The sequence below is a fragment of the Emys orbicularis genome, chromosome 1 (assembly GCF_028017835.1).
Source record: "Emys orbicularis isolate rEmyOrb1 chromosome 1, rEmyOrb1.hap1, whole genome shotgun sequence".
In the NCBI taxonomy this organism is placed as follows: Eukaryota; Metazoa; Chordata; order Testudines; family Emydidae; genus Emys; species Emys orbicularis.
Window position 1 is genome coordinate 124,940,421 of NC_088683.1, and position 72,089 is coordinate 125,012,509.

A 72,089-nucleotide genomic window follows, 5' to 3' on the forward strand; every position below is an offset into this window, starting at 1 on the left:
AAATCCAATGGTTCATTGGAAGGTTGGCCGGATGAACTAGTGCAGGGGTGGCAAACCTGAGCCTGAGAAGGAGCCAGAATTTACCAATGTACATTGCCAAAGAGCCACAGTAATACATCAGCAACCTCCTTCAGCTCCCGCCCCCCTGCTCCCAGTGCCTCCCGCCCACCAGCATTCCCGCCCATCAGCGCCTCCCCCCCTCCCCGCACTCCCAATCAGTTGTTTCGTGGCGTGCTGGAGGCTTGGGGGGGCTGGGAGGGAAGGAGCAAGGGCATGATAGGCTCAGGGGAGGGGGCAGGAAGGGGTGGAGTGGGGGCAGGGCCTGTGGCAGAGCCAGGGGTTGAGCAGTGAGCACCCTCTGGCACACTGGAAAGTTGGCACCCGTAGCTCCAGCCCCGGAGTCGGGGCCTATACAACAGGGGTGGGCAAACTTTTTGGCCTGAGGGCCACATCGGGGAATAGAAATTGTGTGGCGGGCCATGAATGCTCAAAAAATTGAGGTTGGGGTGCAGGAGGGGGTGAGGGCTCTGGGGTGGGGCTGGGAATGAGGAGTTTTGGGGTGCTCTGGGCTGGGACTGAGGGGTTCAGAGGGGGATCAAGGCTGGGGAAGGGGTGCAGGTTTCAGCTGGGGGTGCGGGCTCTGGGGTGGGGCTGGAGATGAGAGGTTTGGGGTGCAGGAGGGTGCTCCATGCTGGGATCGAAGGCTTTGGAGAGCAGGAGGGGGATCGGGGCAGGGGGTTGGGGCATGGGGAGAGGCTCAGAGGTGCAGGCTCCGAATGGCATTTACCTCAAACAGCTTCGGGAAGCAGGGACATGTCTCTTCTCCGGCTCCTATGTATGGAGTGGCCCCTGACCCTCGGAGCGGGGCCATGCCGCGGCTTCCGGGAGACGCGTAGGGCGGCCCGCAGCCCCAGCTGGATTGCCGGAGCAGGGCTGAGCCGTGTGGTGCGGCCTCCGACCTGGCGTCCCCACTGGAGCACCGGAGTGGGGCAAGTCCCAGACCCCGCCCCCCATCAGGAGCTCGTGGGCCAGCTTAAAATGGCTCACGGGCCGGATCTGGCCTACAGGCTGTAGTTTGCCCACCCCGACCTAGCACAATGCATTCCTGATCTATGATTGAGGCCACTAAGTGCTACTGCAATACAAATAAATAGTAATATATTTCTGTCTATATAACACACAGTATGGGCTATAAGTTCTTCATTGTATTGTACAATATATGTTCAATACAAATAGAGTCTGCATTGCTACTGGCAGCCTCTTGGAGAAGGAAGAAGGCTGATTTTGCCTGTGGATTCAAAAGTGTCAATATTGTCTCCGGTTTGTAAACATTATTATAAGAATATAAGAATGGCCATACTGGGTTATACCAAAGGTCCGTCTAGCCCAGTATCCTGTCTTCTGACAGTGGCCAATGCCAGGTGCCCCAGAGGGAATGACCAAACAGGTAATCGTCAAGTGATCCATCCCCTGTCGCCTATTCCCAGCTTCTGGCAATGCTATCTGTGCAGTTTGTACTATTTTAAAATACACCTCTACCCTGATATAACGCGACCCGATATAACACGAATTCGGATATAACACGGTAAAGCAGCGCTCCGGGGGGGGGGCTGCGTGCTCCGGCGGATCAAAGCAAGTTCGATATAACACGGTTTTACCTATAATGCGGTAAGATTTTTTGGCTCCCGAAGACAGCATTATATCGGAGTAGAGGTGTATGTGTAAGAGGCCTGTGTACATTATTAACAGATTTTACAGATCTGAAATACCCTTCTCTCTCCGTTTTAGAAGATCATTGTTTTAAAAATTCAATTGATGGCAAAAAGTGTCCCAAACTTTTTAACTCTTAGAGTATAAAAGTAGCCTATTTTAAAAAATTGCAAAAATATTCTCACTTGAAACCTTTGGCTATGTCTACACTAGATTTTTTCCCCTAAAATTTCCCATCATGCAGCTCTAGTGCTAGCAACAGGGGAGTGGGAGGCTAGACAAGGTGCTGGTATTTGAACCACAATGTTTTCTAACCCTCCTCAGAACAGATCTAGGTGACACTGTAGTACAAATGATGGCAGCTGCTGGGGCACCTTGTCTGCACTACAGCTTCCATCATTGATAGCGCTGCAATGATGGGAAGCTTTAAGGAAAAAAAATCCAGCGTAGACAAGACCTTTGATTGTCATGGTTCAAGCCCATAAGTATATTCTTACAGCGGAGTTACACATTCATGTAAAATTCATTTATCATCAATGTATGAATTAATCCTGCCCAGATGCACAAGATATTTTGCAGACCTTTGTGCTATATAAGGGAACTTTTCCCCTGCTGCTGAATAGAGCCCACTTAAGAATGTCAGAAAATTCAAACTATCAAAAGCCTAAACTCTTCAGCATGTGCGTGTGCACACACACAAATCAATAACCGTAAACATTGTTTGGTTATTTTTACAATTTAAAAGGTCATTAATATTGTAAATTAAATAATGAAAGCAAGTCTCTGGCATTGCTGTTGCCTGCAGTCATTCAATGGAATCATGATGAGCAGCTGTTGCAGCAGCAGTAGGCATCTGGCTTTTTCTCAGCTGTGTCCTTGTACTAGTAGCTCCTACACCAGGGGCGGACAAACTTTTTGGTCTGAGGGCCACATCGGGTTTCCAAAATTGTATGGAGGGTTGATTAGGGGAGGCTGTGCCTCCCCAAACAGGCAGGCATGTCCCAGCCAACATCCCCTATCCGACCTCCCCTGCTTCTCGCCCCCTGACGGCCCCCCCGGGACTCCTTTCCCATCCAACCCCCTGTTCCCTGACGGTCCCCCCTGGACTCCTGCCCCATCCACCACCCTCTGCTCCCTGTCCCCTGACCGCCCCCGGACCCCCTGGCCCTGACTGCCCCCCGCCGCTCCATCCAACCCCTCCTCTCATTCCTGACTGCCCCCCCGGACCTCTGCCCCACCCAACCACCCCTTCTCCCTGACTGCCCCCTGCTACCACATCCAACCACCCCTCTCCTTCCTGACTGCCCCCCGGGACTCCTGCCCCCATTCAACCCCCCTGTTCTCCACTCTTTGACTGCCCCGCCCCCTATTCACACCCCCGCCCCCTGACCACCACCCTGAACTCCCCTGTCCTCTATCCAATCCCCAATTCCAATCCCCCCTACTCCCTGCCCCCTTACGCGCCGTCCAGAGCACCAGGACAGGCAGCCGCGCCACCGCGCAGCACAGAGTATCGGGTCAGGCCGCGGCTCTGCAGCTGCGCTGCCCCAGGAGCTCGCAGCCCCATCGCCCAGAGCGTTGCGCCAGCGGCGCAGTGAGCTGAGGCTGCGGGGGAGGGGGAACAGCAGGGGAGGGGCCGAGGGCTATGGGGCCGGGCAGGAGGGTCCTGCGGGCCGGAAATTTCAAACTCGTTTGCCTGAAGGTAGGCACCTGAATAGGTGACCTTATTTTCATATGTGCTAAGCACTTCCAGCTCTTGATGAAATCAGCTCTTCTGAAAATCAGGCTACTGCTGCTTTAAGTGGCTAACTTTATGGATATAAATATAAACTTTCGACATGTTAGAAATTTTTGACACAAAATCCTTTGTGCCTCAGTTTCCATATGTGTGAAATACCTATAGTAACAAGGTGCCTCTCAAGTGGTTGAGGCTTTATCAAGAAATTAGTCAATTTTAAAGTGTTGAAGTCCTCAGGTGAATGATGCTATATAAATCAAAATATTATATTACTATACAGTGAGATCTAACACTGAAGTATTACAGATTTCTCTGTATTCCAGTTGCGTGTCACAGGCCAACGTGCACCCTCAGTTTGTGTTAGAATCAAACCTTCTTCCAGGCAAACGCTTTCTAAAAATGGAACATGGTGTTTATGCTTCAGTGCAGCAATACAGCAGTTGTAAGGCAAAGGACAGCACAGCATTAAAAATTACATTAATCAATCAGTCCAGCTGGCAGATAAGTTTTTAAAAACAGGCATTTGATACTAATGGTTAATCATATTGTGTAATTAGTTTAATAAAATGTTCCATGACGAAAAGAATCCTTTAAAATATGGCTATATAGAGAGATTTAAATGTAATACAGTCACATGATATTGGGCCAAACTTGGTCTCAGCAAGGGTGTAACTGAGGGATGAATTTGACCCATTGCATTTGCAGAATGTATAACACTTTTTTTAAAAGTCATGATACTTGGGGATAATTTGCTATTTTTCAGATCTGCTAGCAGCAGAGTTTATTTCTTTTCAGAGCATATTGCAGGGCATAAGAGTTTTGCCCAAGCATTTGTTTGCATATGGGTATTCACTGAACAGACTTACATTACGAGGGGATGGGGATGCTACAGAATGAGAGTGGTTTATGTGATTGCCAAGCATTCTAAGGTGTTGGTGCTTCTTAATATACATTAATTGGCTAGATGCACTTGCAATGGGCAAGGTACAAGTGGTTAAAATGACCAGAAGTGTCATTGCATTGTTCTTCCCAGTTTCTGGTCAGATATTTGTTCTGCTAATTAAGGTGTATTATTTTGAAACCCCCATCGTTTTTGCTGTGATAGGTGTTTTTTTTTTATATTACATTTTTGAGAGGCAGGTAATGCTTCAAAGGGCCCGTCTAACACCTGATTGATAAAGAAGAGATTAGCTTGCTGTGATTTTTTGCTATATAAGAAAACGCTGCTTGATGTTGAAGGGAAGACTTGCTCCGTTAATCCACAGGTAGAAATTTTTCTGTAAGATTCCGAAAAAATAACTTTTCCTCTTTCTTATATAAAGAAAAATTCACTGCAAGTCTGATAGTGGAAGAGCAAAAGGATAATGATTCAGGGCCAAATTACAAGGGTAATTGGTCCAACCTGTGCCCTCCTGAAGAGGAACTCCAGGGCTTCAAAGAGCCTGTCGATTCCGCTAGCTTTGCCTCCTTTAGGACCTGATCCAAAGCTCGCTGAAGTCAAGGGAAAGAGTCACATTGACTTTGTGGGCTTTGAATCAGGCCCTGATCCATCAAAATACTTAAGCACATGATTAACCCTAAGAATGTCCCATTGAAGTCAATGAGACTACTTATGTGCTTAAAGTTAGGCTTGTGCTTAAATGCTCTGATAAATTGGGAAGTTTCCTTGAAATCTTGTCCACAAGCAGGAGAAGTTTGGGGAGGCATGCATATGGCTCCCCAACACCACTCATTGCCAAGATCCACAGGAAAGGGAGCCTCCAATCCTGTCACGGGCCCACCTCTTTGCACCGCTGCTCTGGCCCCTTCTTCCTCTGAGAGGCTTGGAGCCTGAGTTAATGTTAGTTATCTGCTGCCTTGAGGGAGAATGGGGAAGCAAAACCTGTAGACAGAAGTTCTTTCTCCCTCCTTTAGCCCTGCCCACCTCTCCAGCCCCACCTCCAAGCATAGCTTGATTACAGTGGAGCTTTCTCAGGATCTGGGAGAAGAGGCAAGCAAGCCCCAGAGCTGCCACTCCCCTCTTCTCCACCCACGGTTCCAACTGGCTCCATAGGTTTAAGTCCCCTCTGCTCTGACATTGGTTATTTTATTTATTAATATTACCCAGAGTATATTCAGCTCAGATTCCTATCCTGTCAGACAAAATAGAGCAAGCTGTAGCACCAGGTGTGTGTGCTAGTGGACGTTCAGAAATCCTGTTTGCAAGCTAAGCTGTGTAGAGCAGCTGAGGTTTTTGCAGGTTTTTTTCTGGCACGACTTAGGAGATGCTTTCCTTTTTCACGTAAGAGCACTGCATTTTCTTCTTTCTTCAGCCTCATTGCCTCATGGCTCACTCTCCGTTCTTGAGCCTCAGGCTTCACTTTAAATCAAAATGGGAATGAATGTGAAGAGATAAGGGAGGCTTCATGACATTTGAAAAGATATCACTGGTGCATATGCAAATAGTTATCCATTGAACACAAGCTGGCAATAAGTTTCTACCTATTTATTGAGTCACAACTGACAGATCTGTTTTGACTTGCCATGTTTTGTTTATGCTTAATATTTGCATTATTCTAGAGCAGGGGTGGGCAAACTTTTTGGCCACATCTAGGTGGGGAAATTGCATGCAGGGCCATGAATGTAGGGCTGGGGCAGGTGGTTGGAGTGTGGGGTGTGGGAGGAGGTGTGGTGTGCAGGAAGGGGCTAAGGGGTTGGGGTTCAGGAGGGGTGTGGGGTGTGGCAGAGAGCTCAGGGCTGGGGGTTGAGGTGCAGGAAGGGTGCGGTGGGGGCTCAGGGCAGGGGGTTGGGGTGCAGAGTGCAGGAGGGGGCTAAGGACAGGGAGTTGGGGTGCAGGAGGGGTTCGGGGTGCAGGCTCCGGCGCAGCGCCACTTACCTGGAGCGACTCTGGGGTGGCAGTGGTGCGCAGCAGGGCTAAGGTGGGCTCCCTGCCTGCCCTGGCCCTGAGCCACTCCCGGAAGCGGCCGGCACCACGTCCCTGTGGCCCCTGGAAGGGGGTGATGGAGGGCTCCGTGCGCTGCCCTCGCCTACGGGTACCTTCCCCGAAGCTCCCATTGGCCACATTTCCCTGTTCCCAGCCAATGGGAGCTTCGGGGAGGCTACCCACAGGCGAGGGCAGCGCGCGGAGTCCCCCCTCCCCCCACTCTCCCGGGGACGTGGTGCCGGCCACTTCCGGGAGCGGCGCGGGGCCAGGGCAGGCAGGGAGCCCGCCTTAGCCCTGTGGCGCCATGGGGCTGGCAATCCCGCAGGCCGGATCCAAAGCCCACCCCTGTTCTAGAGGCATCCATTGAGATCAGAACCCTATTATACGAGGCACTCTCCAAACACCTAATGACAGTCTCTGCCAGGGAACTTGTGATCTCTTCTAAATACACAGTAGGATGGGAAGGGAAACAGAAGCATAGAAGTGAAGTGGGTTACCCAGCATGCCGATGGCAGAACCAGGAACAGAACCCACGTGCCCTGGCTTCCAGTCCCCTAAATCATGCTGCCATGGTTGGATCTGGTGGTTAGAGGATGGAACTGAGAGTCAAGACTCTTGAGGCAATATTCTCCCACTGCTGGATGCAAATAAATTCTGTTGAAGTCAGAGGGAGATACTTGGATCTGATGAGGGTCGAATCCAACATATCTAGTTCCATGCCAATGTTTGTCCCATGTGGCCCTGATCTAGGTTTTTTGAATGTTACCACAATACAAGTAATAAAAAAATAACTTCCTTTACCTCTTGTGTGACTTTCCCAGCAGTGCTCCCACTTTGGCAAGCAGAAGTGTTGAGAAATGCATGAGAGCATTAATTAACACAAGCCACCATTGTAACTGCCGCCCGTATTGGCAGTCTGAATAGAGGGGCCAAGGATAGACACTAAAGTTTTCTTTTCCCACCCCTAATGCTGGGCTCTCCATTTCAGGGGCGGGGCACATTGAAGGGCGTGGGGAAACTTGCTCTGCGCTTGCATGTGTTGTGCCTCTTCTGTGGGCAAACAGGAGACTTCAGTTTGCAGTGTTGTCAATGTGGCATCTTTCACAGTTGTTCTTGTGTGTGTTTCAATCCAATCAGAGTGGTATCTAGGTATCACCACAGTAGTTTGGTGTCAAGCACAGAAAAAACAAAGAGGAAAAAGGAAGAGAAAATTAACAGAAGGTGGTGGGGCGAGAGAGATGCTTAAGGAAAGGACAGATAGCAGTAGAGGTCAAACTATATATATCTTTTAATTTATCCCATGTAAGTTTTCACATCAGAGATTATGAGGCCCACTAAATCTGCCTTTTGTTTGCCTATTTAATTATTGTTGACACTTTGGCCTGAGCCATTAGCCAATATTTGGGGCCTTGCAGGATTGTTTCTGTTAGGATGAGGAATCAGTGAGGAGTCAGGTATCTTAGTGTTGTTTATATTTTATTTACAAAAATTCTACACAAATGCCTGTTTCCCTGAACTCAATAGAAACAAACAGCAGCAGGCAGTTACCCTGCTCAGAGTTATCCTGCTCAGTTACCCCTCCAGCATGCTCTGTGCCCAAAGAAGCTCTGTCTTTGCTTCCTTTCAGGACCACCCTCACAATTCCTTCTACAGACTCTCTGCCTCCAATACGCAGCCTGCAGCCCAGTCTCATAGCCCCAGCGTTTGCGACCAGAGAAACCCCTCAGTCCTACCCAGCTTAGTTCTCACCCTAATGCTTTGGATGGTATCCTCCATTTTTTGCAGCTGTCTTTACTACATAAAGGGCTTTGATTTGCTCCTTCTCTTGAGCCTTAAAGAGAGCACTTGGCACAGCTGTTGGCTTTAACGAGACCTGTGATTGATGTTGGATCAAGAACCCTCCCTCGCCCCTTGTTCCCCTCCCCATCCCAATGGTAGCCATTAGCACCTTTCAGCATAACATCTTTTAAAATAAGATACATTATTCAAGTACAATCCGTGCCCATATGAAAAAAAAACTAAATATCCCTTCCAAAAGCTCCGGCTAAAATTTTTGAAATCCAGGAGCTTAAAATGAAGCGCACAAATTTAAATGTAACCAGCTAAGTAAAAGAGGCCTCACGTTTAGAAATACTGAGCTACTGTTGATTTCAGTGGCAGCTGCAGGTGCTCAGCACCTTTGAAAATCATTTAATTTAGGATACCGAAGGCTCTGATTCAGAAAAGCAAAGAGTACTCAAATACATGCTGGGCTTTGAGTATGTGATAAGTCCCATTGACATCAACGGTTAGCCAAATTCCTGAAGTTAAGGTTGTGCTTAAGTGTTTTCTAGAAATAAGGAACTATATATAGATAGCTAGTGTTAGGCACCCAGGTTTCAAAATATGGGTTTTTATTTAGATGTACAGCTTTTGGTGATATCTTTTTCATGGTTAGTTGATAATAGGTTTTCAGTAGAATCCTTTCTTGGTTTCATGGAATCATTAAGCAGAGCTATTCCCTTTAGAGAGTTCACTGTCGGCAGGTTAAAAGTTCCGACAAAGAGAACTGTAATTGTTGTTTTATTAGTACAGTCAAACTAATGCACTGTAATACCTAGATAAGTCTTATCATGGTTGAAAAAACGTCGGGCTCTTCATGTGCTTTGACTCACCGTTCATTTTACATCAAATACATTATGCAAAAAGAAGAATAAAAATAGGCCATTGTTTAGTAAAGGCTTCCTGAAGATCAGATTGTTTAAAGAGAGACTTTTTCAAAAGACTAAGACCAAATTCCTCTTCCTTTGGAAAATGTGTGTTTCTAAGTCTGAAAAGCCAAGTCCTCTGCAGAATCTGTGATGGCTGGTGCTGAACCATTTCTATCTTAGTGCATCTGTGATTTAATTGCACAGTATTTTTAAGTATCAAATAAAAGAGTGACACTTAACTTGGAGCAGTGAGTAAAGGGCAGTGCATAGCTGTGCCAGGGAGGCAGTATGACTCAGAGTGACAATCCTTTTCTGACAGATTACTTTCCCCTCTGAGCCCAGCTCAGCTGTGCTGGTCAGCATGTTATGAGAAGGTGAGGGGGGAGAATAGAGGCAAGGCTCTGCCCATGTCCTGCTCTGCTCCAGCCACTCCTGCCTATCTCTGTATGCAAGGGGAGTAGCAGCCCCTCAGAGCCTGCTCTACTCTCCCCTCCCCTCCACCATGATGCAGGGAGCAAAAATGCACGTGACTTGCCTATGTCAAGTCACAATCTTCCCTTATATGAAGAAGTTTTTGTATCCTGGAAAGGTGACCTTGTAGGAAGATTTTTGAATTTCAGTTTCTGTCATTAAATAATTACTGTCTGATTCCCCCGCCCCCATAATTTCCCACAACTGTTAAAACGTAAATAGATAAAAATAGAAAAAGTGCTTAAAATTAAACATTGATATCTGTCAAAACTGTAAAACAAAACATTGAATTCTCCCTTGCCTATTTATGGTTCTGTGGTGACTGATACATAAGCACTTTTAATCCGATTTTGAATTATTTTATTTTTAAATACTCATACATCTTTGTTTTATGTTTCTTCCAGGCTGCAGACTTAATTATTAACCCAGCTACCACTTTCAAGGAAAAACCAGACCCCACTGGTTTGGTGTTCGGAAGTGTTTTCACAGACAACATGCTGACAGTCGAATGGTCTTTGACTTCAGGATGGGAGAAACCTTATATTAGGCCTCTTGAGAACCTTTCATTACATCCAGCCTCATCATCTCTCCACTATGCTGTGGAAGTGAGTACCAAATGGATTAGGAAATTACCTTTTCTTTACTAGCTTTTGAAAACATCATGTCGTAGTACGTTCTAAGTACCGTTACTGTCTTAGTTAGTTAGTACTGACCTAATGTGCTGAGTTAACACTGGTGTCACTCCAGAGTAACTCCATTGGCTTTGGTGGAGTTAGTTTTGATTTACATTTGATTAACTGAGAGCAAAATCTGGCTCAGGTTTTCCAGCTCACCCTGCTTCGTACTCTAGTGTGACACTGCAATGGTCTGTATGAGACTCTAGGAAAGTTGATGGTATTAATTTGGGGACTGGGCATGCATACTGAAAAACTGATAGAATGCAGTAAAGATCCATAGCTTGGATTGCAGGACACACTAGGCAGATTCTTGTTTTTAATTCCCACTTGTTGACTAGTTCTCAGGCAATCTTGTAAGATTAAAAATAAATGTACTAGAGCAGAGACCAAATAGCAACAAGGAGTTGCCCATAAGGAAGTGAAATGTTAACAGCCGGAAGCCAGCGTGGTTAATAGTTTTCAAAAATGCTTAGCTGTCTAAAGCTGCCTTTTCTGTGTTATTGGAGCGGCTTGTGCTAAACTCTCGTCTGTGTCAGAGCATCAGTAGGGGCACATTGAGCTATCTAGGAAATACAGTGAAAACATTGGCCCGATTCTCCTTCCACTTCAGCATAAATCAGGAGTGACTCCAATGAATTCAGTGGAGTTACAATGGTGTAAAAGAAGAGAAATAGGCTCATGGCTTTTTCTTTTTTTGCCTGGGAGACTCCTCTGAGCCACAAGGCTCTGGCCTACCCCGTTTTTTCCATTCAGTCAACTAACCTTCAAGGATCTGTGTTATGATTACAGGTCCCTGTGGCTGAGGGCGGCTAAATACGGCTCTTGATCAGCCCAGGGAGCAAGAAACCACGCTGGAGTCCCAAATGTATGTTTCACTCATAGTAGCATATTGCTTTAATGCTAGGCCTCTGGCCCAGTCTGAAATCATTGCTAATATGAATATGCTCTTATTTTTTTCCATTTTTTATTCTTTTTACTTTTGTTGCATCACGTTTCCTCTAGCCAAGAGGAGAGACAGAGGAGAATCTGGTCCCAATGGTGTGGCTCAATGAATACACAGTGGGTATATTAAAAATGATGAATTTGGCATTTCCCCCTCCCTTCTCCTTGCCCTCCATGATACACTGTGATATCCTGGATCTGCTAGCCTCTGGATCCAGCTCTTGTGACTTACAGATGCCAGATGATATAGTGTGCACACATTTACAGCCCTGCAACGGTTTGCAGCAGCAAATTGTATAAAAACCAGCAAGCAATTACAGCCATTGCTTTTATTAGAGCTGGGCATTCCCAGAACACACCGCAGGTACTCTCTCTTTACAAGTGAAAAGGTTTTCTGTGCTCTGAAAAATGACAAGCATCCATCCATGGAGAAAAAGATTTAAAGGCTTGAGCAATCTTTATGTTGCAATAATGATGTGATTCTTGCTTCTCTGAAACCATTGATCGTATCTTAGACTAACATTCCTTCCTCTTTCTCTCATAAAACATTCTGTAAATGTATATTGGGGAAAACAGCTGTTTTGTAATAACCACAATTGGCACAATAAGAAAATTATGGTATTAGCTGATTGCTAGTCCAGTACAAAATCCTATTAAAGTTCCTATATCATCAGCAATGCCGTGACTTATTAAAGGTGCATTTTGTTCTCTGGCTACAGTGTCAAATTTTGTTGTGGGATGGTTTCCTTTTAAATTTGTGCAAGAAGTTTTAATGAGGTGGAAGCTGGCATGGTCCACAGCACCGAGAAGCAAGAAGCCCTGAGTTCTAATCATGGCTCTGCCACTTAATTGAAGTATGGCTGAGGGGGAAATCACTGAGGCTCTGTTTATACTACAGCTGGGTTGTCCTGTGACCCAGTTACGACACAATTAAAATTTGTGGTGTGGACAAGACCTCACTGTGTCCTGGAAGCTGCATTAAAGCCTTTGATAGTCCTCTACTGTACTAACCCTTATGGAAAAGTGCTGTAGAATGTAATAGTGTTGAAACCATTTAGGTTCTATAGAAACTACTCTAAAAACAACTCCTAGAACTTAAAGAATTGAATTGTTTCGGTATGTTTTTAGAATTATTTGGTCATATAGAACTAGTTTTCTATTACATTCTATAGGATGGTCCAAAAAACTATGAGCTAGATTTTCCAGTCTGCTCTCATGGTTCAAAGTAGCTGGATTCTGGCCATAAGAATTCTTGAATTCTTCTTCTGGCATAAAGCTGAGGGAGCTGACTTCTGTGCCACCTGTGTCCTCCACCCGTTTCACCCCATCTCCCCACATAGGGGTGTGTTGGGAGACAGATGGAACAAGCCTCAGCTGCTCTAACTACTGCCAGGGCCAGCTGATACAGGATCAAGGGATTGTAACAGGCTTCCTTAGTTTTCCTTCAGCATAGGCACACATCAGGTGGAGCCCTAAAGAAAATTTATCATTCCTTATTAAATTCTATAGGACTTTTCCATAAGGGAAGATGCTATTTGGGATCAGTCCTAGGTATTAGTCAGGGTATGAGGGTATCATAAAGTCTCACCCATGCTACACATTTTAACTGTTGGAACCAGCTCAGGATAATGACATTATCACCAAGTCCCCTGGGATAGATGTATTTGTAGTGTAGACAACTACACTAACATGTGGTAACATGGGAGTAATAATACTTATCTACCTCACAGGGGTGCCGCAAAGATTAATTAGTTAGAATTCATGCAGTACTTTGAAGATGTAAAGTGTTTATGAAAGTGCTAAGCTCTGTTACTTCCAAAGGGCATGTTTTATTTTTGTATTGGTGGTCATGGGATAACCCAGCACAATTTTCATTTTGCTCCTTTCTCCTTTTGGGTTGGTAGCTGTTTGAAGGAATGAAGGCTTATCGAGGAGTGGATGGTAAAATCCGCCTGTTCCGTCCAACGCTCAACATGGACAGGATGGTGCGGTCAGCGGCACGAGCAACACTGCCAGTATGTAACTGAAACCTATCTTTTCCTTGGGTTAGGAAAGTATTTTTATTTTTAGGGTGTGAGGCTTTGAAGTGCGCAGGAGTTGTAAACCCTTGCTGACTACAAAGAAAATACAGTACTTCCATTTAAATCTTGTTAGGAGTCTTGTCATGGTGAAGGGGTCATTGTAGGGAGCTGGTGAAATGAACTCTTCTGCTAAATCAGTGTTTCTCAAACGGGGGGTCTCGACCCAATAGTGGGTCACAAGGCTATTGTAGAGGGGTTGCAGTATTGCCACCCTTACTTCTGCGCTGCCTTCGGAGCTGGGTGGCTGGCCCGCAGCAGCGGGCAAGGGGTGGAGGGGGGGGGGAAGGGTCATCATAGCCTGACATATCTTCAAAGGGGGGCCTGGCAAAAAATAGTTTTAGAACCTCTGTGCTAGATCATTGGCACTAAGATGGAGGTTAATTTTCTCCATCTCTCCTTGCTGCCCTTCCCCACTGATGGAAATTAAAGTTCGGGGGATTAATCAATCTTTTAGAAGCTGAAGGCATATAATACACACATCCTTCTAAACATTTATATACAGACAGTGGGCCTAATTGTACTCTCTCTTACAGTTATGGAAGTCCATGGGCTTGCACAAGTAGAATTTAACCCATTGTTTCCAGTGGCTAAGTCTTCAAGGTCAGAGTTTTATTTTCTGGCTCTGCTGCTGACTTGCTTTGTGACCTTAGTCAAGTCCTGTAGCCCCTTGGTACCCCAAGTTTATCACCATGCTGATGAGCTTTAGCAAGACAAGATATGTGCTCCTATTAGTTGCACCCTGGCCTCTGTGTTCCCTGCCATGCTTGTTATGGTGATATTGTATGTAGGAATTCTATAGTGAAATGTTCATCATTATCCATAATGCTCTGAAAATTCACAGGCCTTAAATTCCGGTCCAAGCTCTGGGAACAAACTGCTAGGATCATCCAGGTATATCTCACTTAATCAAACCCTACCATTGAGGGGCCTTGGGCATTGATACACCTTGGTGCTTCCTTTTTTCTGCCTATGGCACACAATAGTATTGTCTCCTGAGGGCTGTAATATTTTAGTCTAATCCAGATTACTGGGCTCAATGCAGAGGGAACTGAGTGGGTTTAGTGGCCTGTGTTATACAGGAGGTCAGACTAGGTGATCTGGTTGTCCCGTCAGGCTTTAAACTCTGTGTGACCCTGAAAAGTTAAGGGATTGCCCATGCACACACTGAGTTCTTTACAGTGTGCTTTGTACAACAGAATTGGAGGTGAGTAATCCCACTGGTTCTTTCTTTGTGTTTGTGAAATATATTTCACAATATCATTAAGGATCTTTAGACAGCTCATTTCTTGGCACTTAAAATCACATGGCCTTTTCCCTTGTATCTTATTACACACCAAGGGTGATGTTAGAATCGTGGACTTTTATAGCCTGCAAACATTTCTTCATCATGATTAAAAGTTCCCATTAGAACAGGGGCGGACAAACTTTTTGGCCTGAGGGCCGCATCGGGTTTCGTAAATTGTATGGAGGGCCGGTTAGGGGAGGGGGTCGTGGCTCGGCCCCCACCTTCTATCTGCCGCCCCCCCTCCCCCGGGACTCCTGCCCCATCCAACCCCCCCTTTTCCCTGATGGGGCCCCCCCCCGGGACCCCTGCCCCATCCACACACCCCCACTCCTGTCCCCTGACTGCCCCCGGACCCCCGCCACCCCATCCAACCCCTCCTCTCATTCCTGATGGCCACCCCGGGACCCCTGCCCCATCCAAACACCCCTTCTCCCTGTCCCCTGACTGCCCCCGGAACTCCTGTCCCTGACTGACCCCTGCCACTGCATCCAACCCCCCCTCCTTCCTGACTTCCTCCCCGGGACCCCTGCCCCCATTCAACCCCGTTTCCCACCCCCCATCCACACCCCTGCCCCCTGACCACTACCCCGAACTCCCCTGCCCTCTATTCAACACCCCCAGCTCTGTGCCCCCTTACCGCGCTGCCTGGAGCACTGGTGGCTGGTGGCGCTATAGCCGCGCCGCCTGGCTGGAGCCGGGCCATGCCGCCACCGCCACCACACAGCTCAGAGCACCAGGTCAGGCCCGGCTCTGCAGCTGCGCTGCCCCAGGAGCTCACAGCCCCACCACCCAGAGCATTGCACTGGCGGCGGAGCGAGTGAGCTGAGGCTGCAGGGGAGGGGAGACAGCAGGGGAGGGGCCAGGGGCTACCCTCCCAGGCCAGGAGCTCGGGGGCCGGGCAGGACGGTCCTGCGGGCCGGATGTGGCCTGCGGGCCATAGTTTGCCCACCTCTGCATTAGAATTTTCCATAACTCTTTCTTTCTCCCTTTCTTTCAGTGTTTTGACAAGGAGGAGCTATTAGAGTGCATCCGGAAGCTTGTGGAAGTGGAAAAAGAGTGGGTCCCGCACTCTACGTCTGCAAGCCTGTATATCCGCCCTACTTTAATTGGAACAGAGGTGTGGAAAAAACTTTTTTTCTTCTGAGTTTTATATACATTTTCACTGCTTTGTTCTTATCTTAACCTCTTGAAATCTATATTGTGTAATAGGCCATGGCAAGGAGACTAAAGCATTTAATTCTCTTTCTACAGCTGGAGTGGCAACCATATTTTGGCACTTAGGCTAGAGCAGTGATTGTAAGCTCTTCAGGGCAGAGACTGTCCCTTATGTTTGTGCAGAGCCCATCACAATGGGGCCCTGATCTCGACTGAGGTCTGTAGACCCTGCTGTAATACAACTTATAATAAACATTCTATACAGATCTTTTTATTTTGAGGCATTGGGACATATTCACCAGTATTCTGTGGCTGATTTGTGTCTCTCTGGCCATGTACAGTTTCTATACATTTGGTTTAACAGGCCAATCAAAGTTGATTTATGGCATCTTTGCATTGCCAGAAGAGTGCACAATACCCATAATGCACTAGTGAATGTAGTGCCATGAGTTTTATGAATGGCAGGCTTGCTTGGTTAACTATATTTTACTTTTTTTCCCCGTCTCTGGTATGTAAATGATTGCTTTCAAAAGTAGCATGTTAGAAAATAGATTAACCACATTTGGCTTCAGTGGAATCTTATTGCTTAACTCCCCCACAATACAAATCAAATGGCATCTATTCTTTTTTCTTCTTAAATTCATTTAAAGTGAATTTAGTGGTCATGAAAGGTGCTGGCCTGGCCTGGACAGAAGTCCTTTATTTATACATAGAACAGTGGTTCTCAACTTTTGTACTGGTAACTCCTTTCACATAGCAAGCCTCTGAGTGCGACCCCCTTATAAATTAAAAACACTTTTAAATATATTTAACACCATTATAAATGTTGGAGGCAAAGTGGGGTTTGGGGTGGAGGCTGACAGCTCGCGACCCCCCCATGTAATAACCTCGCGACCCCCTGGGGGGTCCTGACCCCCAGTTTGAGAACCCCTGACATAGAACATATGTAATATGGACAGCATCAGAACAAGCTTGTACGCCTCACCCACATCCTGGAGTGAAGATCTCTCAGGGTGATGAGACACTTCAGTCTTCAACACCCATTCAGTCATCAGCCTCTTTTTCTTAGTCTGCCAACAGAAGAACTAATGTAACTTGACTATCTGGATAATCAAGAAAAACCTACCCTCTTTTGCTTTTTAAGAATAATTTGAGAAGTTGCTATCCCCTTGGCAATAGCTGTACTATAGTCTCATACGCGTGTTGTATGTTTGTATTTTGTATTATATATATTAAACCAAAGACCTTTTGGCCACCAATTTGGAAGCACTGGTGTGGTTGGATTTTTTTTTTCATTCAATGTGGGACCCTATGGCAGCTTTGAGTCTGGCACATTTAAAGCGATGCCACAGTATAATCTCTCTCAGGTAATTGCATGTACCTTTTTTGTGTTTGTATACATACTCATCATTCCAAGAATTCCATCCATACATGCCTCTGAATACTCACTAATCACAGTATTCCTTCCCTGTCCTGCTTTTCTACTACAGATTGGCTGGTAGGTTTGTGCTCACTCCTACTGCTGGAACATAAATGCATCCAGGTTTCACCAATTCAAAGAGGAATCAGAAGTTTGCTAACAAATTGTGGTCTCTTTTGTGGATTCCCCACATGTTGCTGCCAAGTGGTAGGCTGGTCAAAGTGTGATAAACTATAGAGCTATAATTGTAGCAGAAACAGTAAATCAGGCTGTCTGTTTGGCTGCCAGTAAAAATAGTGTTATCTTTATTACTTCAAGTGAGAATTATACAGCTAGCAGAACATATAAGCCAATTTCAGTGATGGGAAAAATCTTTAACAGTGTTTAGTCCAAACCATTTTTTCCAATGATTGCCTACCTGTGACTGTTAAATTCTCTTTGCCATTAGCACATTGATTTACCTAGGAAATGCTCCACTCTGTAGAGCCTCATTTTACGACAGCTCATTTACATTGAGCACAGCACCATCTAGTGGACATACTTGTTCAGATCATTAGATTTAAGATAATTTTTCACATAGTCTGTGTGAATGATTTTAACTTTTTTTCTATGTAGTATATTTCAGTTGAGGTTTTGTAGGAAAAGGAGACTAGCTAGTTACACAGCAATGTGTGCATTGAAAATTTGAAAAGTAATTGAGAGAAAAGGCTGTGGGAGATATACATGCTAATTCAATGACTGAATTTCATGGTCTCCCACTGGCAAGGTAATTAAAGACCAAAAGATAATTTAAAGTTGTTTCCCTCTGGAGGAGTCCCAAGTGCTACTCTCTCATGGGTGAATTTTTCCTCATTCATGGATGAACTTCACCTCCGTTGCAGCTCCCCTGTAGGACTATGTGTGTGCATATACACAAATTGCTTGCGGATGTGATTGAAGCAAGTCTACAATGTCAGTAAAACAATTTGGATAAGAAACACTTTAGTTTCTTGTAAGCTCTCATAAGAGGGAAAACTTTAAGGCTTACTGGCTAGATTATAGGAATCAGGGTGTGATTCCTGTTCCCAACTCTGCCACTGATTTCCTGTCTGCCCTTGGGCAAGTCATTTCATTTCAATTCCCCATCTGTAAATAATCTTTGTAAGACTTAGCTGCCTCACAAAGGTGTTGGGGCTTTGTTAACTTAATGTTTGTCAAGCACTTGCCGACCCTCAATGAAATGATCTCCCTGCAGTAACTGCAAAGTATTAATATGAAGTGGGATTTGCTATAGTGATTTTCAGAGGTTCTTCAATGTGGGGCTTCATTAGGCAAGTAAAGTGCTCTCATTGTTTCAGGTTAGTCCACACTGTTTGGGCCTTTACCCATATCAAGCAGAAAAATTGCCCTGACTTGCAAAAGATAAACAACAGGACTCCTTGTTTTCTAGCACTATCCTCTTAGGGTCTACACCTGCTGCCACTTAGCAGCATCAGGGCCTCAGTTAACTATCTTTTTTCTTTGGCTAAGGTCTAGTGAGAAATCAAAAAAGCCCTCAAGGGACCTGAAGGATATATATCTGAATGTGCCAATGGTTCCAGGGCCTCAGCAGGACCCCAAGATTTAGTTTAGTGGTTCTCACATACAGTATTGTGCCCTGATCCTGGGCCTCTCATGTTTTTACAACATTAATTTGTGTCGTGGACACCCATCTTAAAAATCAGGAAGTAGCTGTCACTCCTGATTTGGGTGACTGATTAGTCTTTGGGGAAAGAAGATAGAAATTCAGTTAGTTGTAGCTAAAACCCTGGACTGGTTTCAGAAACTGTAACTTCTTATGAATCAAGACAAGCGTCTTCTGACAACAATCAGGGTCTTGTCTAGGGTTGCATTTGCAGACAAGTCTTCCTCTCATTCCTGAGGACCATGAAAGCTTTGGTCTGGGACTTCAGGGTGCTGGATGTCGCAGTTTCTCCCTCTTGCAATCCTGCAGCGCTCTTCTGGGATCACCTGCAGTTTTGAATGGTTCAGGTGCTACTGATAAATGCTGCTCATGATAGCACCAATCTGGTTAAAACTGTTCTGGTTCCTCCTCATATCAATGTACTGCTCACCTGGGAGGCTGCAGGAAGTTCATTCATCCAATGAGACTTGTTGAATTGACCTGTTCTGTAGTGTGGTAACCACAAATGCCAGTCTCTTTGGGTGGGGAGCTCATGCAGGGCCCCAGATGGCACTGTGAAAGCAATCTCCCCTAAAACCAAAGAGAAATCTCAAGATGGGCAGTTTCAGGGGGATTCTAGTGGGGAAAAAGACAGCAATGACCCAGTCAAACGACTCTGCTGTGGTAAGTATATACCTGAACCAGAAAACCCAGGATAAGAAGACTGTAAATCACTTAGCTGGCTAATCTGAATACAGTGTTCAATGAGGATCTCCATCCCTCCCCTCATTGTTTAGATCCTTAAGCAATGAGTTGGCCTCAACAGACCTATTTACTCGGAAGCAGCAAACACGTGGCTCCTGACATACGGCATGGGGTACCTGTTCTCAGCCAGGCTGCTGCACACACTAGATTCTGTGGTCAGGGTTCCATTGTGCATAGAATCCAGCCCCAGAGATCCTCTTGATCCCATATTCCAGTCTGTTAGGCAAGTTTCTATCTGTCTTCCTGTTACATACAGAGGTCCACGCAGCCAGTTCACCACTCTTCCCTTCGGCCTATCGGTGGCCCCCTGGGGGTTTTCACGAAGTGTCTGGCGGTAGTATCTCGACAACTGGCTGATCAAAAGTCAGTCACAGGCTCGAGTTCAGAACAACATCAGCATGGTCCAAGCCACCTTCTGAGCACTGGGCTTGCTGATAAACAAACAGAAGTCAACTCTTGTCCCAGCTCAGAGAATAGAATTTATTGGGGGCGGTGCTTGACTCAGCTCAAGCCAGTGCCTTCCTGCTGGAGGCCTGATTCTAGACTGTGTCAGACCTGATATCCAGTGCCATGGTCCACCCAATTACAACTGCTCGGGTTTGCCTGAAGCTACAGGGGCAAATGGCGACATGTACTTACGTGGTTCAACATGCAAGACTGCACCTCAGGGACCTTCTGATGTGGCTAGTGTCAGTATATTCCCCAAGCAGACACCTCTTGGACTCCATGCCAACAGTTCCTCCCCTATTCCTTCACCTCCCTGAAATGGTGGAAAGACCCAAGATCAGTAATGATGGGGATGCCCTTTGTTATCCCTCAACCATTGGCAGCTTTAATCTCAGACACGTCAGACCTAGGGCAAGGAGGCCTCCTCACCAACCTCAGGACTCAGGCCTCTGGTCCCAAGAAGAACTCTCCCTGCATATAAACGTCAGGGAGCAAAGAGCGGTATGCTTAGCTTGTCAAGTGTTCCTTCACCAGATCTCAGGCCAGGTGGTGCAAGTCCTGACAGACAATAGTGCGGCCATACCTGCTATATCAACAAGCAGGGAGGGGCCTGATCTTCGGCCCTGTGTCAGGAAGTCATCCGTCTATGGGACTTCTGCACGAAACACTCCATCCATCATGTCACATCTCCCAGGAGTCCGGAAAGTACCAATGGATCACCTCAGCAGATCCTTTTCCTCTCACCATGAGTCCCTTCACCCGGGGGTCACCAGGTTCATCTTCCAAATGTGGGGGCCTCCCCAGGTGGACCTGTTCGCTACCAGACAAAACAGGAAATGCCATCAGTTTTGCTCACTGCATGGTCACAGCTGGGCTCCCTCTCCGATGCTTTCCTGCTCCCATGGCAAGACCCTTACATCAGAACCGCCTTACACTGTGTTCTTTAAGGACAAGGTCCAGCTGCGCCCTCCACCCTGCCTAAGGTGGTGTCACAATTCCATAACGGCCAGGCCATTTTCCTGTCTGTTTTCTTCCCCAAGTCTCACAAGACCTCTGAGGAACAGCAGCTTCTCTCATTGGACATTATGTGGGACCTCGCCTCTTATATTGAGAGGACTAAACTCTTCCGCAAATCCACACAACTCTTTATAGCAATAGTGGAAAGGGTGAGAGGATGACCTACCTGTGTCAGCCCAGAGGATCTCATCCTGGATAGCTGCCTGTATTCGGGCTCGCTATGAGCCATCTTAACTGTTCACTCCACAATAGCCCAAGCTTCGTCAGCAGCATCCCTCTCATAGGTCCTAATCCAGGACATCTGCAGGGCTGCAACCTGGTCATCAGTACATACCTTCGCATATCACTACGCCATCATCCAACAGGTCTGGGATTATGCCACTTTCGGGAGAGCAGTGTTGCTGTCAGCATGTGCATGAACTCCAAGCCCATCTCCAGTGATACTGCTTGTGAGTCACCTAACATGGGATACACATGAGCAAGCACTCGAAGAAGAAAAATGATTACTACCTTTTGTAACTGTTGTTCTTTGAGATGTGTTGCTCATGTCCATTCCACAACCCACCCTCCTCCCACTCTGTCAGCGTTAACAGTAAGAAGGAACGAGAAGGTGCATGGCTGGCGGTGCCCCTTATACTGGCAGATGAGCGTGTGGCTCCGGAGGGCACTAGAGCCAGCCCAACGGATACCACTGAGGGAAAAATCTCTGGCAACAGTGCACTTGGTGCACACACACCTAAAGTGGAATGAACATGAGCAACACATCTTGAAGAACAACAGTTACGGAAAGGTTAGTAACCATTTTTTAAGACGTCAAACGAAAGCCATGTGTAAAATAAGGGTTGCTTAGGCCAGGGGTTCTCAGCCTTTTTCTTTCTGAGTCTTCCTCCCCTCCCCACTTCCCACCCCATGCTATAAAAACTCCACGGCCCAACTGTGCCACAACGGTTTTTCTGCATATAAAAGCCAGGGCCAGCATTAGAGGGTAGCAAGCAGAGGAATTGCCCAGAGACCACACGATGGGACACCGTGAAGCTAAGTTGCTCAGGCTTTGGCTTCAGCCCGGGTGGTGGGGCTTGGTGCCCCGGGCTGCAGTCCTATGTAGTGGGACTTCGGCTTTCTGCCCTGGGCCCTAGCGAATCTAACACTGGCCATGCTTGGTGGACCTGCTGAAACCTGCTCACGGCCCCTCAAGGGGCCCCGGACCCCTGGTTGAGAACCACTGGCTTAGGCTGGTTTCTGAAGTGGCATCTTTGGAGATGCATTGTGCCCTTTGACCAATGATGGAGCACCCTCCTGCGGCAGGTGCTTTGAAAGTGGTAACTCAGAAAATCTAAACTCTGACGTGAAGAAGAAAACAAAGCAAAAATGATGTGTGTTTCTTTTACTGTGCAGCCTTCTCTTGGAGTCAAGAAGCCAACTAAAGCCCTGCTGTATGTTATACTGAGTCCTGTGGGCCCATACTTTGCAAGCGGAAGCTTTAATCCAATATCCTTATGGGCAGATCCCAAATATGTAAGAGCCTGGAAAGGAGGAACGGGGGACTGCAAATTGGGAGGGTAAGAGAGCCTGATTATGCATTAATTACATAGCTCAACTGTTGGATTATTTTTTCCTTTCAGTAAAAACTTGGCTATGATGCTGTATTATTAAATGTTGCAAATCAAAAATTGTAACAAAGGCATTTCCAGAAAAGAGGTATCTCACCTCCAGTCAAAATGGGCTACAAAATAGCAGACTGCCGATCTGTTCACCTTGCATAGACAGACTAAGGCCAAGGTTGTTAAACTGTAGTTTGTGGACCACTGGTAGTCAGTCCATAATGAGCTGCATGGGACTGTGGAGCTGTCTCTTCATGATTCCAGCTGCTAAAATAAAGATAAGTCAAATGCTTTTCTAATGTTGTTTCTTCATGTGAGCAGTTGTTGCTGTTCTGTCAGAAAATGGAGCAGAAGGTGTACATGAGACAATTTCTGTGTTAAGTTGTCACACTATGAAAAGTTTTGAGAATAAGGGCAAAAGTTTGGAATAAGGGCAATTGCAAAGAGGCAGGGACTCAGAGAAACTTCTGTCCTGTCTTATTTTTGGGGGGAAAATGTACATGGAAGTTTGATCTACCTTAGTCACTGTTGAAAGTCAACAGTGTTTGACTAGGGTTACCAGATAGTTTCCCAAGTGTGGTAATTGTCTGTAAATGTTGAAGTTAAAATTAATCCCAGTTTAAAGTGTTCATGCAGTGCCTGTGATTTTCTGCCTCCTTTTATCAAAATATGCAACTTGTTTTTCCTAAAATCTTGCAAATTTGTGTGTGTACGTGTCTGAAATATGCGGTTATAAAGAAAACCAAAGTTAAAAATCAAAAAGTTTAAATCTCTTCTGACTGGATTTCTGTCAGCAAATCCACTGGGTAAAGAGTTAAACATCAGACAACAGCAACAGCCAGTGAGAGCTCAGGGGAGGGAGGGAGCCTGTATGGCTAGGGGAATCCCCTGTCTCCTATTGAACTGCTTCAAGTTTTCTGCTTCTACACCTAGACTAGCTTTAAGCCATAAACTTGAAGTGCTGTGGCCTTCACTGCATAATCTGTTAGCCGCTTTGCTTGTACAAACGTAACACTTTCATGAGTCAGTTGGGTCAGGGGTTACCTTTACATCCCAGGATCCAGTGGAGCTGCCTGGTAGTCCACAGACCCTGTGGAGCAGTATGGTCCTGGTAGGTAGGGGGAACCCTTGACTCTGGCTGAGCCCTTCCGAGTTTTATTTTGCAGAAGCAAAGTGACTTGTAGTTCATTCATTTAAGTGCTGCCAATGGAATCGTGTCAGGGGCAGGAAATGACTTTGCAGAGCATTAATCATGAGGCAGATTTTGCAATCTGGGCACTGAAAGTAATGTAAGCTGTTTTTAGAAATAGGAGAATTAGGAAGTTTTATGGCAGGAAAATACCCAGCTAGCTAGTGATAGCTGTTTCTTTTTCTTTTGTTCCTGAAAGGAATTATGGTTCTTCCATCTATGCCCAGCGTGAAGCTATGGAATTAGGGTGTCAGCAGGTTCTGTGGCTGTATGGAGAGGATCATCAAATCACTGAAGTCGGAACAATGAATCTTTTCCTGTACTGGGAAAATGAAGATGGAGGTATAGTAGTATGTGGCACTAAACCTCTGCTCGTTGCAGTCCTCAGGCCTGGGAGCCAGTTGTAACCTCAGGACTGGTGTCAGTGTTGTATGGATGATGCTTCTTGGGGTTTGTAGTTCTGGCCCAAAGAATGGTGGTCTGCATTGCCTTCTTTTTCTGTTGTAGTGGGAGGAGGGAAGTCACCCCTTAGTCAATCCCCACTAGCCCACACAACTTCTTCAGAATTCCTTCCAGCAAGTCCCTTCCAAAGAAATGGGGTTTGGGACCTTCCCTCTGTGGAGAAGGCAGGTGATCAGAGACTCTGACCTTGCAGTTCTGCGACAGGCTGCGATTGCCGCCTTTATCTCTTCTGCTTCTGTCATGGCCTCGAGCGGGGGCATCCCCATCCATTCCTGAACCATGACCTGTGTCCACAAAGCAATCAGACCTTCCTTTTGAATCATGATTTTCACGCTAAGCAAGACAGGAGAAGCTGCTACATCTTTTAATCTTCTACATCTTTAATCCTGGTCAATTGCTTTGAAGATGTAGGACCAGATTTTTAAAGCTATACTAAATTTTTTTTTTTTTTTTGCATCTGCAATCATTTGTGGTTGGAAATTATGCCACTTAGACAACTGATTGTCTAATTACTGCATGCAACCAGATATTTAGACACTTGCGTACCTTCATTTGTGCATGCAATTATTTATGTCTACAAAATTGTGCCTGCAGTTGGTTGTTAGTACAGAAGGGTAACCTAGTTTGAAGGACTATGGGCCTGATCCAAAGCCCATACAAGTCAATAGAAAGACTCCCATTAACTTTGGCTCAGGTCCTAAATAAAGGCAAAGTGTTGTTCCACCATCTGCCAGTCTCAGAAACAAAAGAACAAGAAATCGGGATTCAAGCTCTGATCCTTTTCATGACAATGCAATGCACACTCTTGTAAAATGACATTTCATTGCCATTTTTCTGCCAGTGCTATAGTGGTGGTTAGTAGTGGCTCACAATGGAAACAGCATTGTGTTTTATTTAGCATAAGAGTCTGTGAGTCACGATACCTGGGTTCTATTTCCAATTTGACTGCTGATTCTTGGGCAAATCCCTTAAATTTCTCTGTGTCTCAGTTTATACAGCTGTAAAATAGGGATAATATTTACCTAGCTCTAAAAAACTTACTGAGATCAAGTGAATGATGCTATATATGTGAATGTTGTTATTTAATATTTCATCACAATGGATTAGACATTGTAGCTATTGGGCCAAATTCACCCCTCATGTGCACCTTCACTGGAGTTACACCAGCAAGGAATTTGGCCCATTTGGACAGAGCGAACAAGAAGTTGGTTAGCATTCAGTGTTCTGCTTTGTTTTTCAACCAGGAATAAGCAGGAATTATCCAGCTGCAATACCATACTGTTCCAAAGATCTGCTAACCAATGTGTTACCAGTGCACTACTGAATAGTATCATTCTGACATGGGTGGAACAAACAATCTGTAATTCATGCCATCCAGCCTACTATATGCCAGTCCTATTCCAAAACAGACCGGCCATTACACATGCTGTGATCACTTGCACTGCAGGGGCAATTAGCTATTTAGCAATGTATTACTAAGAAGCCTGGGTAAGACCTAAAACACCTACAACTGTTGGTTGCCATCAAGAAAATGCGCACCAGTGTATAACTGCCTACCCCCTTGCACCGTGGCAAAAAGTGACTGCTATTGTGCTCTTTCTCTTCATAAGGAATGCTACTAGGACTAGGGTGACCAGATAGCAAGGGTGAAAAATCGGAACAGGGGGTGGGAGTTAATTGGCACCTATATAAGCCTAAACCCCCAAATATGGGGTCTGTCCCTATAAAATCGGGACATCTGGTCACCCTAAATGCTACTTAGGTAGTCCTTGTTTTGTTTGCTTCATTGTGCATATATTGCAGTAGTAGTGGTGGTGATGGGGGGGGGAGGGAGAGGGAGATTAAGCATAGAAATACAGTAGATTTGGAACTAGAAATCATGGGTACAGTTTAAGCATCAGGACCATACAGCTCATTGTGTGTTCAGGGAGTAATGTAAACTCTGTGTGTATGTGCTATGTTTTTTGTGTACCTTCATGAATGCACTAGATGGGGACTGATTTCAACAGTAGTTCAAGGGAGGGTCCATTTTTACTGCAAGCCATTTCTAGATCATTTTAGCCCTGGTATTGGACAAAAGAGGTGTCTAACATTCCAGTCTTGGGTGAACCCTAGAAAATGTCTCATTCACAATGGGGGGAGGGGGAAATTACCCAATAACCTCTGGTAAATTTGCATGACACACATTATGCTGATTCTGTACATTTAGCATTGCTCTGGCTGAGTTTATAAGGTAGCTAAATCTGGATCACTATTGTTACAGGAATAACTGAGCGCAGTAGTTTCTGTTCATGAAATACTGCTTTCACCAGTGGCATATTTGGAGAGTGACATATACCCAGGAAGGTTTCCATGTTTACAAAATGTAAAGCTTGATCACTATGTGATCCTCCAGGCCTACCTTTTCACGGCACAAAACGTTGTTGAGAGACAAAGGGTGGCAGGAGTGGAAAGCATGTTAATGGAATGTCTGTTTCTTCTATCAAGGGGCTTAGCTTGGCAGAGATGAAGACCTTTAAAATCAAAACAAATGTACAGTCTAGAAAATATATCAAATGGGGTCTGTACACTATGGAATCTGTTTCTATTTTCCAGTATACAGAGGCAGTGTTGAGAATGGTTAGCTGCAAAGAGTCAGGACACCTGGGTTCTATTTCTGGCTGAACCATTAAGCCACTGTGTGACCTTGGGCAAATTATTTATCTCTGTGCCTCAGTTATCCCATCAATAAAATGGGAATAATAATACCTACTTCACAGGAGTGATGGGATGCTTAATTCCTTAAAAGCTCTTTGGAATCCTCAGATGAGGGCCAGCCCTATACCACGTGGTGCCCCAGGTGAGGAGCGTCTTCAGCGCCTCACTCCATTAGTTAAACTTTTGAATATCTTATTTTTATTGTATTTATAGCCCATTTCACAACTTGATGCAAGGAGAGTATGGGTCACGCTGCAAACTGCAGACACACACACACAACTAAAATTAATTAATTTAAAGTTTTATTGGGGATAATTACAAGGGGTAAGGGAGCAGCGTTTGATTAGCTAATAGAGTTAATGAAACTTAAAACACACAATGACTAAAATATCTACTAACAATATTTATAAACAAAGATGCAGCAATTAGTAATAACGGATACTTACAAATACAAACCAACGCATAACGACCGGCAAACGTAGAAACTCTGTTTGAAACGCGTGAGCTGAGAGAGAGGCTTCGAGGTGATCAGGCTCGGTTACGGGTGTACACAGGATACGTTTTTCTTTCTCCTCTCCCTGCCTGCACCTGGCAGGCAGCCCATAAAGTACCAACTATGACATCATAGAAGTGTCATAGGGGACGGGGCCCAAAACCTGTTTGTGTTCGTTTCTGATTGGCACAAGCAAAGTTTACACCAAGTAGGGGAGCAGGTGCCTCAAAGTCTGGCTTCGCCCCCAAAAGGTGAGGAAATGCATATTGCTTTAGAATGCGTGCAACACTGAATGACAAAAGAAGAGGCCAGGGCAATACCGGTATGGGCAAGTTTTACAGGATGCAGACAGGAACTCATCTCAACATGCCCCCGTGCCCTGGCCGAAATAGTTAGGCCGAAAACCTAAACTTCCGAGTCCGACTCCTCATCCCCACCTACGAGGGGATGCGCTTCGGGGGTGGAAGCGATGTAGGCCGAGGCAACAAACTTGTGAATGCAGGCTTTAATGAAGGCACATCCGAGACAGAGAAGAGCGAGCCCAACTAGAAGGGACACAAACAGGGATTGGAAATAGGATTTGTAGGGCTCAAGGCCAAGCCAATCGAGCCATGACCAAAACTGGAAGGACTCTCGTGACTCTCGGACAGTAGAGCTCAACGTTTGCAGGTCTTTAACAATTGAGGACAAATTAGGAGAAATAGAAGGCAAAGAAACGCAGCATTTATCAGCAAAGTTGGGATATACTTCAGCAAATTTAGTACAAAATGAGGAAGATTGTAACAAATATTGAATCATTAATCTATTTTGAATACTATACTGAACAAGGGAATTTAACTGCTGATTAATTAAGGAGAGGCCCTTGCCCGTAGTATTAGCAAGCATTTCAATAGCAAGGGATTGAAACAGCACTTGATCACGTAACATCATATAACCAACAGGGTTAAAACTAACAATAGAGGAGGCGAGGGAGGAAGCTGCTGTTTGCAAACGAGTCCAAAAAGAGTGGGTACTACGATGGTGTCGGTGGCTAGATGGCAAGGTATAAATACCTCCGCCCTGTAGATACAGGGTGCCAATGGTGCATATACCCCGGGGATTGGGAGGAAGCACAGCAAATGCAACATTACCGCAAATCCAAAAATGACCGGGTCTTAAGGAAGAAACTGTGGTATGGCTCCACCCATTATTGGTTACAGAATAAAAGCTGGATGCACGATTGATACATGCAGCCTCAGCATGATGCATATGCTGGGCATGAAACAGATACGTATGTGTTATGGAGTATAGAAGGTTCCAAAAAAAATATTATAATTAAGACGATAAGAACAATTAATGGGAGGGAGATAGGTAAAATTAAGAGTGGGTTTAGTTAGGGAGGTATTAGCATAAGAGAAACTCCACATAGAACAATTAGAATAAGTACCAACCCAAGTAGGGGCTGGGGTTAAACTATTACCAACAAAAACCCAACAATGAGATGCTGGAACTCTAATACTCTCAATTAAAGGAAAGCTATGATCACTTCGACCTGAAGCATTAAGAACTGGAAACACATAAGAATTAAATTGTGAAGAACAATTATTCCAAACTCTAGAAGCAGCCCACTGCACATAGGGGGAAGAACAATTCACACTAGAAATATTAAATGAAGAAAAATTATAAACTATTGGTACAAATTGAAAGGGTAATGGATATTTAGGTGAGAGCTGAGTGGAGCAAACAAGACAATCTTCTGGACTCAGCGCTGACAGGGACTGGTTTCCGCTGACCTCCTGCACCCAGTAGGCGGCGAACCAGGTTTGTAGTCCACCTTCTCCTAAGGGCTCCGTGGGCAAAGATGTTGTGAGGGAGAGCAGCATAACCTGTAAAACAGAATAATACAAGCCCTGCTCAGGGGCATTAGTTTGTTTATTAAGAACTATATTTGCTGAGCCAGTTATGATGGCTCAGCTTGTCACCGGGGGTACTTGTAGCCACTAAGTAGGTGTTAGGGTACTTGCCGGCCCGGAGAATGGTGGCTTTTATAGGTTCTCGATGGCCAGAGGCTTGGGGTTCTGTAAGCCAAACCAGTTGGCCGGTGTTAAACACGGGGGACCAAGGCGGCTTAGGTGTAGGTGAAATGTGAGGCCAGCGAGAGTAACTTTTGTTGAGTGCGATAAGTACCTGGGGTAAAAATGAGCTCCAGTTTTTAAAATCAGGGTTGGGGTTTGCTGTTCGCAGCATAGTCTTAAGGACTGCGATTTTTCGCTCCACCACACCATTGCTTTGAGGATGATATTTAGTATGGATGTGAAGGGAAGCCCCCCATCCAAAAATGAGCTGTTCAATGCTTTTGCTGGTAAAGGGTGGCCCACCATCTGCTTGGACTTCAGTGGGAGTGCCCCAGGCAGCTGCTGTTTGCTTAAGAGCCACAGCGACAGAAGCAGCATTGGTTTTAGTAAGAGGGACACAAAAAGTTTGCCGAGACCCCAGATCGACAGTAACTAAGGCTTTTGGAAAACGACGAGCACCTGGCAGGGGTCCTATTAAGTCAATTTGCCACGTACTACCTGGGGCAAAGTGTTCTGCAGCGTATGCAGAGCGCTCATATCGGGGACGATTCATAGTTTTTACCTGCACACACTGCAAGCAGGACTGAACAATGAGCTCGCACTGACTGCGGCTAACGTCAGGCTTTTGGTTAGAAAAGCCAGATAACAGGCCGTACAATTTTGTGGGTGGTAAGTGTCCCCATTCTTCGTGGAGCCAGCGCAACAGCGGGTCGGCCTGTGGGGCGGGATTTGCCATATGAACTTGGGAGACCTCTCTCATTCTTTGATCAAGACTGGAATGCAGGGGGTTAGAGTCTGGTCGATGAGAGGGACAGTGCGTAACGAACCAAGGGTGAGAGAATTTACGAATTAGGGTAAAAATTTGGTCCCACATTTTAACAAAAGCTGAGGGAGAGGCTTGCTCAATTAAAATATCTAAACAAAATTGAGAATCGATACCTAAAACAACTTGCTTGTTGGCAGAGTGGGCATTAGCAACATGCTGGGCAGCTAAAAGAACGCCCTGCACTTCGCATTCTTGTGCGGAGCAGGAGGGGGGCAGTAACTGCACATTAAAGTAATTACATGTGGAACAAAGAACTCCTGCCCTGGGGGATGGTGAGGTGCCCCCGTCAGACACAACCCAGGGATCATATTTTGTTTCAATGCATAACGGTTGGTGAGAGGGGGGGGCTAAGATGTTATCGCTGGGAATTAGGGTCCATGCCTGCCAAGCTACCTCAACCTGGAAACATAGAAGCTGCCAGGTGCGAGTAGTGCCATGAAACTCGGGTGGAGGGGTACTTGTAAGCCACGGGATTAAATGAACACGTGGTCCAGACAAGGTACCTGGGATAGGGACTTGGGACCAGTGACGAGCACTGGACGCAGCCAGTAGCATTTTTCCCACCAGACCATAGTTATACTGGGGTCCAGACAGGCGATGGGCCCAATTGTAAATGGCATTACCATGTTGCAATACAGTGAACCCTACATGGTGTTTTGTGATAAACAAATTAATGTTGAGGGGTTCTTGGGAATTAAAACGGGTGAGGGGCGGGGGGGCTAGAGGCGAACCAGCCAGCCAGCTTCTCTAAGCTTTTTTGTGCTGATGCATTCCACACTTCTCGGGAGCGTTTAGAAGAGAGAGAGCTTTGTAGGATTTCTAGGTAAGAAATTAATTGCGCCGGAATATATTGGCGGTGATAATTAAGGAGACCTAGTAGCTGCTGAAGCTCTCGTTTATTTTTTGGAGGGGCTTCTGTCCAAGGGTCTAATACGCTGGCTGGGGCTTGTGTGTGAGTGGTGGGAGTGAAATGGAGTCCCAAGAATGAGAATTGCTGGCTGGGCTGCAGGTGGCTCTTTGTTTTGTTAATTTGCCACCCATCTGCTTCTAATGCATCTATTATCATTTGGGTGGTACTTTGAACTGCTTGTGGATTGGGCCCACAAATGACAATATCATCTACATAGGCTAACACGGACACATCCTGTAGGGGTTTTACCTTTTGTAATGTGATATTGAGATGGGACGATGCAAGTGCAGGTGAATTACAGAACCCCTGTGGGCAGACTTTCCATTTATATTGGACGCCCTTAAAAGCAAAATTTAAGATTCCTTGTGTGTCCTGGAGTGGGATTTGGTAAAACATATCTTTTAAATCAAGAGTACATGCCCACTGATTACTTGCATCGCTTAGTTGCCGCTGTATTTCTGGAATGGTGACAGAGCTGGAAAATGCGATAGGCTTTACACGGCTTTACAAACATAAAGGAGCCAGTAGGACAGTGGGGAACGTTGGGCTCAATAATGCTAACTTTTGTAATGTGATATTGAGATGGGACGATGCAAGTGCAGGTGAATTACAGAACCCCTGTGGGCAGACTTTCCATTTATATTGGACGCCCTTAAAAGCAAAATTTAAGATTCCTTGTGTGTCCTGGAGTGGGATTTGGTAAAACATATCTTTTAAATCAAGAGTACATGCCCACTGATTACTTGCATCGCTTAGTTGCCGCTGTATTTCTGGAATGGTGACAGAGCTGGAAAATGCGATAGGCTTTACACGGCTTTACAAACATAAAGGAGCCAGTAGGACAGTGGGGAACGTTGGGCTCAATAATGCTAACTTGAGCTCCAGTGTCTAATAAAAAGGAGGTGGGGGTGTCACCGTTAACTAACAGGGTGGCATATGGGCGTTCATCATTGGGATCTTTAATTTGGGCCGGGCAGCATCCGGCCCCTATTCGTTTTTTGACCTAACATAGTCCTCCCAATTTTTCCAGCCTAGCTGTTCGGCTATATTTTGCTGCTCTTGGTCTGACATTTTACGCAGGGCTTCTTTGGGGATTCCTTTGTTAAGAAGGAAGCCAAACCGTGCCCGTTCAGCTTTAGTTCGCTCAGGATATTTTTGGGGATTAAACTGACTCTTTGGAGGGTCTTTTGGTGGCGAATCAACTGGGAGGACAACAGGCGGGGGCGGCAGTGACAACTTAATTTTACTAACTACTTCAAATAATGTTAAGATGGATCTGCGAACAGCCGCATGCAAGTGCAGCATGGCACCGGTGTCAGCTCCAGGGGCAGCTTCTAATGCTAAATCAACTGCCTCTGCTGAGACAGGAATTTGGGTGGGATCAGTAACATGTATAAAGGGTGTGGCCACCAATTGCTGTTGAACAGTTAAATTAAGTGGGTTTTGTAGTGGATCCCACAGGGCTATGGAAGCTCCTGCGATTGCCCATATTAAATCATGTGGAGTAACTAAGGCTCCCGGGGGGATATACAATCCTTTAAAACTGCCTTGCATTGCTAAAATGGCAGCTGCCGGGGTGGTAAGTGGCCAAATGCGATTATTTAATAAAGCATGACCCGGGAAGCCTCGTGCCCAATTGGCCGTTTTGGCTAAGATGCCAGCCTCCTCACGGTCCACCCATTCTGCTCCGTGTTCTAAGGCTAGCCGCCCGACCCAAACCATTGGTGCCTCATCGGCTTTTCGTTGCGTTTCCTTTAAAAACTCTTTAAGTTCGGCCTTAGTACGTGTTCGCAGTTCAGTAACCTGCGTGGTGTTGCCTGTTTGTGCATCTGTTTTAGTTCTAGTTATCGCAATAGGCAAAGCTTCTGCTACAGTTTCAGATTCAGTAAATTCTGGGGCTGTTGGCAGAGCTGGACACAGAGGAGTTTTAGGAGCTTCATATGGGGGTGGCAAAATTTTCTGAGAGGGACTTGGGGAGGGGGAGGTAGTGATGGGCTCTACCTTTTCTGTCTTCTCCTCATTATCATCTTTAGGAGAGCCTGGGGCTGCCTGTTTAGCTGCAAACATTGTGCCCCCGTGGAGGACAGAGCACAGATCGAGAGCCTTACATATCATGCTAAACAGGACGGTGGAAACATCCTCAGATTTATATTCATCGGGTCGCAATTTTTTGGTTTTCTTAATTAAATTTAATTCTTTTATCATCTGGCACAATAATTTGTGTGCCGGATCAGCAGGTATTACCCGAGGTGGGGGAATCAATTTGGAAACGGTACCTCCGGATTTTCTAACAATGCGGCTACACTCTCTCCAAAGCTGAGAGGGATCTGCAGCACCGAGGTTCTCCACAGCCTCCGTGCACTGAGGCTGTAGGGAACAATGGGCTGGCTGACACCTAAAGCTTGGGTGGCACCGAAGGAGGCATCCCATATCTGCCAGGGTTAATGGTACAGTATAGCCTTTTAGAGTTTTACCCGAGCCAAGGGAACAGATCCATTCTATTTTTGGATCAGTCGAATTTTGGCTAGTAAAAAGGTGAAACTGCAAATGTTGGAACTGTTCAGTTTCATCATCTGCGCGGTCTGCAGCGTGCCACGGGCATGGCCCAACTCCCTTGCATCCTGTTCGTGACGCCATGTGGATTGCCACGGGCACGCAGGGGCGAAAGAAAATGCAGGCCTGTTATTTACCAGGCTGCACGTGGCAATAGACTATATTGGTAAGGGATGCAAGGAGAGTATGGGTCACGCTGCAAACTGCAGACACACACACACAACTAAAATTAATTAATTTAAAGTTTTATTGGGGATAATTACAAGGGGTAAGGGAGCAGCGTTTGATTAGCTAATAGAGTTAATGAAACTTAAAACACACAATGACTAAAATATCTACTAACAATATTTATAAACAAAGATGCAGCAATTAGTAATAACGGATACTTACAAATACAAACCAACGCATAACGACCGGCAAACGTAGAAACTCTGTTTGAAACGCGTGAGCTGAGAGAGAGGCTTCAAGGTGATCAGGCTCGGTTACGGGTGTACACAGGATACGTTTTTCTTTCTCCTCTCCCTGCCTGCACCTGGCAGGCAGCCCATAAAGTACCAACTATGACATCATAGAAGTGTCATAGGGGACGGGGCCCAAAACCTGTTTGTGTTCGTTTCTGATTGGCACAAGCAAAGTTTACACCAAGTAGGGGAGCAGGTGCCTCAAAGTCTGGCTTCGCCCCCAAAAGGTGAGGAAATGCATATTGCTTTAGAATGCGTGCAACACTGAATGACAAAAGAAGAGGCCAGGGCAATACCGGTATGGGCAAGTTTTACAGGATGCAGACAGGAACTCATCTCAACAAGAGTCAGGACACCTGGGTTCTATTTCTGGCTGAACCATTAAGCCACTGTGTGACCTTGGGCAAATTATTTATCTCTGTGCCTCAGTTATCCCATCAATAAAATGGGAATAATAATACCTACTTCACAGGAGTGATGGGATGCTTAATTCCTTAAAAGCTCTTTGGAATCCTCAGATGAGGGCCAGCCCTATACCACGTGGTGCCCCAGGTGAGGAGCGTCTTCAGCGCCTCACTCCATTAGTTAAACTTTTGAATATCTTATTTTTATTGTATTTATAGCCCATTTCACAACTTTGATGCACGATTTATCCCTGTTATATAAGATATAAATATGCACGCCAGGATCTGTAAATCTGTATTTATTCATGCCATATATAAGCAAAGTACACTTTCGCATTTACATAATAAAACAAAGTTCACAATATCGCAGCTGGGCTCTCACTTCACTTCGTTCTTATATCTCATTGACTGACTGGCAATGCCCTGTCCCTTATATACAACATTCTAGGAGGTTTTGAGGAAAATGTACCTCTCAGAAAGTCTGGAAGTTTCCATGAGATTCTACGAAGGTCCAGAACATTGTAGGTGGTTAGTGAAAAATGAATCCACATACAGAATACCTGAAACATTTTACTTCAAACATTCTATTTTCCCTTTTGTCGCTAACAACAAAAATAGCACCCCAAGCCTGGTGTCCCCCAAGCCGGCATCCCAGGTGGTTGCTAGGGTCGCCTGCCCCCTCAATCCAGCCCTACCTCAGATGAAAAGACTCACAGAAGTTCAAAATAATGCTATTATATGTGTGAAAAATAGAGCTCGATGATTGTTAAAATGGTCATTGTGCTGCAGAAAGTGCCATGTGGTGGTGGAGCATGAAGTTTGCTGGTGACACTGTGTGGGCTGTTAGATGCACAATGATCCTAAAAGGATGGATTCTTTTTGTAGAGAGTGACAGAGAGATTGACAAATGTATGGGATGACAGCCAGAGAAAGGGAAAAAAGAGAGAGGGATAGAGGGCCTGGGAGCAAGTAGCAATCGGAACAAGAAGGGAGGGGAAAATGGAATGGAGAACTGGGTGAAAGGAAAGTGTGAGGAAAAGAGAAAAAATGAAGGAGAGAGCAACACAGAGGGACGGGGAGATTGGGTTTATGATAGGGTATGGACCCCAGAGCTTCCTGAGGCCTATGTGATCCAGAAGTTCTCTTGGTGGCCCCACCCATGCAAACATTTTGGTGTTTTTCTCCATTTTGTAATAATCTGCCTAGCCCTAAACTCATCTCGTATGCATGTTCATAAATAGTTGTGGGATAAATGAAGGGGGTGTAGACACCCAGCCAGCCAGTTAGCTGTAAAATCCCTCTTGGTGTCTGTTCTCTGCTTGCTTTACCTGTAAAGGGTTAACAAGTCCACAGGTAAAAGTAAAGGAGTGGGCACCTGACCAAAAGAGCCAATGGAAAGGCTAGAACATTTTAAAATTGGGAAAGAAGCTTTCCCTTTGAATCTGTTGTGTTTCTCTGGGAACAGAGGGCAGCAGGAATGCTGTGTAAAGCTTTAAGACAGGTATGAGAAATCATCAGATCATACCTAGAATTACTTATTTGAACCCCCCCAAATATGTAAGTAAATTAGGAAAGTTTAAATAGAGGCGATCAGGTTTATTTCTTTATTTTGGCTTGTGGATCTCCTCTGTGCTAACCCCAGATGCTTTTGTTTGCTTGTAACCTTTAAGCTGAATCCCCACGAAAGCTATTTTGGGTGCTTAATTTTTGGAATTGCTCTTTTAAAATCTAGCAAAAGCCTAAATTGCAGATGTATTTTCTTCCTTTTTGTTTTTAATAAAATTTACCTTTTTTTAAAAAACAATATTGGATTTTTGGTATCCTAAGAGGTTTGTGCATGTTGTTTGATTAGCTGGTAGCAACAGCTATTTTCCTTTGTTTTCTTTCTCAGCTCTTCCCCCGAGGGCGGGTGAAAGGGCTTGAGGGTACCCCACAGGAAGGAATTCCCAAGTGCTCCTTCCTGGGCCCAAGGGGTTTTTTTGCATTAGGGTGGCGGCTGCGTTTACCAAGCCAAGGTCAGAAAAAAGCTGTAACCTTGGGAGTTTAATACAAGCCTGGAGTGGCCAGTATTAATTTTTAGAATCCTTGCAGGCCCCCACCTTCTGCACTCGAAGTGCCAGAGTGGGGATTTAGCCTTGACAACTTGCATGAAAGACCTGAAGCTTATGTTGTTCAGTAAAATACAAGACCTAATTTTAAAATCACTTTACGCTCCCCAGATCTGGGATGGTCTCTTTGGTACATGTTTGTTCAGTGCCTCGCGCAATGGGCCCCTGGCCTCTCAATGCTACTGCAATAATGATAATGGAGTCTCACATCAGTGTCAACGTACGAGCATTCAGCAAACACTGTAAATGAACACGTATATGTGAGTTCAGACCAATGTGAGAATTGCAAGCATGGTTACATGGGGGACAGACAAGATTGTCCATGACTATTGCAGGCTGTTGTAGCCTTGCTTTGTGCTGTTCATGTTTTTCACCTCAGGTGTTGCTGATGCACCTCGCTTCAAAGCAGTTCACAGCAACATGACAAATCTGCTGCCACCTTGCTCTGTTGTGGGCTGTTGTTTCCCAGTGACTGGGATTGGCTGATATGCTTTCATGCATGACTTCAGTGTGTCTATATTGTTTGTACTGGCCACCATGAGAGCAAGTGCCTTGCTGTAGCTGACCAGAAAATAGGGCCTTGGGTATTCTTGAGTCTGCCATATGAACGAGATGCCAAGACCAATGCATAGCTGAGTTGTTGTGTTTTTTGAGCATGCTTTGAATGTCAGACCTCTGACAATGATTGAGTATTTTGATATTGGGAATCTTGTCTCAACAATTGACCCTGCAAACAGACCAAAGGTTGTGCATATGAAACTGATCGAGTTTCCTAATATGGCGACAATATGTTATCCAGCATGACTGCCTAATAGACGTTTAGCTTAGTGCTTATTCTGACGTCCTTGTCATTCCATATGTGGTGTGACAGCATTCCAAATGCAGAGCTGGCCCTGGCTAAGCGATGGGTAAGCTCATCATCAGTTGCGGCATTCTGTGACAGCATACTCCTTAGGTAGCAGAACTTCTCCATGGACTCGAGAAGATCATCCTTGATCTTAATAATTGGGTAGACAAGTTCATCCCCTGGCACATGTTGGTACAGTACTTCAGTTTTCTTTAGATTGATTGTGAAACCAAAGTGATTCGCTGTACAAGTAAAGTGATCAGTTAGTTATTGAACGTCATCAATCGAGTGTGCAACCAGTGCACAGTCATCAGCAAATAAAAGCTCCTTAATGTGTAAATCTGCCACTTTCATGCAAGAACGGAAGCGTTGCAAATTTGAACAGCTTATAACACTGCAGAACTGGTAAATGCTCCTCTGTCAGTGTCATGAAATGCATCCATAAGCATAGCCAATAAAAGGATGGAAAAGACTGTGGAAGCCAGCACACAACTTTGTTTGGTGCCACTGGTGACCAGAAAGGGGTCTGATATCTCGCCATTTCCCACCACTCTGGTCATCATACCTTCATGGAAGGATGGAATAGCAAAAATAAACTTTCCAAAGATGAACAAAAAATCGAGCAAGAGACAGTGCCACAGAATTTCAAGGGTGCCAACATTGTACACCTCTATAAACGTAAGGGTGAATGGGCAAACTGTGATAATTACTATGGCATTTCCCTTCTCTCTGTTGCAGGGGAAATTATTGCACTGGTCATACTGAATTGACTTAACACCTATCTTGTGGGAAACATCATCCCCGAGCCTGTACAGGGCACTGTAGATATGATCTTCCCAGCCTGTCAGCTTCGGGAAAAGTGCTGGGAGCAAAACCATGGTCTTTATGTGATGTTCGTCAACTAAGCTAAAGCAATTGTCTCCCTAAATCATGGGGACTCTGGAAAGTTACCTCAGTACAAATAAATATATATAAAAATCAATAAAAGCAGACGAATAGGAAGTTTTCCCACACAGGGCTGTTTTTCCTATGTGCTATTATAAATCCAGGAGTTTGCAGCTTATCAAAATGACTCTCCCATGAAAAGACAAATGGGGTTTGTGAGCTCATAGTCTGATTTCCCAGAGATGGGCAAGCTGAATGCATATGGAGCCAGATTTGGTGTACACATGGTACCAGACGGAGATGATGACATGCTGCAAGGGAGGCAGATGCTCCTCTAGGTGACCCCAGGCTGGTAGACATAATATGCATACTTGACAAAATTATATAAAGCTGGTAGTTTAAAACATTTTGCATATTTCCCATATTCTATCAACTCCATGCTGTTTGGCAGCTGGCCTGGCAAGCTTTCAAAATAGCTCACAGCAATCAAAGTATATTTTGGATCTTATACACATCCCGCTCCACCATTCATGATAAAGCCTCTGAAGAGGGAACAGTATCAAGTGTGTCACGGGGTTCAGTATTGAGGCCCATATTATTTCTTATTTTCACTAGTAGGAGTATGTACATTCAGACATGATCAAATTTGATGATTCCAAAGTTGGTGAAGTAGCAAACGCCCAACATGGGAATTTCCAGACCAGATCAGACCAGTGGATTATTTAATCCAGAATCCTGTCTGACAATGGCCAGTAACCAAATGTTTCAGAGGTGGACAATTATGGAATAACTTGCCCATAATAGATATTTCTACTTAGTCACTTTCAGTTGTTGGCTGGGCCCAGGCAAAGAGCAGACAGCCCTTGGAGGTAGGCATGGGAGAGTTTATTTGGTTGTTAGGGTGGATTCATAGGAAAAAGGAGAGCTAGAGTTTCCAACCCTGGGAGAAAGGAAAGAGATGGTATCCTAGCATCTAGCAGTCTGCCACTGAATCAGGAATGGCCACAGCTGATAAATGGACACTGCTGACAAACTGCCAACGCTGGGTACATAGACACTGGAGCTGGAGAACAGAAGTGTAACTGTGGTGGCACAGGCAGCGGGATGGGTTAGTTGCCCAAGTAAGTGCATAGAGTCCTGGAGGAGGATCAAATTTGGGCAGCTGGCCTGTCCCGCTATTCGCGCAGCCGTGGCTACACTTCTATTTTTAATGCACTAGCTCCATTAAAGTTAGTGCATGTTTGTCTGCCAAAGCTGGAAATTACTCTTCCAGCTCGAACTGTGGACATACCCACAGTGTGTAGCCATATCCTGGGTGGATTGTACCTACCTCTGATAGGTACCTAAGAGATGTCTTCTCCTTACATTTTGGCAGCACTTGAATAGTTTGTCATGACAATTTGAATCTATTGTGTGTGCCCACTTTCAAAGGAACATCTCAAGTTATGTAGGAAAAACAGGAACCAAAGCTCTTGATCCACAGTAAGAAATACAGCCCTGAATGGACTGAGGCAGCAAAGCATACAATGGACATTGCATAAGAGATGATGATAACCTGCCGTGAGAGGACATCCATGTAAATACCTTGGGGACTGCCAGATACGGTGAGCAGGCTCACACCATTTAAGATCAGAAGGGATGAAGGACTGTAACTGGGAGGAACGAGATGCTTAAAAGTAGAAAAAGAGAGAAGAAAGCTACTGAAAAGCAGGGGCAAAGATTTTCAGAAGTGACAAGTGCTTTTGGGTGCCACCTCCATTGTTGGATGCCCAACTCTGAGTCTCTATAAAGTAAAGGGCCTGGATTTTCAAAGGGCAGGGGCTAGAGTACTATATGAAAATCAAGCCCCCAGATGTTGTAGGTTGGGCTCCCAAAATCATTTGTCGCTTTTGGTAATCTTTGCCAGAAGCTGTGTTGTTGATATGCTGACTAGCTGAACGAGTCAGAGGGGGGAAAAAAGGAGATTGCACTCTCTAGAAATGTAATACTTTGTTTCTTTACTGCACCTAATCCAAGATAATCTACCTATGTTATTTTTTGCCAAGTATGAGATTAGATATGTCAAGCACATATTTATTTAAATCTGATTTTTTCCCTCTGTTTAAACAACCCCCTCCCCAAAATCTTGTTTTCAGTTAAACCATTTGAATCTTTGGCTGTTTTGGAATTTCCTGCAGATTATCTCGGGGAGGTTAAATAACTTTCAACCTCTAAGATAAAATAGTGAAAGAAGGGTTTCTGGAGCCTACCATGGCTGGGATTCCATGTCAAAAGGGCACACTGTACACGAGGAGTCCTCTTCCATAAAATGTCTCACATGCCTGAGGACCACGGACAAGGACAGAGTTCATGACACTGAAGGGTTTAGTCTTTCGCCTCTAGGTTGTCATTTCAAATCCCAGCCAGATTTTTGAAGCCTGAAAGCTGTTACCATGCGATGGCTGTATGGCAACCTATGTAAAATGAGTTGGATCAAACTCCAGTTTTCAATCAGATTTCCACATAACAAAAAACATTGTAAGTGTCACTAATTGGAACCCATGCTGGCAATCACAGTAGAAAGGTCAAGGACTGAATGGGCATGAAGTGTGACCTACCTTCTCAATCTTGACATTGTCCCACCAGCTCAGGATAGACACATGTTAGGGGGCAGCAAGAGAAAATTTCCACTGCTCTCTCTCTTGTAGCTGCTCCATGGATACAGAGAAATGTATTATTATAAATGGGAAAAGTAAATGTAAATAGCATCATATCATCATCATCAGAGATGTCAGGGACAGAAAACCTGTTAGGTTATCAAATCCATCTCACTTGAAGGCCCCATTGAGCAGAGCTCGGAAGTATGTACTTAACTTTGAGCTTTATTTGTATGATACATCATCATCTAGACACCTTACAAATGTTTATTTACTGCATCTCACAGCACCCCGGTGAGAGAACCAGTGGTAGCAAATCCATTTTATAGACGAGTCTGCTAGACACAGAGTGGGTCACTTCCAGCTTCCACTTGTGGCTCCTTATGTCGCGGTTGGGCAGTTAAATGGTTCCCCAGGGTCACACAGTGAGCCAGTGGCTGAGCCAGTGGCAGAGCCGGGAATAGAACCCAGTCATGTGCTCTAATTACTAAATACACCTAATCCCAATTCAATCAAGGCAAGTCTACACTGCAGCCCAGCTGCACTACTGTAGCATGTCTGGTGAAGACACTCTATGCCGATGGGAGAGCACTCTCCTGTCAGCATAATTACTCCACCTCGGTGAGAAGTGGAAGCTCTGTTGGCGGGAGAGCAACTCCCGCCAACACAGCACCGGTGTGGACAGCACGAAACTTGCATCACTCAGGGGGGCTTTTACATACCCCTAAACTATGTCAATTGTATCGATTTAGGCTGTAGTGTAGACCTGCCCTCAGTTATATGCATAGATTCAAAACAGGTGGCATCCAACTGAGTTTGTGCAATTTAGAAACTCCCTCTGAAATTCTAACCAATGTTTGTATCTTATGATATCGGATATTGCATGATGGTATCTGATATTTCTGCTCTCATTTAAATATTTTATTTTGTTTGCATTTTTGTTTCAACAGAAGAGGAACTGGCAACCCCACCGTTAGATGGCATCATTCTTCCTGGAGTGACGAGGCAGAGCATCTTGGAGCTGGCACGCAAGTGGGTGGGTGTTTGCCTTGTCCCTCAGTAGTAGCAATTTTAACAACTGTGAGATAAGCTGTTATGAAAATAACTCATTTATTGTGTTCAAATAATGGCTCACAGTTCCACCTGATCCTTTAAACCAAATACGAACTGGGGAAGCATGTTAAAATTAAAAAGTCTTGGCCAAACCACCCAGACACCAGCATTCGTTCCACAGAGCCACATACAGTCTAACTAGTTCCCAATAAGTATTCCCACACAAAAATCTTCATTAATTTTGTGTTAGAGTTGCCAGACTCCACATCCCATTAATACAATTGGCTTAAAGTAAGGAAATAAGCAACTGTCCTTCATCACCCCATCTACACTCTACTCATCAGCTCCTTGTTCCACCACCTATAGCCCATGTGTCTCCACCTTCATTCTGAGCAAGCAGGGTGCAGCCTTAAGTCCAGCCGTAGATGTAATGCCTGTATTCTTGCAGTTTTCAAATCTGTACTTGAATACAAGTTCTCATGCACAAAGTACTATAAGCTCAGCAATGATCAAAAGCATAGAGGTCCTCCGTTTACATCCCATCCAAAAGTTCTGCTGCAGCTGCACGGAGTTCCTGAACACCATGCTGAGGTTCAGCACCAAATTTGAGGGAAAAGTGCCACCTAGTGAATTGCCATCATCACACGTTCTAGATCTTCGGTTTTCCTTGGAGGTCATTCATCTAATTACTGACTAGGCCATCGCTTGCTTAGCTGTATGAGAACTGAAAATTAACTGGCTACAACTGGGTTTGTTAAAAATATCACCTCTGTGATACAATTACAGGTGTCTAATGTAAGGAAAGAATTACGACCTTTAAGAACGTGTGCTCTGGTTTTGTGTTTCTGATCTCTGGCGCAGGGAGAATTTAAAGTGTCTGAGCGGTACATCACCATGAGTGATCTGACAGCTGCCTTGGAGGAAAACAGAGTGAAGGAGATGTTTGGTGCTGGGACAGCTTGTGTCGTATGCCCTATTTCTAAAATATTATACAAAGGCAAGGTAAGGAAAGTATTTGTGTTTGCTTTTTCTTCCCCATATAATTACAGCTTGGCATTGTCTGAAGTTCATGCGGGAAGTACCTTATAAGTATATTGCCTCCTAACTTCTTCCCAACTTCTTCTCAAGTTGGGGAAAACTGATTTTTTTTTCAAAATTCCCCCACCCTCTTTTTTGTGTTTAATCTGAAATTTCAGAACTTTTTTTTACCAGCTCTATAGTTCGTTGAAAAGTGGGGGGCAGATTTATTTTAAATTTAAGTAAAAAAAAAAAAATCATTCATACAAAAAAAATCAAAATTTGAAATTTCATCAACATTTTGCAATTAGAGGCATTTCAGCCAGCTCTGTGATGTGATTTGCAGTCAAATCTTCCCTTAATAGGGAGGCTGACAGCCAGTCACAGTTCCTCAATTCTGTTCTGCCCATCCCTGGCATAAATTAAAATTGCAGAGGAGGAGATTTAAATTCTTCCATCAGCAGAAACGGGTCATACAGAGAACATGGCTTTGCTCCACCATGACCACTCCCCTTCCATCCCCTAATACAGTGGTCCCCAACCTTTTTCGTCTGGTGGGCACCAGACGAGCCACGGAGGACCGTGGTGGCAGATGAGCATCCGCCGAAATGCCGCTGACAAGCGGCAACGTCAATAGGCGGCGCCGCCGACAAGCAGCATCATCCAGAGGCGTCGCCACCGAAATGCCGCCGATTTCGGCAGATGCTCATCTGCCAGCCAGTACACGGGCACTTAGATGCCCCTGCCCTAATATGTCTCCTTCCTAACCCCATCCCATGCCTGACTTAATCCTTCCCCTTATACCAGGCAGCACAGCTCTGTTGGAGAGGACACAGATGGCAGAGCTGGTACAGGAGATGGCATAACTGTTTCTGTCTGCTGTACACCAGTTGGGAAATTCCCCCTGAACAGGGGGAATTCTGTAGAGCATTTCTCTGTCCTGTTTAAGTTCACTTTGCACTGCTTACATTGCACAAAATGAACTTCGCAGACCAGTGAATCCAGCCCAAGAGGTATGTTGATATGTTTCTTTGTGAAGATAGACAATAGAACAAATAAAATAACTATGTAGAAAATGATGCTTCTAATAGAAGGACTATATCTATTAATATGATCATGCTTTTGAGATACGAATGGGAAACATTAAGATGTTGACTATTGAAAATTATGGTAAATGTACTTGTTTTAACACAATACACAGTGTAGATAGTAAATAGAAAGGTGCTTCTTTGAGTTGACTATCATCCTCCTCAAGCCTTACTGATTGAGCAAGAAGGTAAGTGTGGTGTAGTGATTAGACCTTGCTTGGACTCCGGTAGCAGCTGGGTTCTATTCCTGGCTCTACTGCCACTCCTTTGGCCAAGTCACTGAGGAGGGCCTAAACCAACTCTCATTACAGTCAATAGAAGTAGTACAGTTGACGTGAATGTCAGCTGATCCTTGAGCTTTCTGTGTCTCCTATAAAATGGATATTAATGATCCTTACCCACCTGATGGGAGTGTTGTGAGGTTTAATTAATGTTTGTGAAGTGCTTTGAGATCCTCAGATTTAAAAGGCATTTATATATGTATGTACTTGTTGTTGCTTTTGTTATCTGACTGTACATGATGAGCTTCTAGGACTTATTCTCATTTTAATTCCATCCTAGAATTTGCACATTCCAACTATGGAGAATGGACCTCAGTTAGCAACCCGCTTCCTGAATCAGCTGACTGATATCCAAGTAAGGGATTCTCTTCTTTGGTATGATAACATAATGAAAGGAGTGAAATAGAATGAATGAATAGTTTTTCTGTTACAGGCTCCAGGAATCAAAATATAGACTCTTTCTCCCACCTCTCCTGGCATTGAAACCTTGGTAGATTATCAGTGGTAAGGGATGGTGCAGGAAGATATTTACCTACATGTCACTGAGGGATGCTGTTTTACTCCTTAAAACCTGCCCTCCCTCTTTCATCTTGAAACAGAGTGATTTTAATACAGGTGTGAAATACAGGAGTGCTTGTAAAAGACTGATGTTTATGTCCTCGTCACATGACATGGGCCAGGATTATAAAAAGTTATACCCGGTCATTATCCACAAACTCCAGTGGCAGCTGTTTCATCTTCCCTTTAAAAAAATATACAGTCAGATAAAACCTAATATCAACTTCCACAAAATAGTACAGCCAATCAATTAAAAAAAACCCCACAAAGCGATGTCTTGGATGATGGGCGTGGTATTTGATATTGGCCAGTAACTGCTATCTTGTAGGCTCAATGTCTTTCTAATCATGCAGCTACTACTTGTTCCCAAAACAGTTCCTCCTCTAGTGGCTTGTTGGATGTTAAGATGGATCTACCGTTTGGCACTTGTATTTGCTCTCAGTATCTGGAGAGGCATGTTTTACTTTGGTCAGTGCACAAAGACTGTCAATAGCATTCTGGACATCCTCAAGAAGCTGAGAACCGGTGTCCTCCTTGGTTTATTTAGATGTCTTCTCTTTCTCCTGTAGGGGGTGGTGAATGATATATGGCCTCAGCATGGATAGAATAGCGGTTACCTTGACAGGCTGCAAGTCGCTTTGTTTGAGATCTAACATTCTCTCCCACTTACTATGGCAGTAACTCTTTGGCATTCTTCTCATAGTATTTCTTCTGATCTGGGTTGCTATAGTTATTTCGTAATTGCCCCAGAGTTAATGGTCTGTGGCTCAAGAAGCACATTAGATGTTGCCACTAAGGTTTTTATCCTCCTGCTGTTGAGCTGCTGAACTGGTGATCCTAATAAAACATAGTGAGATGTGTTGCAGTATCCATACTAAATATGGATCCCTTGAATCTATCAGGGCTTTTCTTTTAAATTTTTACTGACTCTTCTGCAAATCCTCACCTGGTGGGCATGAACTGATAGAGCCATAAAAAAATTGTCAGATTGAGTCATTCATTAATTGTGGCCCGTTGTCTGCTATCAGCTCACCTGGAATCCCATAGCTAACATACTGAGATTTACAATGTGCTATTCAATGTGTTGTACAATAGAGTAGTTAAAAATAAAATAAAATTAATAGCATTCCACTAACCCTTCATTTTTTAAATCGAGTAGTGTGTACCAGCCTTGGACTAGGGACAGTCGAACAACTTAGGTAGTTTCAGTAGCTCTTTTGGATTCTTGTTCTATTTATTGCATGTTTCACACATGGATACTTATCATATAGATTCTGTCCCAGCTGCTTTTCACCACCCTGCTGAAAAGCAGCTAGAAAGCAGCTAGAAAGTTGTTGAATCTGTGCCCTGCTGGATTCCCCCTCTGTGACAGAATTCTCAGGTGGCACGGATCCACCATTGTGGATTCTAGGCTTGTCTCCAGTTCCCTCATGGACACCATCCAGGGTAGTCTCTACACCTTTTCAAAACAAAGTATTGTTTGATCACAACAGGAACATAACAAGGCAAAAAGGTTTTTCAACACAACAAACAGCCTATATGCATGCCTGTCTTACCTAAAGCTTAGGTAGGCCTAGCTTATCCAGACGCCCCACCGCTGGGGTGGGGAGACAGTTTGCACACCTGCAGTCTCTGCATCCCTGCCACCGGAGCTTCAGGGACTCAGGTTTTTATCCACTACAAAATTTTGTTTCAGTTTTCTGCCTGGGTTTCCCCTCTCCTCTGCCAAGGCAAGGGTGTCGAACCCAGCATGGTCTGAGATAAACTTCAGAGGGAATGACACGTGCTTTGTCCCATGAAGTATTGGTGGCTATCAGGAGGGTTTCTCCATTTTCCTGTTTACCTGCAAACTAACCCATGCTAAAAGTAACCCTTAATAATCATATAGCAAACAACACAATAATAATCAAACTGATAGATGAAACACATGATACTAATAAACTATCACAGGCAGCTCCCATTCCCTTCACTTGGGTCATTTATATTCTGATTCCCCTCAAAAAAATCTCCCCATGTAATTTCAGTGGAATGCAGTATTGTTTGCTGTGCTCTGCTAAGCAGCTTCCACATTCCACCATGGAGGTGTGGAGCATTTCAGTGTTAGAGGAAACAATTCCCATATGGTTGTATTTAGCATGTAAAGGGCTTGTGTGTGCTTCTGCATAAAGATGCTGTATGAATTAGGCCCAATTGTCGTAATGGTCTCTATATTAGGAGCTGGACTGAGACTACTAACTCATTTTGTGTATGCCAACTGACAGTGATTAGATGATAGGGACTTTCAGTTCCAGCAATGAGCACTGCATTTGAACCAGTAACCTAGAGGTGAATCGCTCCGTATCCAATTACTAATCACCTCTGCCATCCAGTTCCCTCGTATGCAATACATGCTAGTTTAACATTTTCAGATTTCTTTGATTATTTTGCATCCAGATCTGTTTTCCTGCCACTTACTGTTTTTTGTAATCCACAATCCTCCATGTGCAACAGGATTTACTTAGATTTGAACAGCTGTTCAGTGGGAAGTAGAGCTAGAATGACAAATTAGAACTTTGTGGGCAGAACTGATTACATTTCTCACGGCAGTAGCAAGAGACAGGGGAACACTGCAGTATGCATTTACACTTGTGTTACTAAAAGGAAATTGTGATTACTATAGATCGATAGAGATTTTAGATGAAATAATTTACTCTGTGTATAGCATTGGTGTGGTTATGAATGCATCAATCACAGAATACTGTGTTCTGTAACAGCTTGAGTTAGAGGATTTAAAGATGAGGTTCTCTCTGGGAATTGCACTGCCTCTGAAATGCCAATCAGTGCTGGCAACCTCCTTCTTCCCTAAATAAAAAGCCCTGAATGCTTTGGCTAATATGGCCAGTGGTCCCAAATATTGTAGATTATTTATGGCTTCTTCATGATGATTTGTATTTTTAAGGAGGATGCAGTGAAAGCTTGTTCATTTTTAAAGTGTAGATCAGAAAGCAATTTGGGTGGGATAGGTCAACAGTTTCAGGTGAAATTATTATTTGTATTAGAGTAGAATTTAAAGGCCATGATCAGTATCAGGGCCCCATTGTGCTAGGCACTGTACAAATATATAATAAGAGACAGTCCTGCTACACACTCTAAATAGGCAAGCCTGAGAAAATAGTGGTAGAGAGGGTTGGCTAGAGGAGGAAGTATTGTTATCTCTATTTTACACATCGGAACCTGAGCAGCAGAGAGATTGAGTGACTTGCCCACGTTACATAGGAAGTCTGTGGCCAATCCAGAAATGGAATCTGATCTACTTAGTCCCAAAATAGTGTCTTAACTGCACAACCATCCTTCTTTTCTAAAATATGAGAATGAACTCAAACCTTTGGCAAAAACTGAATCCATACTGACCCTTTTGGGGAAATTATGGAAGTCTGGATTGTGATTTCAGTTTTATGCACCTCTGCATTTCTTGGTGCTGAACAGGGTGAGACACTGAAGTCTGAGGGTACGTCTTCACTACCCGCCGGATCGGCGGGTAGTAATCGACTATCGGGCATCGATTTATCGTGTCTCGTCTAAACGCGATAAATCGATCCCCGAACGCGCTCCCGTCGACTCTGGAACTCCACCAGAGTGAGAGGCGGAAGCGGAGTCGACGGGGGAGCCGTGGCTGTCGATCCCGCGCCGTGAGGACCCGAGGTAAATCGATCTAAGATACGTCGACTTCAGCTACGCTATTCTCGTAGCTGAAGTTGGGTATCTTAGATCGATCTCCCCCCACCCCCAGTGTAGACCTGCCCTGAGTGAGGCTGTTCTTACGAACAGAAGCAGGGGGTACTGGAAGTCTCACAAGAGAGCTTGTTTTCATGAGATTTCCTGCCCATTTTTGCAGATTCTGGAGGTTCAGATAAATTCCCAAGGTTTTTGAGTTTCACTCAGTTACTTGACAGGTGAATTAATAGCAGTAATTATCCTAATTAGCAGAGTAAACTTCAACATAAAGAACTCACCTCTTTTAATGGAAAATGCTGATGCAGCCTCTGCTCAGTACAGCTTGGGGGGGCGTGAAGGGAGACAGGAGCCTTTATGGTGCCTCATTGGCCAGTGCTTGAGCCAGGTCAATTTCTAGTGTGAATCAGAGGAGCCTCACAGCTGCTGTGACGTATACCAGCTGCCTAGGACTCCCAAGGGGCTGTTCCAATAGTAAAGGATTACCAGGGTTAGCGCCAACTCCCTTTTCTCCAGTCATGCCCTCTACATTACAGTGTCTCTTTGCCACCCAGGGATTAGCCCATGCTGGGGGAATCCTGCATTGTTCGGTTAAACTGGCATTATGGCTGCTTTGCAATGCCAGGGAAGCATGAAGCATCTATGGTGGGGACAAGGAACTGGCCTGGAAATGTCATGAATGGAGCCCTGCTTTTCGAGCATGGTGTAACACATTCCATCAGCTGCGCTGCAGACCTGTGTCCAGTGATAGCAGAATTAGCAACAAGGAGAAGAAATATCCCCAAAGACTGTTAGAAGACATTGTGGTGTTGTGTTGTACAGAGAGCTGTTCAGCCACTAGCCTTCGAAGACAGCACTCCCAAATGCTGTTTCTTCAAGTGAATACAGCAACAAGCCAAGAGCTTTTTCTCTTCTTGGGAATTCATCTTTTAATTTGCTCTTCTGACCTAAGGTTTTTCTCTTATGGTCTCCATGCTTCCACACTCCATTTCAGTGTGTATACTGGGCCACTAGAGGTGTATAGGCTGCAGTGCCTTCTGTATGCAGATGGTACTCAGCTCTCTGTTGTCATCTTAGTCTGACCCACAGATGAAGTCTAGAGATAATCTGACTCAAAGGCACTGGACTGGGATTCAGGAGATCTGGGTTCCATTCCTGGGTCTGCCACAGTTCCCCATGTGACTTTGGACAAATTATTTCATTACTATGCTTCCTCTCCTACCTGTAAATCAAGGATACTACTTCCCTGGTTTGTCTGTCTATTTAGATTGTAGACTCCTCATGGCAAGGACTGTCTCATACTATGTATATGTACAGCGCCTAGCTCAGTAGGGCTCTGATGTCAGGGCTTTTAGGTGCTACTGTAATATAAGTAGTAATTGAGTTGACATGTCCAATATTTGAGATTAGACTTTACCTCCACCTGTCACCTTAACCACAATCCCACATTTACTGATTTCTCTTCTCTCTCTACTCTGACCGCTGTTTTCTCTCACTGTAACAGGGCTTTACCTTCACCATTGTGATACACTTGACTCGCTAGTCAAAAGCCAAAGTCCTCACCTTCCAAAGATAAACAAAAGTCCAAACCCCAAACAATGTTCAGCCCTCCTGGGCTCAACTAGTCTTTTTCTTGGCCCTTCCCAGGGCTAATTTGTATAGCTGTAGTCCTTTCTCCACCCAGGTCTGCCCTGGTCTCCCTCACTGTTGATTTAGAAGTTGAAAAGTAGCTTCCTTCCACCCTCTGTGGCTGGACAGTCACAAATGGACTCTGAACAGTTCCTTGTCCCATTGTTGCAGAGAGTTTCCATGCCCTTTCAGAAGGATCTAGTGCTCCATCTACTACTAACCTATATCCACATATAATTTACCTAAATGAATGAGCTGTGTCTGATTACAGGGTTTGTGACAGAGAGCCTTAGAACTGTTTACCTTCAGATTAAGATCAAATGCAGTGTCAGTGTAATAGCTAACTGTCCTCTCCCCTGGGACTGTCTTGAAGAGAGATGGTAGGTCTTTTCCATCCCTGCCTTCTGTAACCCTGTTTATTACACAGTGAGAGCAGACTTATTCTTCATCCACAGTAGATCTGGTTTTTTTTTGGTTTACCATGTTGGTGTAACATCTTCTCTAATTTTACTCTGTGATATTTGTGATTAGATTTATTTCAGGTTTAATAAAAAAGATGTAATAAAAAGCTACTTTTTAAAAAAGGGGGAAATAGATGCATTTGCATATTGGGACCTGAGCAGGGGCTGCACATGTGAGCAGATTAGTAAAATGACCACAGGGAATAGTTGCGGGACTTTTAACACAGGTTGTATTAAATGCATAGACACCTCCATCAAAGCAGGACTGGTCTGCTTTATATCCTCTCACAGGAGAGTATCTTCACCCCTTCACAGCCTACTCACGTAGAGATGGATAAAGTGTCAAACTGCCTTCAGCTTTGTTTAAAACACAGACTGTAGCTAAGGCATAAAACCACAAATAATCTGTTTTATAGGGGGCAGTTGTGGCAGTGGAAAGGAACTTTGAAGTAGGTGTAAGTTATAGTTACTCCCACCTACAGGTCCCTTTACCCTGCCAGAGTGGTGGAAAAGGGCCTTAGAGTGAACGAAAGTCAGGTCACGGGGAAATTTTGTTGGTGCAGAGTTATCTTTATTTCCTGAAATACGTTCTTTGTTTTTGTTTCAGTACGGAAGAGAAGACAGCGAATGGGCACTCCTGGTGTCATGAATGCAGAGTGCCGGGGATCAGACCTTCCATACACTACCCGACAGGCCAAACCGTTACACCAGAACAATCACCGATTTTCTGTAGCTGCCCATTTAGAGCTGTGCGTAGGGTAGTCAGTGTTCTCCCTTTCCTCCCCAGGGTGATTTGTTTCCACATGCCAGGGAATGTGAACACAATCATTATGATTTCTACCATAGTCTTGCTAATAGAAGCCTATCTTCTGGTTAGAGATGCTAGATGTAAGCAATAGAACTGTCCCAACTGTTTTCTTGGTGCCTCCTTGTGTCTTATGTACAGTCCAAAAACTTGTCAAATACTCTTCAACTGGTCTTCAGTGTAAGCCATGGTGTTAAGCCGGAGAAGACTGCCATATAAAAAAAGTTGCCCATTACTTAGGGGAACAGTTACTATCCCTTAGTCCTATTTCATTTGCATCCTCAGGCAATGGATTATGTTTTTCTCTGTTACTCCACTTATGTGGGAGGTTCCTCGCTGCATTCCCAGAGCCCTGAGGAGCCCCTGTTTTTTATTCTGCCAACATCATACCCTCACCTTTTAGGCCCCATGTCACAGCAACCACGCCTTTAGAATGAGGATGACTTGGTGGGAAATCCCTTCAGAGCCCGGCAACACTACTCCTAAATCAGCTTACAAGAATTTACAAGATACAAAGTGATCTTTCCCCACCCAAGGCTTTACAGTGCTCCCAGCCCTGGCTGGCCCACTTGTTTCTTAATATGATCTTTCTATTTTCTGAAGAGGCCATGGCTTTCCAGTATGGGTTCTCTTATATCTTCCCCTGCTTGCCAGTGGAAAAGTGCTCAGTGCAGGAGAACAGAGGGATTTCGTTCACCCCTTGTCATTCTGCACTACCATGTTCCCTTACCTCTTCATACACCACTAGACTCATGATACACTCTCTCTTGTTGCCATTTGGAAGCAGATACAGAGCTGTTAGCTCGCAATTAGGGAAATTAATAACTTCTGCAAATTTTCTTTAACCCTTAAATATGCTACCATCCATATAAGCTTTCTCATCTATGCACACACTTTTCTCAACTAGTTTTAAGATGTCTCTTGCCAAAAAGGAACTACAGTATTCGGTAGTAATACTCCAAAATGCTAGGGGCCTGATTCTTCTGTTATTCTGACATAGAACTTATGTAACTTCATAGCTGTCAGTGGAGCTATACCTGCATAAAATCAGTTTAACAGAATGGAGCCTCAGACCCTACATTTTACACTAGCCATACAGCAGTATTTTGGGAACTAACTTGCATTTTTTTAATAAGGGGGGAAGAGTTTCTCTCCCACACTTTCTAACTGACCCCACCTATAACTGGCAGTTGCTAACACAATGTAAAATATATTAAGCATCATTTCTAATGGGCAACCCCTTGTCTTAAGCCACCACTTAAAATTATCCACAGGGCTTTCTTGTACAGTATTTGGTCAAACATTAACCCTCAGTCTCTACTAGGCCACCATTTTCTGCTGGTCCCGTGAGTGATGGGTTAGGCAGATCTTGCTGCAGTCTATTCTGATACCTTATTGAAGAACAGTTGAAGGTTACCAGTGACAATTGTTCAGAGTGAGTTGTTGGACAGTGTTCTATTTAGAATATACCTACAAGCACAAAATGCTGTTTCATTTATGGTAGCAGTAGTACTGTGTATCTCTTCTACTCACAATTTAAATCTGTACTGTGCTCTGGTCTCTGTTCAGTTTCTTGTGATATATCATAGGCCACTGGTAGTTTATTTATTTTTATTCGTCTACTGGAAAAATTAACATGGGGGATACATCGAGATACAATGTGAGGTAGAGGCGTTTTTCCAACAAGGCAAGTACCACAACTGAAGAGTGCCTTTGACTAGAGTGTGTCATAAAGCTCATACCAGATTACATCATGAATGAGACTAAATGGCTTCCTATTACTGAACTGTAATCTGTTCCCTCACGTTTAGCTTAGATAATTGTCTTTGACAGCAAAAGTCTAGGTGGTTCGGTTTGACTGAGGTGCCTGGGGAATTGGATGTGCAACTCCCATACTTGAGATATCAGTAGTATTAACAGAAGTTGCACATCGAATTCCCCATGGACAGTACTGACAGTAATCTACTCACAAGTCAGAATGAAAAAATGAAGACCAGTTATAATAATTGATTTAGAGTGGTTGACGCTTTAAGTGGTTGACGCCTTAAAGTCTTAAATCAGACTACAATAATTTTAAGTGGGGCTCGACATTGGCCTGTAGTTGTTGTAGTCTACACTGACTATTGGGGAGACCTGAGTTAGACCTCCTTTCTTATCTCTTCACCTCTTGTACTGCTGGAGACCTCAAAAGTGCAAGGGCTAACAGAGGATAAAATTGGAAGGTCCACAAAAATCTGAGCTATTTCCTAGAGAAAAAGTGAAACCATGTAGAGCACTCCCAGTCAGCTAGTGTCACCTCTGTGAATACATTTGCTCCCTCTTGGTAAATTCAAACAGCCTTGATTATTTTCATTCAGGCTCTGGGTGAATAGGTTCCAAGTTTTAAACATTATATACTAAATAAACCAGCAGAGTATTTTGATCTTTCATGACAATCCTGTGTGGAAATACATAGCCTGCATTCTGCATCTGTATTATTTTATCCTTTTATCATAAAATTCCAAGAAATAACATTTGTAAATAACAGTGAGCACTTGATCGATACTGTGTTCTCCTTATTTTAGCCCATAAAGTTTAGGAAGGAACCGTGGTATTCCCTGAGCTGATAGACTGTAAAAGAACATCTGCGCATCTCTTTTCTATGTGCGCTGTTTGTTTAATTGTAGCAGATTAACATAGAAAGGGTATGGTACATCATAACTAGGCAATTATCCATTCTTCATCACTTAGTTATGGTTACACTAATTGATCATTTAAGAAATAAGATAGTCTAACATTAGGAACATTTGAGGCTGTTCAGAAAAGATCAACAAATTAATAATTGTGTGATATTTGCATAATTGGCTGCAATTATTTAATGTTTAATTGACTGATCAAATGCGATTCAGCCTCTCACATGTGTATGCTTTACAACAGTGGTACTTTAAAATGATAATGATGAACTATAATTTTTGCAAGTTCTTTCTTTCCCCCACTTCATTCTTTGATTATTTTCAGCCTTCAGCATGTTCCTAATTTTCAGTTTAGTTTCAGCTATTTATCTGTGAGAAAGAAGTCCTTAAAATGAGATCCCATTTCAGAGGTCCACAAAAACTAGTGTTTCATACAAACCTTGATGATGCAGGAGTTGTGGAATTAGCAGCTGTCACTGCATTGCCAGATTCATAATAGCAGTATGGTATTCACCCAGGGGTAACAATGATTTATTCTGGTGAGAACTCTGGCAAAGGATCCTCAGGGTAGAAAGTCCATCCAGAGGAGGTGGGGCAGCACAAAGCAAATGTAATTTCCTTGACAGGGGAGTTAGGAGGGCAGCAAGGACCAAAAAATGGGAGATGCTGGCTAGGGAATATGGCCATTGGATGATCTGACTCAATATAGTCTTCAATAGTGTCCATGAGAAGGATTCCCAGAAAACCCCAGCCATAAGCTAAGTCTGCCCACGTCCCCTAGCAGAAATCCCCGAGGGACTGCAGTGGTAATACCACCTGCCCTTTTTCTGGATGAGTCACCACTGGAGTGCTGGGAGATGTAATTGACCCTTCCCTGCCTAAGTGCTGGTGATTCTTTTGTCCTTATTTTATATTACACCTGGAGAATGGTAATCTGAAAAATAGGACATTTGAAAGGTAGAGGTTCAGTATGTGCTGGTGGGAATGAACACACAATAGGGTGTGTCGACACTCAAGTTAGAGGCGTGATTCCCAGCTTGAGGAGATGTACCCACGCTCGCACTGATAGAGCTAGCATGCTAAAAGTAGAGTATAAGCCGCGATGGTGTGAGCAGCAGGAGGGGCTAGTCATCCAAACATGCCTTGGGTCTCAGAAGGGATTGTACACAGGGAAGCTAGCTCCTTAAACTACTGCAGCTACACTTCTATTTTTAGCATGCTAGCTCAGTCAGAATTAGCGTGGGTATGTCTCACTGAGCTGGGAGTCGCACCTTCAGCTTGTTGTGTAGCCATACCGATATGTGAATCACCCCTCATGTCCAAGAGACTAGCAGTGGGCAAGGCAGAAGGGGCGAGAGTTGAGAGCTATTTCACAGATCCATCACCCAGGGGGAAGGAGAGGAGGAACTCTTGTCCAGTGTTATCTATAGAGCAACCTATGTCATCTCCTCAAATCACTTAGCCCCTTTACTTTGCTTCAGTATGTAACAATGCAACGTCATAGAGCAAATGTTGCAATGCCCTGTCAGAGCACGGCACAGCGATTGATCTTCCAGGCCTTGCTCAGACTCCTTTCACCTCTTCAGGACCCTACATATGGTGCACAGAGTAGACAGGCCCAGTACTGAGGGGAAAGCAGCATGCAGGTGGGTGCACTTCTATCACAGTGTATGTCTGTGCTGCAATTAAAAAAAAAAAAACCACAGCAAGTCTCAGAGCTGGGGTCAACTGACTCGGACTTGTGCTCCAGGGCTAAAAATAGCAGTGCAGATGATTGGACTGGAGCCTGGGCTCTGAGACCCTCCCCTGTCACCGGGTTACAGAGCCCAGGCTCCAGCCCAAACCCAAACTTCTACACTGCTGTTTTTAGCTCAAAGCGCAAGCCCCATAAGCCTAAGTCAGCTGACCCAGGCTCTGAGACTTGTAGCTGTGGGTCTTTTATTGCAGTGTAGACACACTCGCATTCCAGATACCTAAAGCAGAGCTAATATTAATGACCTACCCGGGGATGGGGTGGGTTCTCCATCACTTGGAATCTTTAAATCAAGATTGGAGATGTCTTTCTAGAAAATATGCTGTAGCTCCGCCAGAGGTTATGGGCTTGATGCAGAGTTTACTGGATGAGCTACAGCCTGTGCTATGTAGGAGGTCAGACTAGATGATCATAACAGTTCTTTTTGGCCTTAACATTTATTTGTAAGACGTTTGTATTTATAGCCTCCCCGGGCTGTCAGTGTCTGTGCTTTCAGTCATCGCCTGGGTCTTTCTCCCCATCACCTATTATTTTGCAAGTAATGTTGGCACAGGTAGGTGCCAGCTTTTTCCTTTCCCCGGGGTGCTCAACCCCTGCTCAGGGCACAGGCTCCACCCCCAGTCCACCCCTTCCCCCAAACCTCTGTCTTTTTCCACCCCCTCCCCCGAATGTGCCTGGTCCCCGCTCCTCCTGCACACCACAGAACAGCGGCGTGCAGGAGGCATTGGGAGGGAGGGGGTGGAGTAGATTGGCGGAGCTGCCGGCAGGCAGGAGATGCTGTGGGGAGGGGGAGAAGTTAATCGGTAGGGCTGCCAGTAGGCGGGAGGAACTGGCTAATTTTTTTCGTGGGTGCTCCAGCCCACGGAGTCGGTGCCTATGAATGTTGGGGCTAAATTTTAGCACAGTTAGTAACTCATATTAATGGGGCCTTTGCAGTTAATTCCCTATGTACTGTGCTGGAAAGGCAATTTCTTTGGTGCTCAAACAGATATCTGGTCAAGGAGTGTGGAAGTCATTAAAGAGCAGCAGAATGAAGAAAAAGGTGATGGTCTGTTATCTGCACAATACATTTTATTGCAGGTGTTTTACTCATCCAAGTCTGCAAAGTGCTTCTTCCAAAATATTTTTATTAAAGCTTTTAAATCCGTATTTCCTTTCAAATGGTCAGCCTCTAGACAAGACTGCGCAGGGCATTCCATTAATTCAAATTCTATTAAACATAATGAACAAAAACAGCTTTAGTTTAAACAGTAAGTCTGGAGTCTCATGGCCTTCATGAAATGCAAAATATACTGCCGAATTCTTATTTCTTTCCATGTATCTAACCAAATTATAACTGAAAGCCAAGTAGGCTATTAATACCTGGAGCATAACACAAAAGCCTAGCCAAAAACTTTTTACCCTGAGTTCTTTGATCCCATTTGCAAAATGGGGCACATATTAGAGAGGTGGGGAGTTTGAGCAAAGGCTGAGGAGCCACGTACTCCAGAGTTTCAGTTCTGGCTCTGACATTGACTCTGTGATCATGGGCAAGTCATCTAGCCTCTCTTTGACTCCACTTGCCCACCTGCAAAATGGAAATAGTGCAACCTAACTCACAGGTGTTGTGAGGAATAAATACCCAGTGATCTCATATTTTTGGCCTGGGGGACACGGGAGAAATCTTAAAAAGTCTGCCCTGTTATGAGCACAGAAGCATAAGCCAACCACTAGCTGCTGGGACCTAGGTAGACATTTCCCCATATAGGAAGGTTATCCCATAACTGTCTACCACAGGGTTCCTTGCGCCTTTCTCTGAAGCATCTTGTACTGGTCACAGTCAGAGACAGGATACTGGAGTAGAGGGAGCACTGATCTGATGATCTAGTATGGCAATTCCTATGCCTGTCCATCCAGGAAGTGGACACAGTCTGTCCTTTCACTCCCCTGAATGCAAGGATTAAACCAGGCTAGTGCTGCCAGCAATAGCCTCCCTTAGAGACCCTGGCCAACAAAGTGGGTCCTCCTTGGAGCAAGGAGAAGGACGATGAATGATCCTCATCCAGGAGTCTTTCTGGGGAGGTGTGTATTGTCACCATCCTCTAACCATCAGCTCTCCTATAATCCAAAAATTGAACTGTGTGTTTGCAAAGCACTTTGAGGACAACAAGCATTGTGGGTAAATGCAAAATATTATTATAATTATTACTACTTCTTATGTGGCTCGTAGGATTCAATCTAGCCTTTAACAAAACAGAATTTATTTTGCTACAGGTAAAATCTCTTCTATGAATCTAATTCACTTCAAGAAATCTGTTTAAGCAGCACAGATAGATGCCAGATGCAGAGCCAGCATTTGAAGCATTCCTTCCTGATTAGTTGCAACATCTTGATTATACAGAGGAAAAATGTTATATGTAGACACACACTTTTTGTATGATGTGTCTTATTTTTAAGGTTTCCTGCAGTAGGACCATAATCCTGCAAAATGCATAGCTCAGTTCCAAGTTTAAAATTGCATCTGACACACAGTACAGACTTGACAAGAGCACTATTCACTGATCAGAGATAAATTTAATTTTTACGTTTGTCAAAATAAAATCAAGGGCGTTATAAGCAACTTCATCATGCTTCTAAACCCCTGTATACTAGAAGTCCACCCTATCCCATTTTAGAGCTGTGCCTTATAACATAACATTCAGATCACCCTGTGGGATCCATCCTACTCTGGTGCTGAGTGCTCTTGACTTCAGCAAGTAGCAGTTGAGAATTATTAGAGTGCTGTGTTTTATCCAATTCTACAGAAATACATTTTGTCATGAAGCTCAAGATTGTGCAAAGAATAACTGATATTTGCTAAAATACCTCCTCCTAATGGTAAGATAATGTTCCTTCTTGCTTAATTTAGGTAGCTGGATTGTTATTCATAATGGAGGAGGAAGATACTGACATTGCATTGGTAAAGAAACAGTAGTATTAGAATCATCTTACCTATTCCTTTGTTAAACATGGTGGTTATTAGGCTAGGTTCCAATATATTTTCCCTGACCAGGATGGAAAAATCTGACAACAGTATTAGCCAAACCATGCTATAGGTGTCCCCAATTCCACTTGATTCTCCATTGCCCTTGTGCAGTCATTTACACCAGTGCAAAGTAGGTGTAAAAATGCTACCAAACACTCTGCTGTTGCCAGTGTGGATAGACCCATGTGACTCTCCTTTAATCTGAAGGAAGACTTGTGTTGAAATACACAAAATAAATCCCCCCACCAAAAAAAAAAAAAAAAAAAAAGGATAGAAAGACTCAATAGATAAAGGATAGAATCAATGTTTTGGGGGATATGTTTATTCTGGGTTTGCTCATTTAAAAAATTGTGATTTTAAAAACCAGACACAGTCACTTTTTACCTGAATTCTTAAGGCCAAGATATTAAAATTGGACCCTAACAGTCAATGGGAGCTGCTGGATGCTAAGCACTTAAGAAAATTTGGCAATTTTTTCAGGAGCCCAGATAAGGATTCAGGGGTCTAACTTTAAGTTTTGGAAGTTTTTTTGCCTAAATGTTTAGAATTGCAGGCTGGATGAGGTTATTGTAAGAAAAGAGACTAAGACTTTGAAGAAGAAATTAACCATGATTTACAAATGGCTTCACAATTCTTTGTAATAACCCCCACGGGAAATCACTTATGTTAATGACCAACTATGTCTGTGGAAAAATATTAGGTAAAATATGTTTTCTTTCCATCCATACAATAGTTAGTTCTCTTGATACATTTAAGTCTGTTTTAGAACCTGATCATGCCAGGTGCTTAGCGGTTGACTTAAGTGGGAACTGCTATCGGAGGCACTTGCCCTCCAGCAGGATCAGACACACTGAAGGGGTCATCAGATCTATTATGTCTGGCATAATTGTAAAAGTGATTGAGATAAGAAAAAGAGCTTTTGATAACTTTCTGTACAGGAATATTTACAAATTTTGGGTTTTCTTTTAAAAATATACATGGATTTAAAAATAATTTGGTTTAATTTTTTTAAAAAAAATTCCCAACAACCCCAAACTCACCCATAATCTTTAAGAAGTGTCCAGAAGAAAAGCAAGCAACTGCTGTGACACTTTCTTAGGGTACCCAGGATTCTGAGTCACATTACCCTGCTGCCTCCAGCATGAGGAAGTCTTTCTTTTGGTAGCTGGCTGTCAGCTCCCTGTCACTGCCAGCCCTTCAGCCACTCAAACACTCTCCTCTGGGCTCTGCCGGCCCTTACTTTGCCTTGCAGGTTAACAATAGGTACATCCCAGTCCCCCAGCCACTCCAAAAGCATCCCTCCCGTAGTGTTCAGCCCCTGTCACTGGACACTCTGTAATTACGAGGGTTGCAACTCCAAGGGAATAGAACACAAATACCAGCTTACTTGATTCAACTGAGTACCAGCTCCAATCTAAGAACACAGCACTGTAATCTATTAATACTCAAAACAAATATATATTTATTAATAAAGTAGAGATTTAAGAGATAGTGAGGAATGGTAATAAGAGCCAAAGGTTACAAATAAAAGTATAACACACATCTGCTAGATTAAAATTTAACTTTAGCAGGCTACAATCCTTTGTCTAAAATAGTCTCTCACCTAAGCTTTTTCTGCAGAGCTTGCTGGTTTCAGTCAAACCAGGATCCAAAACATTCATGAATCTCCCCCCCCCCCCACCCTGGGTGTTCCTCAGTGAAATGGATAACATAGGGGGTCCTTTTTCCTTTCTCTTATACCTCAGAGTTTATCTTTGCACTCCTGAGACAAGACAACCCCCGGTGGTTCTAGTCTTTGGTGTCTCCCCATTTGACATCACTTCCTCGCGTTGATTTAGAATACAAATGTAGCTCCCATTGTGTTTGGCTTCCAATGATTTTCGGTCAATGCTAAGTGCTAGTGGGAGGTGCCAGGGTGAAGCCTTCTATCCGCAGAACAGGTACAGCAAGGGCAGTGACAGTATAACCTTCTCCTACAGTGCTCCACCACAGTACCTCAATCATGTTCTGGGGTCCACATAGTATTTCTATGCCCATTCGGCCCTTAGAGCAAGACTGCCAATTAGTGCCAAATGTTGGAGTGATGATTTATGAGGTGAATCACTATTTGGAAAAGTGCTTATCACAAGCTTAAGTGCTTAAAGTTATGCACATGCTTTCCTGAATCAGAGCCTAACAGCTTGACTGAGACCAGCAACTCATTTTATGTAGGTCACCAAACAGCAAAAAAATGTTAGGTGCTAGAGTCAAGCCAACCATGTAAGATGAAAGGTTCCATATCTTTTCAAATCCAACTCCCACAAAACCTTTCTATCATATCATGTGCCAGTAGCTGGCTAGGGCTCATGATAGGAGGAGAATTAGATAATTGTTAACTATTATCATCCCTTAATTTAAGATGTTGCCAAGAAATTAATCTCTTTCTTCTCCATCCTTCACCTTCTAGTAGGGTTGCCTGGGCTGCTGCAGTATAAATTGACTGGATATTGAAGGGTCTTTATAATGATGAGGAATAATAGGGTTTTTATATGAAATTATATTAAAGCATTTTCATTAGAGTTGTATGTTTGGGTCAATGAATGCCTCAATCTAATCAGTTTCTGAATTGGTTATTAATGTACTGTAGAAATACTTGGAATTCCGGCATTTTAAGTAGGAGAAATTGTCAACTTAAACAGGGAGAAATAAACACCTCTGAAGAGTCTCTGCTTTCATAAATGTTCAAGTTAACAGGATATTTTACCAAGATCTGAGCATATAAAAGTATTAAAGGAACAGATGTGTGGGAAAAAAATATTGGGTAAAGCAAAGGAAACTCTACCTCATCCTTCTTTAAAGATTTTGTAGAAGCACAATTAAATACTCCGAATGGCATTGTTATACACAAACCATCTGGCAAGAAAGAAACACTTTATATTTGTATGTCTAAACTTCCTGTTATAACTGTATTTTGCTGGCAATAGAAGTAGTCTATATTGTTTGCAGTTTCCTCATCAGATCTGTAATTATGCAGTGTTTCTGTTTTCAATAAAGGAATTTAATGGACCGCTGTTTGTGGCATGTTATGAAATCTGCACTGTCAAATACATCTAATATGGCATACATACCACATGTATGTATAAAATTTAAGCTTGAAAGCTGAAATTTAAAAAAGTATTTTATCAAATTAGGCCAATGGGAACACACACAGTGCTGAGGAGCTAATTGTGTAGTAAAAATCCTAAATTCCGGTTCTGCCCTCAGTTACCCATTGAAGTAAAGGGGCTTGACATCCAAGGAAATGGGTGAAGAATTGGGCCCTAAGAATATCAGACATGCATCTTTCTAGCCAAACCTGGATGCAGAGATACTTATTTCATTAGAGTAAAAGCTGTTGGGCAAATGAAGCAGTTAAACTGACTGGCTGCTAACCACAATGTCATGAAACAGCTTTTAACAGCACATCAGAACTTTGCAGCAGTGATTAAATGAAGCCATTATTATCAGGGTTTCTCAGTAAAGATTTCAAGGGAGTGAAGAAATCCAGAAGAAAACTTAATACTTACAGTGCTTATTTCACAGGGTGTTTCTGAGGGGTAAGGACATTGACCAATGTGAAGCATTTTGAAGATGGAAAGGATTGTAGAATGGTTGTCATTAAAATCGTGACACTTACCATATCTAGTAGTCACATTTCCCGAATGACTTGCCCTATTTCCCATTCTCAGTACAGTGAATACTGCAAATAAGATGGTACAGCTCCATACACCGATGAGGTACACATCAGTGGTGCCCCCCATATTCATGTAAGTACTAAGTGTTAGTTATTGCTAAGGGAATGACAAGCCTGCATGTCAGAATCAGACTTATTCCCATGTTCCCCCTTTCTATTTTCCCCCATTCAATCAACGTGCTTAGTAGTAGTATTTGCCTTTGTTTCGCTAATACAATATTCAAAGCCTGCTTATCCCAAGTGGTGTTAATTTGGGGCCTGGTCCTGCAAAGTGCTGAGCACTCTCTAATAAATGATTAGCACCATCAATAGGTCCAGACCCTTAATGAGAGAGAGAGAGAGAGAGACTGCTTCCCGCTGCAAAATCTTGAGAGGATCCATTCACCAATACTATTTGGAGATTCCCAATGAGTGACAAAAGCTTTATTTGCCAAAGAGCTTGTTTGCTCCTTTGAGAGAAGAATAGTATAAATGGCAACATTGTTCTTGCAGGGCTTGAAGTATGCACTTATAGTTTCCAGAACAATACTTCTAAGGTACAGATTCCTCTAAAACAGAGGTGACAGATATGTCTGTCATTGAAAGACTGGTTTTAAAACAGTTAGATGGGGGGCAGAGAGAAAAAATGTCTTCGCTATATAGCTCTTCAAACAAGGAAAGATGCAAAAAAGTTATGTCAGAGTTTCCAATAAATGGAGTCCAAATACAGACTTGGAATTCAGTGCTTGGAGTTATGTTGGCACAAAGGTGGTTTTCAACTTCATGTTGGCTTCTCCTCTCCCCTTCCCCCTGCTCAATTGTGGTCATAAGCATCATTACAGTGAAGTTGCTCTAAAGTTACACCATCACAACGAAAAATAGAATTTGGTCCAATATCTCCACATCTGTCCTCTATGCTCCTCCAAAGACATGTTCCTGGCAGAAACTGCATGAGTTTACAATGGTTGATCTCTCTCTGTTCCAAGACGCTAGAATGAACTTCAGAGCTCATACAGGGAAATCCTTATGGTGCTACTTCTTTTGAACAATAAAGTACTATAATACACTTCCATTAATTCACGTCTATCATAAAAACCCCAACATCACCACAGTCTATTAAAATGCCTTTTAGTTGTGTAAGGAAGAAGTTACTCACTCTGTGCAGTAACTGTGGTTCTTTGAGATGAGTTCCCCCTATGGGTGCTCCACTTCCGGTGACTTCGGAGCAGTATCCCCACAGGAAGGAGGGGAGGAATTGAGTCCAGAACTGAAGACAGGACTGCATTACCAAGTGCCACATCTGACATGGATCAAGGCATAGTGTTCAGAAAATGTATGTAGTAAAGCGCATGTAATGGCCTTGTGCATCTCAGGTACTAGAATGTTTTTGAGTAATGCCATAGATGTTACTTGTGATCTGGTAGAATGTGCTACCTCACTTTGGGGGGTTGAGCAGAGATTGTGGACAACTATCTGTCCACGATGGAAATGAAGCATCTGTGTGACTTCCCAAAATTGACTGGTCCTGGGTAGGTAAAAGGCCCATGTCTGTCTAACATCTAAGGTATGAAAATAAATTGAAACTTATGTGTTTTTTGGACAAAAACACCAGATGAATGGACAGGTTAAGATGAAAATCTAGTAGTACTTTAGGTAAGAATTTATGTGTAAAGAGACGTTGTCCTTGAAGAACACTGTCAAGTGGAGGAGGTCTGCTATCAAGCCCCTCTCCTTCCGCCCCCCCCCCCCAATTTCTCTGACTCTACTGGCCAACGTGATAGCTACTAAAAAGTCTGTCTTCATGGATAAGTGAGGCAAAGAATATGTTGTCATTGATTCAAATGGAGGTCTTGTTAGACATCTAAGTATGAGGTTGAGGATCCAAATCAGAATGGGCTCCTAACTTGGGGGGTAGAGGTTCCCCAAACCCTTAATAAACCGTGAAGAGATAGGGTGAGCAAATATAGAAATCCTTCTACTGGAGGATGAAAAGTTGATATTGTAGCCAAGTAAACCATAATCAAGCTAATTGGTAACCCGGATTTCTTTAAATCCAACAAGTAATCCAGGATAGCTGACAGCAATGAGGATTCAGACACGAGTCAGTGGTGTTGACACCAATGGTTGAATCTCTTCTATTTCTGCAGGTAAGTAATTCAGGTGGACTCCTTTTTACAATTCAGTAACACTTATGCTTCCATAGAGCAGATAGATTCTAATCCTGTGAACCATTGAGGAACCATGCCTTGAGTTTGGGGTGAAGTAAATGATCTGCGTCTTGGGAGAAGAGATGAGGAACGATTGGAAGTTTTGATCACTGGGTGGGTGCACAGATGAAGCAGGGTAACGATACCAAGATTGTCTTGGCCAGGTCAGTCCTAAAAGGTTAACCCTGGACTTTTTGTGTCTGATCTTGTTCATCACTCTCAGTGTTAGCAGTGCTGGAGAAAACACATAGAATAGTACCTTCATCTAAGATAGAAGAAAGCCATGTTCCAGAGAGTGATGGCCTAGACCTCCTCTTGAGCAAAAGAGATGATACTACTTGTTCCTGGAAGTAGCAAAGAGATCCACCTCTGGAAGTCCCCAATTTTGAGATATGCCGTGGGGAATTTGAGAGGCCTGGGAGAAATGCCTGCTGAGGGTGTCACCTCCTGGTTTTCTGAACCCCAGGGAGGTAAATGGCTGAAATTTGGATCCGATGGGCTATACATCAGTTCCACAGCTTTATTGCTTCAGTGCACAGGAAGGGGGATATTTCTCCCTCTTGTTTGTTGATATAGAACATGAAGGCCACGTTGTCGTCATATCCTGATGGATTTTCCCTGATGAGTAGAAAATGAAGACAAGCACTCCTGACTGCCTTGAGTTCCAACAGATTGATGTGGAAACTGATTTCCTGAGGCAACCATCTGCCCTTAGCTGTGAGAGAACTGAGGTGAGCTCCCTATCCCAACAGAGATGTATCCATTGTTACGGTTATTGTTGGAGGTGACTGAATGAATTGAGTGCTAGCACTGACATTGAGTTTGATCTTTCCATCTGGAAGCAATGGAGGCAGTCTTGTGTGACTGGTCACAAAGGTGCAATATGACCCAGAAACTGTGGACAGTTTCTTACTGAGGTTTGAGGACTCCCTTGAATTGTTCTGACTAGGTTTGATAAAGCTAAGGATCTGTCTGTGTGAAGATGTGCCCTGGCTGTCAACAAATCTAAGTACACCCCTGTGAATTGTATTCTCTATACAGGGGTCGTTGTGGATTTTCTTTTATTGAGCTGAAGACCCAATTCCTGGAAAAAAGAAAAGACTATCTGAGTGGATGACTACTGCTTCATAAAATTGACCCTTGAACAGCCAGTTGTCGAGGTATGGGAAGACTAAAATTACCTCCTGGCGAAGGTAAGTGGCCACTACTGCTGAACCTTTGAGAACACCCTTAGTGTTACCCGGGGTTTTGAGAACCCCCAGCAGTGGTAACTTAACTGTTTCACTCCAGGCAGTGTCAGGAATAAATCAACAGGAACACAGCAATTCCATCTGATAAATGCAAGTAAGTGTGCTCTTATCTAACACTGCAGTTTATTAGATTTAAGTGCACACAGACATAAGCAATATGTTTAGAACATCCCAGATATTTACCTAATATCTGGAATGGTATTGAGTAATTAACAGCGGGTTCACAGTGGACAGTTGCTCACCCACCGGGGAGAAAAGATGTCAGGAAAAACATCTCTCAAGATGGCTTCAAAGGACGGCTCCAAAGTACACTCTATTAGCTAATCTTTTTATAGCTAACTTCTACAAAAAACATAGGTCATAATTATCCCTACTGGATCATCACTTTTTCTAACTTTCAATACTTCTAATATGAGATGCATCCAGACTCAAGGTCCTCCTTCCACCAAGGTTTTCAGTCTCAGTTGTTGACTTGTCTTTCCCCTCCTCCCATTCTGATTAGTGGAAACTGCCAAATAATTATGATCTTGCTTCTGAAAGCCTGTCTCCAAATTAACCCTTAACTATGTGGTGTTCTATTTTATTAATTCATAGTGGCTGAGTGCTCATAATATGATTGCAATTAGTTTGATCACACCCCTCAAATCCAGGGCAACATTAGGGCCAAGGAAAGACTAAAGGAAGCTATCTGTATTGAACGAGTTCCTGGCCTATAGTGAAGAGTATACAGCTGTGCCCCTGTAAGAGCGCTTGTGTAGCCACATTATGCCGACAGGAGAGCTCTCCTGTCGACATACTAAAACCAGCTCAACCTAGCGCTGTGCATATGAGCACTTATGCCAGCAAAACGCATGTCGCTCAGAGGGGTATTTTTTTCAGACCCCCTGAGCAATAAAAGTTTTGCTGACATAAGTGCTAGTGTAGCGATGGCCTTAGAGTGTCCATTGCTGACTGAGTTAGCCTCCCAACAAGAATGGCAATGTTTGAATCCTGGAGATCCGGGCATGACCTGCCAAGAGAGAGGTAGAGGAACAAAGTTAATCATCTCACTACTTATCTACTAACTATCTAACAAATGTCTAATACCAACTAATATAAAACTATAAACAAGAAATTAGCCAAGACATGCTCAAGACGGACACAGTAGGGCACCATTTCAGGCTGAGGTGCTTGAGAAGGAACTGAGGGCAGTTGACGCACATACCCCTATGTAGCCTTGGTGCAAGGCATGAGGTTGTATAGGATGCATGCATAGGCTGAATGGATACTGCTAATGGAAAGTCTCTGATCAAAGGCTCAAGAGATGCCTGCGCACCTGAAGTGGAGCACTTATAGGCACACTATTCAAAGAACTATTTTTTACCACGATCCAAAATGGCCTGGAACCAAAAGCAAGTGGCAGGCCCTACCTAAAATGACTTCATAACAATTTTGTCCATCTCTATCCTAGATCATTTGAAATTCAACTGTGGGATTATCAAAAAAGGGCTCAGCGTTGGTCTCATTATGCTCAATTAAATCAGTGGGTCATTTATCATTGACTTCAATGGGAGTGGAGTTAAGTCAATGCTGAGCACTTTTGAAAAGTTTTTATTAAGTTTTTATGCTAGGTGAGGGTAAAAATAATCATAGAAATGTAGAGCTGGAGAGGACTTCAACAGGTCATCTAATCAGTCCCTCTGTTTCAAGGCAGGAAACCTTGACCATCCCTGAAAAGTGTTGTCTAACCTGTTCTTGAAAACCACTGATGACTGGGATTCCACAACCTCCATAGATAACCTGTTTCAGTGCTTAACTATGCTCATAGTTAGAAAATTTTTCCTAATATCTAACCTAAATCTCCCTTCCTGTAAACTAACGTGATTACTTCTTGTCCTATGCTCAGTTGATATGAGGGGAACAATTGATCACCATTCTCTTTATAACAACCCTTTACATATTTGATGTCCCCCCCTCAGTCTTTTCTAGACTAAACATGCCCAATTCTTTCAATCTTTCCTCACAGGGCATGACTTCTAAATCTCTTATCATTTTTGTTGCTCTCTTCTGGACTCCAATTTGTTCACATCTTTCTTAAAGTGCGGTGCTCAAAACTGAGCATAGTACTTCAGCTGAGACTTCAGCGGTACTGAGCAGAATGGTACAATTCCCCACGTGTCTTACATATTACAGTCCTGTTAATACATCTCAGAATGACCTTTGCCTTTTTGGCTGCAGCATCACACTGTTGATTTAAATTCAATATGTGATCCACTGTGTTTCTTTTTCTCTTTCATTTGAAATTTTGAAATTTGAAAAATTTCAACCAGCTCTACAGTTATCTGAAGAGCGTGTGTGTTTGGAGGTGTGGGAGGGGCGGAGGACTCACAAAAAGTTCGTGAAAATTTTTCCCAATTTTAAAATTCAAAATTTCATCAGAAGTTTGAATGTCAAAAAAATTCAACCAGCTTTCCTTGTAACAGAGTCGCTGGAAGGAACAATGGAAACAGCCTTACACAGAGATTTTGCATACCGGTTTTCAGTTTCATATTTGAGGTGGTTGTCATCTTCCCAAAGGGTTCACCTATATATATTAGATTTAAAAACATAGTTAAGAGCTCAGTGGTTAAGGTATTCTGAATGAAGGCAAAGGGAGGTGATAGTTGAGCCAAAGAGCAGGGGCAGGGCAAGGATGGTGCTCAGCTCAGTGTGCCATCCATCTCCCATCCAGGGAGATTAGTGTTGAAGCAGTATTGTGCTTCAGATGTGTTGCAGAATCAGGTCCTAGTTTGAAACCTCGTTTTTATAGTATTGAATTATATATCCATATCTTAGATTTTTTTCTAGTCACTATGGTGGTATGTTCTATCTACCTACTTATGAGACCCTTAGCATCTGAGTACTCCTCAAGTATTTAAAAATAGTAATAACAATCTCTGACTCTCTCTCTTCCTCCCAACCTGTAGAAGAAACAGCTTGGTTATGCTGTAGGGGTTTGTGGGGGGTGGAGGGGAAGATGTGTTGTCTGAGGGTATGTGTGAAAGATGGTTTTTAGGGCAGATTTTCAAGGTATTTAGGTTTCCAAAGATGCAAATAGGAATCTAGTGGGACTTTCAAAAGTGTCCAATGGGAGTTAGGTGCCTAAGCATGTTTGAAAATCCCACTAAGAACCTGTCTACAGCTTTAGGTGCCTAAATAGCTTTAAAAGTCTGGTCCTTAGTGAATAGAAGTCAAAGGCAAATGCCCAGGGACTTGACTGGTGTAGGATCAGGGCTTTACTGAGGGACAGAGGTAAATTGACTGAATTAGTTTTGCATTGAGTTATAAACATGACAAGATCTGAGGTCAATTTTTCTCTTACAGGAGTGAGTTCCACACTGTAGGTCCATGTCCAGTGAACGTTCTGTCTCCTTCACAGAACCTCTGCCTATTGGTTGACAGTTTAATTGTTCCGCTGGAATGTATCAGTGTGAAGGTTGTGATCATGGAGAAAAAGGCAACCTCTTGGGTGGTTTGAGTCAATCCTATGGAGATCTTACTCTTCACATTGGGTTGATGCGTCCATGGTGACTACGCAGACAGGCTTCTGGAGTTTGTACCAGATGAAGTTTTTTTTCAGGGTGTGTGGCATCATTCCCAGATAACGTAGGGTGACCAGATGAGATGAAGAAAATATCGGGACTGGGGGGGGGCAAAAAAAATAAATCCGAGTGCTGCCGGCCGAGCAAAATATCGGGACAAATTGCGTCCCGACCAGAGATCGGACGTCTGGTCACCCTAAGATAACATGACTTCAATGGGGCACCATGCTGGAGCAATGGTACACTTATGCAATTCTGTTTGCAGGATCAGGGCCCCAGATTGGAGGTCACAAACAGGAGGGTCACCATGTACAGATCTGTGTCTGATAGGATGACATGCACCCTTCTAGTGAGATGATCAAAATGGGCACTTTGTTTTTCTGCCACCCTATCTTTTTGAGCACCCCATAGGACTGAGGAGTCTGAAAGGAACACAAGGTTGCAGGCTGATTAATAATGTTGAGAGCAGATGCCTTTAGTAGTGGGCGATGCTATAGAGGAAGCAAGAAACCTATTTAAACACAGAAGGCAAGTCAGACACAGTCTCTTTCCCTCAAAACCCTTATGTTTAAATAGCAGTAATGCCTCCCTGGTGTTCTGGACTGTAGCTCTATTTCTGTGCTGAGATGTTGCTCTTGGTGACTTTGTCCATATGTTCAGGCTAATTTCCCATATGTACTGGTTCTTAAACAGTTTTAAAGGATTGGCGCAGACACAAGAAAGTTTAAAGAAACAGTTTTCTTTATTTGGTATGGATTTACCATTGTCACAGTGGAGGCTCTGTTCCTTACAGCCTGACTTGATGACCTTGACTGCCTCAGGTCTGTCCGACTCATTCACTGCCAGTCCTTTGCTCCCAAGTTCACCACTTCTCCCACCTTTTTAAAATCTTCTCCCCACTTCTCAATGTCACTTCTGTCTGATTCCTCCCAGTCTTTCCTCCGCTTCCCCTAATACATGCTGATCTTACTGTATTTTTAGAAGCAGTGTGCCTGATTAACTGCTTTAACTTCAGGGATTTACTTTGGTGTGAATGAGAGGACTCTGAACCCCATGACAAACAGACCAAAGTCTGGAAGTACCCTTTTGGAGCATGGCTGAATCCAGTCCTCAGTTACACCTATCACTCCTCATGGGGCTGCAGGATGCTGGTGAGAACAGAATTTGGTTCATATGCTGTCCTGTGAATGTTTTGGGCCTTGTTTTTTGCCACCATTAGGAAGAGTCAGCCTTAATTTAGACTCTCCTATCAACTTTGAATTTGTGCCACAGCCTTCATGTTATTTAAATGTACCCTCTGGTCTTTGAAATTGAATTGGTTTCTCCTGAGTCACAAATCACAACCTTCTATAGGTTTCTCCTGAGTCACAAACCTCCTGCCCCACTGAATGGAATAGAGTGAAACCCCTCTGAGTATTCCACACCTGTGTTTACTCAGTGAAAGTTGTTGCCAGCAATCTAACTTAAAATACTTGACTCCCCAGTTGTACTGTAAGTAAGAGAGATTTTATTAAAGCCCTGGCTTCCCATTTATACTGTGCCTAAAAACCGTAGCTAACTTTGCATGGCACATAAATGGCATACGTCTGTAGCTTTGTTTTAAAGGTTATATTTCAACAGAAGTTGGGGTGGCATGCAGCTGTGCTGCACATGCATGCTGGTTAGTTGTGTGCACAGATACCTGGTTGCACATGCAACGAGTGTCTTGTAAGCTCTTTCACACAGGGATCGTGTCTTCCTCTATGTTTGTACAATAACCAGTACAATAGGGCCCTGATCCTGATTGAGCCTCCAAGGTGCTACTATAATATAAATATTGCTGGTAATAATGAGCATGACTTTGCAATCAAGACTCTCTTTGAAAACCTGGCCCTGAGAGCCCAGCCACGCAACTTCAAGTTTAGTGGAAGAACCTGTTCTTCACAAAGTTGCATGCACTTGTAGAGTCCTTGTCAGGATTATTCAGATGAGGCTGGAGGGGTTTGTGATAAATTGCCTGATTAAAGACCACTCCTATTCCATCTCTTTAAGAAAAATAAACAAGGTCTTTGGATAATTTTGCTGCAGGGGAGGAAGGGTAGTTTGGTGTTTAAGGCATGGGACTTCGAAGCAGGAGATCAACTTGAGTTCTCCACCTTACTCTGCCATAAATTTCCCATGCAACATTAGGCAAATCACTATCTGTGCCTTGGTTTCTTTGTCTGCAGGTAATAATACTGTTGTGTTGAAAGGTGTTAATGGTTGCCATCAGGTGAGTCTA

General features: G+C 43.9%; 1 protein-coding gene across 8 annotated transcripts; it reads left to right on the forward strand.

Annotated features, from left to right (window-relative positions):
- Positions 1-9,948: 9,948 nt before the first annotated feature.
- On the forward strand, positions 9,949-51,536 carry BCAT1 (branched chain amino acid transaminase 1). Of its 8 annotated transcripts, XM_065411475.1 has the most exons (10): positions 10,027-10,137; positions 13,056-13,166; positions 15,515-15,636; positions 18,944-18,961; positions 22,352-22,522; positions 23,953-24,095; positions 42,040-42,125; positions 43,004-43,144; positions 44,809-44,883; positions 51,495-51,536. In XM_065411475.1, the coding sequence occupies exons 1-10, from the start codon at positions 10,027-10,029 to the stop codon at positions 51,534-51,536; spliced, it is 1,020 nt and encodes a 339-aa protein (XP_065267547.1). The 8 variants fall into 8 exon arrangements, with proteins under 8 accessions (XP_065267588.1, XP_065267604.1, XP_065267562.1 ...); XM_065411490.1 differs by lacking the exon at positions 18,944-18,961 and having other exon boundaries at positions 10,012-10,137; positions 15,515-15,634; positions 22,359-22,522; positions 42,043-42,125; XM_065411483.1 differs by lacking the exon at positions 18,944-18,961 and having other exon boundaries at positions 15,515-15,634; positions 22,359-22,522.
- The last annotated feature ends 20,553 nt before the right edge of the window (positions 51,537-72,089 follow it).

What these genes read in the sequence shown, in the direction of transcription:
- BCAT1 (XM_065411475.1), top strand. Translation starts at nt 10,027, where the DNA reads ATGCTGACAGTCGAATGGTCTTTGACTTCAGGATGGGAGAAACCTTAT. An exon ending in CTCTCCACTATGCTGTGGAA is followed by an intron (nt 10,138 to 13,055) that starts GTGAGTACCAAA and finishes TTGGGTTGGTAG; the next exon opens with CTGTTTGAAGGAATGAAGGC. An exon ending in ATCAGCTGACTGATATCCAA is followed by an intron (nt 44,884 to 51,494) that starts GTAAGGGATTCT and finishes TTTTTGTTTCAG; the next exon opens with TACGGAAGAGAAGACAGCGA.